Raw genomic sequence first — 51,183 nt, forward strand, 5'->3', positions numbered from 1 at the left:
TCAGGCATTTGGGTATATACCCCTCTCTGCTCTCCCCCTCGTCGCAAACTCTCCGTCTCTCGATTCTTCGCATTGCACGCAACAGAGATGGATTCGGACGGTGCTCGCGACTGAACAATGCAGCCGCAAGAGATAGCTATACATGTGGCCACACCCCTTTACTCTTCCTTCCTCTCTCGCATTCTGCCATATATGCTTCGCCAATCTCTCCTTTCTCCATTTTGCTGAAAAACTTGATTTTTTCCACCCCCTTCCTTCCTCGCTCTCTTTTTCTCTCATCGCAGTTCTTTCTGGATTTACGCGCGACGATCTATCGACTGGAAATGCCGAAGAGCCGTGCTCGTATTTCGTCGAGTCTTTTTGCGACTGTCTTTCTCTTCGGTGCAAGACCGCTCTACGGCACGTATAAATAGAAAAAGAGAAAAGGGACGAAGAAGGGATATATGTATATACTAGAGGATGTGGCAGCGATAGGGGCGGAACGCAACGAGGATGTAAATTCGAGATCGACGATCGAAGATCGCGCGTCGGACCGAATTCAAGATCGGACCTTGTATATTTCCGAGGACACGCGATACGCCGGCAAGGCATCCGAACGCTAAATTGCCTTATTTCTCTCTCTCTCTCTCTCTCTCTCTCTCTCTCTCTCCCTTCCTTCCTTCCTTCCTTCTTTTTCCCTCCCCCTCATCCTTCCCCGATCGAGCCCGATCGAGTTGTCTTCCACTCGACTAAAAAACAGTGCAACACGAGTTATAAGCTCTGAATATTTCAACGACTCGGATTAGTCCTTTTGGGTGTAGGTATTACCTTAACTGTAAAATAATTATATCAACAACTGCCATGATCGGAGATAACAAATTTCTTAAATGCCTTTAGAAATCACATTATATCTCATTGCGATCGCAATTAGAGGCCGGACTAAAAATGTTTATCAGGGGATATTAGAAACTTAATGTAAATAATTGAGACAACTACCAATGTCGCATTATTAAATATGTTTTTTACGCAAGCTCCGTCTGGCTAGAGCGTCGCTAAAAGTAAAAGTGTATTGCGGTAAATTATAGTGATCGGTGAGTGTAATTAACGTATGCAATTTTAGCAGAGGAATGTGCATCAAGTTTAACAAATAAAAGTATTTTGAGAGGAAAAGCGAGCAAGATCGATTTTAAAGCAAGCTCGCGTTTGCCCTGTTTGCGCGAAACAGGTATAATGTATACACGTATCATATAGCTATTAGCGACGCTAGACTAGTCGAGAAAAGTTATATCGCTCGGCGATAGTTGGAGCGCAAATTCGCAAATTCACGCACGGCACACGTATGCACGCGTGTGTGTATATATAGGTGTACCGATTTGTGCATGAGAAAAATAGTGTGTAGGAGCTTGCGCAGTGAGCGGTGACACTCGTTCTACCAGATGGCGTCCGATCGTGTCAGTAACGTAGTCTCGTCTCGCTCGGTTATACATATAGATGCTGGCCCGGAAAGTCTTTAGTAATCAATTTATGAATGAACGAACGTGCGCCACGGTGAAAGTCGTCAGCAGAAATAGCCAATGGAGAGGACTCCATGGCCATATTACTATATGTTGTACTCCACTATGCTAGAGCTAGAGGCACAACTCGAACGGACGAGGAGAGGACGAAATGAGCATTAATGAAGCTGGTCCGCCGAGAGGGGGGAGTAGAATCAACGTGTGGCAACTTTTCTTCCTTGTGCAGATTATCATCTACCAGTTGGGTCATCGTAGTCGAATGATGACCTTGAATAAAAACTGTTTCGCCCTGAATGACTCGTCTTCTTTGCCAATGAAAAACTCACCCATCCTTCGAGCCTCGACAATGGGCAGCTGAAAAATTAATTATCGCATCAATTACGAGCAGATCTTTATCGCGTTAATTAAATTGTAGATTACCATTCTACATGATTATTGCTAAATCATTATTCGATGCAAGATGAATTATGTTAAATTATCGTCGTTCGTTTTGCAATGGATTGGTTTGAGGATTGCAGTGGGGAAGGATGGAGATGGAAATGAGATAATGGAAAGGTGCGATCGTTCCATAAGTATTATAGATTTAAATTAATCAGCCGTGTCTGGGAGCTTCATAATCGTGTTGGCCGGCTCCAATGGTTAGTATACGTATAGCCGTCTTCTGGAATTCTTTCTGAGAAGCGCGCTACCGTGCCATACTCATCCTCCTAAGAAACTTCTAATAAATCGACAAGATATTTTTCACCGTTTCGTGCCCCCCGCATAAAAATTGCCTAATGCGAAGGATATTTTATAGGAGCATCATTCTTTATTACATTAAAATGTCACGTGTTGTTTTCTATACTCGAGCGCTCATTCGTATAATTTTCTCATTCACGCGTGGTATAGTAAATTATTATTCTCCTTAATTTACCTGTAATTCTCCCTTAATAGAATCAAAGAGATTTATTTATCTTTTTGTTGAAAGGGAGACTAGTCATATAATTAAATTAATACAAACGTCGTTTTCTTTTAATTAAGGTAACGTGATATCATTGCCTTTTTTATTCGAGTAATGTTTAAAAGCTCATTTTTTTAAATCATATGATTTGCGATAACAAATTTTAGAAGTCGAATAGATTAAATTTTTTGTTTTCATGATTTCAAAATTTAATTATGTTTTCTCTTATCTAAACAAATCACAATCATATTTTTCAATTCATAAACTTTTTGTAACTATCTACTTATCGGTTCAACGATTTAACTATAGTTTAGACTAAAACATACGATTCTCATAATTATATTAAATAATTGATTTATTAATACCTCGATCGTTATTTGCAGCTCCTTGCAGGAAGATCTTATGGCTATACCTTAATTAAATCAGACTTTCGTTTATAGTGATGTGAAAGGGAATCGACTAATTAATCGTGATTCTATGATCCTGTCCGTCGGTAAGCTTCTTATCTAATCATACAAGTGCAATATATTCGTTGAACGTGGGAGGAAAAAGAGTGTTTTGGTAGGAATGATATTCCTTTCGCGCGAAGAGCATACGATTTAATAACGATAATTTCTATTATAATATGTCGTTTGGAAAGAATAAAATGAATCGTGGATATAGCGGTATAGGATGGCTCGTCTAGGCTCGGCTCGGGACGGCTCGGCTCGGCTTGGCACCGATTAAATTCTAATTTATACCGCGTATGCCGCGCGTATCGCGTGGAGAGCCTCGCATAGGGACGTCAGTGGAATTCGATTAACGAGCATGCTACCGCGATACTCAAGACGCATCCGCCCTTTCACGACCATCGATCTTCCACGATCTTTCTTCAGATTTACAAGCCGTGTTAATTGTGCCTTTCAAAGTCCACAGAGAAAAACAAGCCATGATATAATTATGTCTCTATATACTATGGAGCCGCTATCCATAAATTTACCCACTTATATCTATAAAGAAACATCTTTACAGTCTTTCCTTTTTTATTCTTTTCCATTTTTTGCCAAATAGCGACCGATGACTATCGCTGAGATAGCTGTTACTATTATTTTCATTATTGTTATTACTGTTATTATTTACATTTACCGATATCGATAAGATCGGACAGGTGTAGACGCCGTCTCGAAAAGCTTATAAAAGTCAGCAGCTTAGCCTGCTGCATCAAGAGTGCCAGCAAAGCGTTTACATCGAGTTACAAGGCTGATAAAAGCGTCTGGGTAATATTTTACTATATATATATATATATATATGCAGTATAGGACTTTTGCCGGATATTTCATGTCTGTATCTATCTGCAATCTATCGAACGATAGGGTAACGAGTAGCAAACTAAGACATCGTCCGTCAGCGAGGGCATTCGTGGAATTCCGAGGAGACTGATGGGCGCATCGAGATCCGCCAATGGATGTGACGCGTCGATCGACCAGACTCGCGAGACTGGAATCCCAAGCTATCCGTCTTTGATATGTCAATCAATCCGTCCCCTTATTCTCCCCACCTTCGTAATTAATCGCCCAAGCACTCGTGTTAAAACGTCAACTTTTTCTCCATTCCTCGCATGCTCGCTCGAATCGCTAGTCTTTGCTATAATTCAACTCTTTTCTTCTTTTTCTTACCACTTTCGTTTAACGTCTTATTGTATGTCCACTATATATATGTATATACCGAATGATTTCATTGAACGCGCGTCCGCACACCAATTTACTCTATGGAAATTCATCGTTGCTATTTGGAAGGAAACGTTCAGGGCCAATCGATAGGAGGGATCGACATAAATCGATTTTCTTATCTTTGCAATTTAATTAGGAAAAATAGCTTGAAAGGCGAGGCTTCCTTGGGGGACCACGAATGCTTTATCGTCGCAATAAAAGTGCCTCTCAATGCACGAGAGTTTAATTATCCTTTACGGTCGCTGCGAAATCTGTCCGATCTAACGATTTCTATCTACGCCGGATTTACGATTTTCAAGCTTCGCTGGGCAAAACGGTCAAATCGAACCGAGGCTTACGGAATCCTTGTTTTCTTGGCCTCTTGGCTGCTGTGATACGCGCTACATCGAGCCTCGATCCTTCCCCCACCTCTCGAGTTACCTGCATCGATCATCGTCATCCTCGTGCCGATCACCCCCTCACCCCTCCCCCCCCCCTCTCCCTCCCTCTCCTCATTTCGTGCTTGCTTTGGCCTGGCCGATCGTACCTCTCCCACTTTTTTTTACCTTTCTTTTCTCTTACCCGCCCGGTCAGCCGACTGCATGTGTTTATGCTCGAAGAAAGTGCCCCCGCAGCGAGAGTGAAATTACACGTCTTGCCAAAGTGAGTGTCATAATGATTCTTGCAAACGACCGTTCTTAAAGATGCAAACGCATTTGAAGCTTTATACTTAATGTTCCTCGAACCGCCTTTCTCGCTAATGCTTTTTTAATTCAATCGTTTACAGTTTGTATCCTCAGAAATCGACCCTGCAACACTATTATCCTTTTTAACCTGCCAACATTATGGAATCGTGAAATATTTTATTATCCGATTTCACGATATCCTAATCGCAATAGTCTAATGTAGAGCTTGAGGAAAATTTTCAAATTCCAACTTCAATGATCTTGCAAGCCGATTAAGGAAATTACTTTTCGTATATAGGCATGAAATATTATTGCTTTCTAGACCAGATATATATGTTTAAGACTACAGCGTATATGTCTTACCATTCTAAATGCTTTGATTAATTTATTATTACACTAAGAAAAATGTTTCAACGAATGAATAAATTTTCGTTGTAACAGTGAGCATAATTCATTAGTATATACAACGCGAACAATTCATTGATATAAGGAATTATTCATTATAAAATATAATAATAAACTGTTCGTCGTGTCGGTGAATTTATTCGTTATATCAACGATTTTTGTTCACTGCTGTACAACGAAAAATGATTCATTCGTTGAAACATTTTTCTCAATGTAAAGCTTCAGTAAAGCAAGAAACCTGAGAATTTTGCAGATTTACGTGCTATAATTTATTGAACCATGTAAAATGCAAACTAAAAGTTTCTTCTCTCCTTCTGTTTTTCTTCTTTTTCTCAGTTTTTTTCAAAAGCTTACTTAACTCGTCAGAAGATAAATGTAAGTCTTGATCATTTGTCAATTGGTGTATTAAGGTAATAACATATTTATTACGACGTCCAGACACGGTTGATCCACGACGAGAAAAGGCCCTGAGCTAGGAAATATAAAAGAAAAGGAAAATTAGAGAAAATAAAAGCGTCAAGCGCACGCGCGTATGGAATATGGGACTGTTTTTATCTTTGATAGTATCTTCTAACGTGTGCGTTCGCATGATGATATCCGTCCTTAATGACTACCCTTCCGAAAGCAATTTAACACTCGGCGCATTATATTATGCCGTTTCGGGATTAAACACTATAATCCAATACCTACCTACTCATAATGGTCATGATAGTATAACTATATGTATCGCGCGCACTCTTGTCAACTTTTTAATTCTTCTCAAGATCGTGCAAATAATCAAACTCTCTTGTAATTTTAATTGCTCGGGTAACGATTTGCTAGTTTATATTCCACTTTCTATTATTGCGCATTGACCTCGGAGGAAACAGCTGGATTGCTTTTATTTTGGAAGAACGCGTCGCTGCAACGAAATTATTCAGATTTGCATCTTCTTCTTCCTTTGCATATATTTATGCTATCCGTATTATACGATAGTCCCTACACATTTACTCGTAGTAAGTCGAACCTATTATTGAGAATAATGTCTTTGATTACACTTCGGTTTATAATTCCGCCGATAGATGAACACGCATATCCGGCGTATCGTTTCCTTTTTCAGACAAGGATTCGAAGTTTTCTACCATCATCAAAGTTATCGCTCCACTCGTTACAATCGTGTATCATTCATTCGCGTCGTTGAAATACAAAACTTAAATTAATGTTTTACGTTGGAATGAAATCGAGGAATATATTTTTCAAGAATTGTCGAAGCTCAATGGTTAATTTATATAAAAAAAAAACTAGTTTCCTACTGATTAATATAGTTGAGGCTTAAATTCATATACAATTGATGATAGTTTATAATCATGTTACAATAGTAAATAAATAAAATCTTATTTACAGCGTCTTAAGGAATTTCCAGTCATTGAAAAGATCGATGAAATAAAAACATTGTAATTTATGAATGAGATTAATGATACATGCAAAGTCCTCTCCAAACACTTCTCGATAATCATCAAGAAATTCTCGCAATATTATCGGACGATCTGAGGCAGGGAAAAAATTGGCAATCGCAGCACGCACATAATCGAGAGGGCTGGGACTTTAAGGCACGTCACATACGAAGCATCGATATCGCCGAGCCCTGGATGCTGGATTTATAAACCCTTGGAGGATGGAGAGAGAGAGAGAGAGAGACCAAGATCTTGTGCCTATATACCTTTTACTTATTTTTTCCTCTCTACTCTTTTTTCAACTAAAATCTTTTAAGAAATAAATTCAATCGATTATAGCAGAAGACCGCGAACATTATAAAATAAAATATAACTAATGTATTTAAAAAATTACTGAACACTATTTAAAAAATCTATATATATATATATATCGTAGATTTATGGAGCACTACCCGAACATTGAATTTAGACACCACGAAATAGGTATACGTAAGCAAAACCAACGTATGTTACGATTTCGTAATTTATATTACGAGTGTACGCATAAAACTATAAAGTCAATAAAATTTCTTTGAAATAAACTACGAATTTACGGGGAAAAAAGATCCGTCCATCGCAAGGAAGAGTCGACATGACCAGTGTTCTCCGATTGACTATGAAAACGCGAATTGATTTCCTTGTTGGTTTTATAAGCTAAGTCCTGAGAGAAGGAAAGATTTCATGGACAGACGTATGCGTATAAAGGATCGTAGTGCGTTACGAAAGAGACAGGATATAGCGACGAAAGAAGTTGGGGGGGGGGGGGAGGGGGAATGTGGAGAAGAGATGAAAAAAGAGAGAAAAAGAATAAATAAAAGAGAGAGAGAGAGAGAGAAGGAAGTGCGTCGAGGCGAGCACGACACACGTGTCCTGGATCGTGGATGCAAATATGGCATAGTATCCTGGCTCGCGCCTGGATATACCCACCTAGACAGTAATATAGGTAGGTAACTCAGCCGAGGTGGGCCGGGCCGCACCCTGTTCTTCAAGCATCTACCAGAGAAGCCTTCCTCTGTTCGTGAATGGTGGCAAGTTCGTGTGCCGCCTGTCACAAATACCTATACAAAACTTACTTGGCAGAACTGCCTCTTAGTGACTTTTTATGTTCTTCGTACGACACACGAAATTTCTACTATGCATAATTAATATTCCTTTGCAAGCCAGCCAATTAATTTCCTTTTTACAATTCTCCCAATATTTTTTCTCTCCTTCTTCCGCAAGAAGATGAATAAACGTAGGAAGAAATTTCCCATATATGTGTATATACAGTACTATATAATACAGTTGCTTCTGCATTCTGATTTGATTTCTCGGTTGGGATGAATTCTTGGTGGCTTTTTACGACCGAAAACACGCATAAATTCAGATTTATATGTATATACGTAGTTTCGGGTCGAACTATCATATTCTTGATTGCATTCGAGTGCATTTCTAATACAGCTATAATATATTAGACGAGGTACACGCATGGGTATGGTAGTGTGCGAGCGCGTAGAACAGCCATAAACGTTTGAAGGAAGATATTCGTGCGGCTGTATACACGCAGACATTGAAAAGGATAGCGCGGAGCTCGACATCTCCGGCGAGGGCTGTGCTGTGAGATGCGAGGTGAACGCCCCCCGCGATATCTTAAATCCAGCCGTGGATCTGTGTGCGTGACGCGCTGCACACACGCGCGCACACACCTACACGTCGTGTCGCAGGCACGCGACTTACGTGCTCGGAGCTGGACTTTGTCTCTGTGTGAGTGTGCGTCCGAGAGACCGAACGAGCCAACTCGCGCCTAGGTGGTAGACCGGGCCTGTCCAGTTTTCCCATGGGAACAATACCCCACGGGATATATAATAACAATGGTCACGGACGTGGGAGAAGGCTCGATCTTTATTTACCCGTTCCCCCTCTTCCCCCCCCCCTCTCTCTCTCTCTCTCTGTCTCCCCCCTCACCCTCACGGTTCTACTCTCCCTTGTTTTTATTCGAAATCCTCCTCCTTATAGCAAACTCCATCTTTTTATCCGCAGGAATCCTCACCCTCGCGATTTCTACCAAAATTACGACTCTTCGTGCCACTTTCACTTCGAAATTCCACCGAGACCTCTTTTTTTTCCTTCCCTTTCTTACCCGCTCGATCTCTCGTATCGAGGACGTAGAGTATAGAGCCACACACGCACACTGTCCTATACGAGAATCCTTCTTAGGTTTTTCTTCATTTTCCAACTTTTCCGTGTACACCTTCGGTCTTTAATAATCCCTCTAAAGAGCCTTGGCTTTCAGTTTTCTTTTCTTTTCTTTGTTTTTTTTTTTTAGAAAAAGTTCATAACCTACAGAGTATGGAAGAAACAAATGGTATTGTGTTTGTGTGTGTGTGTGTGTGTGTGTGGACAGGGCAATCCTTTATCGTGTCTCTGAAGCTCGTGGCGCTTGTATCTCGAGTTTTGGCTATTAGACGAGTGATGCGCTTGTGTGTTTGTCCGTGTACGGGGGAGGGATGAAAGATGGAAATTAGAAGTTGGATGGTGGAAGTAAAATCATGGGGCAGAAATTCTTTGCTGGACTTGGAGAGCGATATAGCTGAGGGAGAGGGAGGAGGAGGGGCAAGTTACAATTCGTGTCTTGGCGCGGTGTGGCGAGGCGGGCAACTTTCGTGGTGGGTGGTTATGCGTGGCCAGAGTCATTCTCGAGAATCTCGTGTACCGTTGGAACTGTGCTCGTTGAAAGAATTTCCCGCTGCAGCAGCCTCCGAAAGCAATTGGAAGCAACGATGACACGTGTCCTTTTCGTCCCCCGTATACCTTTACCACACGCTTCTCGTTCGTGGTTCCCCCGTACTTGTGAGACACGCGATGATGTCTCGATGACGAGTAATTTCTTACAAAAATAAACAAATGCTGTAAACCTTATTTTCTCGAGGATCGTTTCACAGAAATATAGATAACACACACGGATTAGGATCCGATTAATATCGAGGAAACCTTAAGGCGGGTTTATATACACCTATTTATATTTTATTGTATACGATACAGGATACATATTATGAAAACAAAGCTCTTAGCGAATATATTTGCTTGTTCGCTAATCGCTTTTCCATAGAGTACGAGTAACGCGAAACGATGATATTCCTAAGAGGCAAAGAGTATCGTGCAAGACCGGGTTACCTGATACCAGAAATGTGCCGTCCGTGGTAATCGTCATCTGGCGCAGGTTCCATACCCGGATTATCCAGATTTACACTTTTGCTAATATAAGTTAATAGTGATGATTGTATATTTTTATTCGATCGGTATTCTCTACTCAACTTACATAGGGTTCGTTTTCACGTAAGATTCTTTATGCGTTAACCGTGGCTGGTTAATAATTATGCCACGCTACTTGATCTTGCGACGATTGCACGCGTGGGCTTAGTTTTCCGAATGTCTTTAAAAGAAAACGTCAATGTCCGATTAATGGTAAAAGAGTCTTATCTGGAAAACGCATGGTGTATTTCGTAATGAAGAAATAAGCTTTTCTTTAACATAAATATTAATGGACGAAGGATCCACGAAGAAAATAAAATTACAGAATTTTCGAATGATATTTGCGAAAAATTATATATCAGCATTGTACGAGGCCTGATTTATCACCAATGTTATACATTTATGGTTCATCGAGGAGATTAAGCGAGTGATTTGTGGAGCGAACGGAGGCAAAGATGCGGCTCCGTTATAGGGTAGCTCACGATCGCGTCTCGCAATATCTTGACCTGCCAGTGGCAAGTCCTAAACAACTCGAGTCGATCGAAAGCGCGCACGTGCGAGGCTGCTGCAGCGTGGACATACGACAAGTCGTCATTGCTATTTTTAATCTACCTGATCTGGTGCAGTTCATAATGCTTTCCCAGTGTGCGTTTCCATCATCGCACATACTATATACACGACTGTTGAAAAACAATTAATGCAAAGATTGCAAATGTTAATTATAAATTGAATATTTATACGAATCGGTTGATGAATTTATGGGCGAAACAAAAGGGGAATATAATATTGTTTTAGAGAATGGGTGGAAAGTTTCGCATGATTTGTCGGTGGAAGTGAGGCCAGTTTTGTGAAAAGGTTCAAGGACGGTTTTGCCGAGGGCAAGGGTCACCGGCACGGTACAGGGTACAGGCATGGCGTGGCGTTGCGTAGCATTGCGTGGCGTTACCAAGTTGAAGGAGGGGGCGGAAGATCCTGCCGGGACTTCTTCGCTCTCTTCACTCTCTTACTTAGCAGAGATATCCGCTAAGAGAGCGTCCCTGATGCCTCGGGCCAAGTGGTTGTGTCGTGGTACCGCGTGGGCGACCGGAAACTATCCCTCCCACATTCAGATGCCCTACCTCGAGACTTGGAAGGATGGAGCTGGATGGAGCTCTAAAGATCACTGAAAGCGGGGGGAAGTGGAGAATGGAGGAGGGTGGGGGGGGGGGGGGGGATGGCGATATTACCAGCAATGCCAGCGAAAAGTGAGAAAAGGACGTAATAGCATTTATATGCATATACTGTATATATAGCATATACGTATAGCATCTATAGTATAATATACCTACTCTTTGCAACAGCCATCCATCAGCCAGGAGAAATTTCAATCTAAACGGTAGGAGCACCCTTTCGTATCCTTTTCGTTCCCTCCTACTTATTTACCACTCCCTCTACGAGTTTCTTTGCTATATATAGGTACACAATACTATTGTCGCACTGCTCCATATCTGCACTCACCCTTCCCTCTTTAACAAACCAATTTATACAGATAGACTTACTTCGAATTCACGTAAACAGGCGTATATATATATACGTATAGCATACTTATCATTGTACAGATATCGAGCCTCTTCCTTTTCTCTCTCTCTCTCTCTCTCTCGTTTCTCATATCCCAACTGTTATTACCTTGCGCCAATTGATTAGTTTTATGCAAAATACCTCTTTATTCCTCTCAATTATTTTTGATCCATCGATTTTTTGTTAGATTATAAACGGACCTCGGTTGTACAGCGTGTAATATTATTGAAGTAAAATATTGGCGGCCGAGGGAAAGAGGTTTTGGGGCGGCATTGCAGTTGGATGAAGAGGAAAAAAGGCAGAAATAATCAAGTGTTCGCCAGAGGCGTTGGATCTCATATATATGTAAGTGCGATAGCCGGGGTAATTTGTTTGCGGCCAATATGCAGATCGTGCGTAGCTCTTATAGCTCTTGTAATTCTTTTAGCGCGGTTTGCTTAAGCGGTGGCTGAACAAACGTGTTAACGCTGACAAGACACGCTTCTCGTAGACTAGAAATGAATATTTATGACGCGAGGCCTGCCCGATCTAATAAAATGATTTCGATTTTAAAAAGAAGGTCAGTTGGCGCACTTCGACTCGCTCGAGCAAAATTATGCTCGGCTTGGAAATCAATCATTTTACTTTTGTCACACGCCCCCTACGATTCCATGTAAATATATGTCAAAGCTTTTGCGACAGATTTTGTGCAGCTGCGCAAATGCCAAACAACGCGACAGTGGAATAAACGGAAAAACGCGCGAGTATATATATAGGGATCAATAAAATATTGAGATATCTTTATATATATGTTTGGTTTAATTAGAGAGAGAGAGAGAGGAGCAATCTACGGTACCATAAACACTGAAAGATATTTCTGCCTTACAATAAAGCTCGATAAATTTTTATTCGCGTACGCGATACGTCTATATAAATGTGAAAACTATGGTAATAAGCTGGGAGAAACATTCTGAAATAATCTTTCGATTGGGAACGATTAAAACTTTAGGCGAATATATTAATAATAAGCAAAAGATCCCAGTCTCAAATTTCCACGTGTCTTTGATCACGTTAAAATTGTATGAATGATCTTACGATAATCCACTGTGTTCTCTGTTAATTAAAGATTACGCGCGCGTGCGCACTGCGCTAAATTTTATATCCGTTTACCTTATATTACTCATTACGACATATTATCTGTTATTTAATTTCCATCGTAGGCGTTAGATTTCGAAATAGCGAGAATCTTGCGTAATTCCGTGGCTTATTACTTACCAGAGATTTGCAAATTATCAGTAGGGAATATCGCACGATTTTGTTTCCTTTTTCATCTTCGGACAGTTTTCTCAAGAATTACGCCATATATACAACATATATATATATATAGTTTAGTCAATATTAATTTATTTACGAATGTCGTAAAAGACGATTTCTAGAGGAACTTGGTTTCCCTTTTAGAGACGAGTTTTACGAGAGAAGAGAATGCTGTTGCTCGTTGTTCCTGGATTCTATGCCGAAAAAGTAGCTAATACTTCCGCGCAACAATACCCGTTAAAAGTCCAGAGAGCTCGCGAGAAGTCCATATAAAGGGGACGTACCGACGTTTCATCGACGAATTCATTGGTCCACGAAAGAAGAAGGAAAATATTCGTTAAACTCTCTATAAATTTTCTCGCCATCAATGATGCTCGGGGACGGTCTTGCCCGTTTTGTTTCGTTTGATAAGCTGTCTCTGAGTTGAAATACGCTTAATTGACAGGTAAATTTATCACCCAGAGAATAGATCGATCGCTCTATTAGCTCTCGGCCTAAACCACTTTCACTCAAAATTTATTCCACTCTTATGTGCCACGACTGATGACATCTTCTTGTTTTGCCCGCCTATTTGAGTGATTAGGTACGATAGTTGAATCGAAAATATGAAAAACGAATACCATAAATGTCGGAGGACGAATGATCAACGAACAACGGTTCATTTGTCTGTCCGTTCCAAAAATCTCTGATCGTTCCTCAAAATACGTTGATACACGAATAATCACGTGTCTCTTGATTCTTTATTAAATAGTTTTCTCCTCCCTATTGTCGGTTGTACTCTGCTTTAGCATCGACGAATCTCCAATGAATTAACTTTTTCCCAATTGTTTAAAGTTTCGGAAGGGTAAGCATGATTACCGCATTCACTTCTTTGTTTTTCAATTTATGAGCTATCGAGGGATTAGAAAATTAGTATGGTTATTTTTATTTCAACGTGAGATGGGAGAAGACGCGATGGAATAATAACCGAAATAAAAAAGGTAATGACATTTCTGTCAGCCCGGGGCTTAATGAGTTTTATTCATTTCCATCGTACACGATTAACCTCGAAGATCCGGCTGACAAACTAATAAACAGCGTGACCAGTAAATTCATCTACGTCGTCGTGGCTATTAAAATGACAGGAGTATTCCCTGGTTTGTCGATTTAGCCTGGCAAGTGTCGCCAAGAAACTATGAGACGTCGTCTCAATATCGATATCATCCAGCCTCTCAATAATCCCTGTAGCTACAATTCTCACTCGGTTTGTCTCGGTTGCCTCTAAGACATCACTGGCACAGCCAGCTCACCTGCTCGTGTATACCCTGTGTACGTGTATATACTATACGCATAATAAATCAAACCTCGCATTGCGTTGCTCGGGCCACGTTCGGTTCTTCAAGAAACAAATTGGAGCCTGTCCGCCTCGCTTATCCACTTACGAGAGGAAAGGAAGAAACATAGTTACTTGTGAAAAGTTGCCAACACGCATTTTTCGCGAGTCTCGTAAAGGCAAACTACCCGCTGATTTAGGTTGAAATTTCTAATGGTATAAACAAGCTTCGTTAAATTTACAAAACTTTAGAGAGAGAGAGGGAGCGAGTTTTAGCATAAACGCATAAGGGTGAGAAGGAGAAAACAAAAAGAGTTATGCGTATATGAAGGAGAAAGGAGAGGAGAGGAGGATGTGTGTTGCGCCAGGTTAGCAGTGGCCAACACCTGAATCAAGAAAATTTTCACAACTGCGTTGCCCGACTAGCTCCCCTTCCCACCCCTCTAGCCCCCTCCCCCTGACATCTTCTCGACGGCTAGGAGGCTGTCGCGTGGGCGACCGGAAACCGTACCTTCCTACCGTCTTTGGTCGTCACTCCGAGGGCCCGTCGGTGACTAAAGGATCGAGTGGAGTGGGGAGAGAGAGAGAGAGAGAGAGAGAGAGAGAGAGAGAGGACCACAGGGGGGCTAAAAAGGGGTAAAGGGAGAGGTGTGGAGAGGGGGGTAGAGACCGACTGGCCAAGAAGCAACGTACTGCTCTCCTTCGAGCCAAAGAAACGTTCTCCATGTTGACTCGTTTCGACTCGCTTCGACTTTCGGCTCTCTCGCCTCGACTCTCCTCCACCGTCCACGTCCACGTCCACGCAACAGGCACGAGGCGCACGAGCAACATGATCGCTCTCCTCTCCTCTCCTCTCCTCCACCACACACTCCGTTATAACGCACGCTGCACACAACACGAGGCTCGCACACGCCCAGTGTCCCATGCTGAGCCTTTCTTATCGAAAATAGCAGCGAGTGCACGCGCGCGAAAATCGCAAGAATGTACCCGGTTGACACTTGGCAATATATATATACATATATATATATATAGAATCCGTCCCCGATAGGCCAAATGAGAAACGCGCACCTCGAACGTTACGCGTCGGACCAAACTGCCATGCACCAAACGATAACAACTTTTTTCTTTTGTTTGGAACGTGGTCAATATAATGTAGCTGCGCGACCGCGACGCGTCTCAAGGTTTATGTTTCTTGGGGCAAAAGGGAGAAAAAAGCGTAGGAAAGGCAAAACAGAATGAAAAGGGGCTTTTGAAGAGAGGAAGGAACGAGATAAGACGTTGCTCGAACGAAGAGGACGCGCGTAATGCCAATGTATGGGAGGGGGGGAGCGTCCTTTCCGATAAAGCGACACTCGTACACTCGATAATGTCTTGGTCCTATTAGAGACGCTTGATAGTATAATTGCATCCATTTTCCAAACTCCGATATCTCTCGGTCGGTTGCGCTGCAATCCTCAAATCATATTTCATTCCGCATTCGAGATTACGATACCTCTCTCTCTCTCTCTCTCTGTTTTATCGTGTCAATTTTATCGCTCAACATCTGACGTTCGATGCGCCCTCATCGACGATTTTGTCGAGAGACAAACCTTGGTGAGCATGCAGAATCCGCGCAGAGTGGTAGTCGCTTATCGCAACGTCATTAACAAGTTGTGTTTAGTGGAGATTTTAAAAGCGTGACCAGTGACCACCCTAGTTCTGGCCAATACTGCCAGCTCGATGGAACGTCCGGTAAGGATCTTATGCCTCGGTATACAATGAGTCGTATATTCAGCTCGTGATTGCAGATTCTAGCTGATCGTAACGTGCCTATACGCGCCGTAATCACAGTTAACGTTTCAGCGGTATGATCTCCTCTGCATTTTCACGCTATTGCTAGCCATTATACGTTATACGCCACGCGATCCGCACTTATCCGCTCCTTACAAATCGATTTTTTCCTCCTCTCACGATTTTTACGAAGCTCCAAAATACTCCGAGCTATCCCGAGTATCCTATCAAATACCATTATGCCGTCCCCGTAAAGACTTTCCCCCTTTTTACAAGAATTTTCAATCGTTCGTATCACGGATACGCTACATGGCATTTTTTCATGAAAATACGTTTCTATTGTTACTGATCAAACGTCCTGGCAAAATCACTCTTTCTCATAAAAGTTAATCGATAGAATTATAATATATATATATATATATATATATATATGCATACACAGAGTGGAATCCGCACAGTTTCTGCAAACTAATTATCTCTCGAGAAAACACGGTCTGACAAAACATTTCACATGAATTAGCGAAACATTCGTTTTGCAATGTATTGTTGTCCCTATGAAAAAAGCTTATTGGACATTTGGATACAATGAATACTATTGACAGTGTATCGACATAAGCATGACGTCAAGCAATAACAATTCAATGTTTCATAACGCTGTCCAATAAAGGGAATAAAAACATGTAAGAGTTAACCGGTTTTACATTTTGTGTATACATATATAGTTACATTGGCGAGTGTGCGTTCCTTCATGTCAGTTGCAAGGGAGAAATTTGCGCCAGAATTAAACGTGCCGAGAGAAATTTAACAAATTGACACATCTACACTAATAATGAACGAATGCATATATTATAGCGTGAAAATCTATATAGATTCGCAAGCGTTCTCCGCGGCGTTCTCCAATAAAGGTAAAAAAAACCAAAGGCGTATATAAGTCAACCGGTTTGGTGCGGGAGAAAAATCTTGATCGTTGTTTTGAATAAGGGATTTTTTGAGGAAGTGGAGAGAAGTTTGCCGCGTGTGCAGTCGTTGAGTGGGGATATATAAGAGAAAAGTGGTTAAGAGGCAAAAGATGAAGATGAAGAAGAAGAAACGAAGAGAGGACGAAAACGTCTAGGTTTGGCGGTAGAAAGGTGATGACCTCGATTCTACGCCCAGCTACAACGCCGTTCTCGGCTTGCAGCTCGTTCCGCCTGTTTCTGCTCGCCTGTTCTGACTGAACGCCCGACTGGCCTGCCCACGCCTGCCCTTCTGTCAATTATATTTACTATTTCATTCATACGGCCGCCGCAGCCGCAACTGCCGTCGCTCGTTGCTCCACACGCTCCTCCACGAGTCCCGCAGTCGTGCCCATTCACGAACGCGCGCCAACCGCTCTTCTCTCTCTCTCTCTCTCTCTTTAACTTCCCCTACGCGATACTCCCCCCCCCCCCTCCACCCCTCTCCCCCACCCAACACATCCGTTCACCAAACAGCTCGGAAAGGTCGCTGAAAAACTCTTCCCGCCATACTTTGGAAAAGCAGCAACGAGATAAACACGCCAATATTCTCTATACACACGTCTGGTTGCGCGCCTGTGTGTGTGTACGTATGGTTGTTGCTTGCCTCTAGCTCTGGCCATTTCCTATACAACGATGATGCGAGCTGATCTGATGCGAGCGCGCAAAAGCGTTGTACATACGCGCGAGCCATGAAAGACAAAGAGGAACAAGCTTCAAGAGGCTTTTGTAATATTCAACTGCTGCGAATGAAAGAGGATAATAAAGCTTGATTTATCGCGTCGTTAGTAACCAGATAGTTGACTTCTTTTTTCACTTCCCTCCTTTCTTTCTGTTTTTTCTTTTCTCTTTTTACAAATCTTTATTAATCGAGTCCTCCTTCCCGTGAATTCAGCCTTTGCATCGAACCGAGCTAAGACGTACGCGTAATGCCAAATGCAAATTCGTTGATATTTGTTTGAAAAGGCGAGTCGTAATTTGCGAGCACACGAGGTTTCGTAAGCTCGATTAATAATCCACTCATTGGAAAGCAGTATACAGTGATAAAACTACTTGAAAATCATAATTCGCGCGATCCAGTTTTCGCCAGTCGCCTAACTGTAATAGGAAGCAGTGGTAACTCGCGGCTGCTTTATTAAAATATCGAGAGTAGATATACATTCTCAAGGGAGACAATAAAGAATTAACTTTGCATCGACTATTGATATTCGTTGTTATACCAATTTTTAGTATGGAATTGCGAAATTGAAATAAACGGTTAGATTTTCAAGTTCCACAATGGTAAATCTATATAGTCAAATATATCAACAACGTGGTTTGTTTAAATATTGAGTTTTCGCCCACACACGAGAAATAAATATTATCTACCTTGATCTTTTCCTTCTGTATTATTGCCACGAGATAATCGATTTTCAATTATAGTACATTGTTAGCTCTAAATATCTTTGTGCTTTATTCCTTATGCGTAGCATAGTATTTTTATTACCTACGGTGAATGCTCCACCACGATGGCATGCACGCGAATGTATTCGAAAATTCACTATAAGCATTTCTAAAGTGGTAATTTAATATTTATTTTTAAATCGAGCAAGTGCTATTATAACAGTTTTATGCTGAATGACATAATATCGCATATAAAGTTTCTGTTTATTCTTAAATATTTTTCTAGGATGAATAAACAGCGTGATTCTTCGTCGAAAAAATACTATAAAGATTATTAAACCTTTCCTTTCTGTAAAAATTGGAAAGAAAGAATTACTTAATGTTTCTGTTTCAACAAAAATTTGAATATTTTATGCAAAATAATTTTTGGTCTAAATTATCCTGCATACGATTGTAGGTTTTGATATAAGTTTTTACCAGGCACAGAGCGTAATCAGTAATTCGACGTTAACAAAATTCAAATTATGAAAAAACAAAAACGTAAAAGATATATAGTTACATTCATAATTGTTCCTTATTTTTCGGTTCAGCGAGATAAATTTCGTTTGGGATAAAAGAATTACTTTTTCATATATCGCTGTATAGAATCTCAGAAAGGTTCTTAAATAAATTTTTATTATTATTAATATTAGACTAGAGTATATATAGTACTATTTTAATTGACACAGTTTGTAATCACATATAACATTGTTATTAAATATATATTTTTTAATAGAAATACATTACTTATATGACACACACACACACACACATTTTAAACCAACATCAAAACTTTCGTTCATTATATTTGGTTGGAACATGACATCAACCTTATTTTTTATCTTTAACGTTATACCTTTGATTTATAAAAGGATACGCGGTGTAATTCGGAATAATTAAGTAGTTACATCAATTATAATATTGCCATGTTGTCTACCTACGTATTTATTCGTTTTGCCTTTTATGCTGAAAGATCGGGGCGTACAGTGGCTAAGCTGTCTTTACAGCTTATAATAACACCTCTGAAGTGTGAATCATAACATAGCGAGAAATCATTTACGACGGCATTTTCTTGCTACATGAGAAATATCGATCTTAAGACGTATATTTACTGAGAATTAACGATAATTGCCAATTCTTAAAAATACGAAACGAAAATCTGCATTTTTCGTTATACCCATAAGCCTATATGTATTTACTTAACAAGAGGAAAAATAATAAATGTAGCAGTTATCTTGAATAATTATATCTTTTTAATTTACACAATAATATATAAAAGTAAATCAGTAAAGCTTCGATTGATAAGCTTAAATATAAAAGTGACTATATAATAATCGGATTTATTGGGACCCGCCAGATAAAATAACCGAGACTATGGATATAAAATTCTATTTAAATATAGGCATTTTCCATTTAAAGCTAAAAACGCTCACAATATAATAATATCAGTTGCATGAACAATTGTACTCTGATCGTTTTGGGCCTTAAGTAGAAAACACCCTATGTAACCATAAGGTATATCAATTTTTTCTATAAGACTTTTTTTAAGTGCCTTTCAATGTTTACACTCAGAAAAAATTTATACCAAAAAATTATATTTCTTCTATAATTAAAAAAATAAATAGAATTTTATTTATATCCACACACACACATGGTCTGGGTGGGTTTGGCTGGTGAAACCCTATATATTGATACTTTAATTATTTTGAAGTAGTATTTATTTAAATATTTAACTATTATAAAAAATTAACATTAACAAGTTTATTTGGATTATAAAACGCTTTTCAACCCCATTTCATAATATTTTTAATTTATTTATTTTTAAAAACGTTTTCATGTTTACTGCTGACATCTGCAGGTTGTTGTAGAAAGTAGTTTGAAAGACCAAGGGATGCTCCAATGGTAACAAAGAACTGTAATTTTAATTGACTTATCAAGCTGGAGGGGGTAGGGGGTCCTGTTTACTTATCCTTGCTGATGAACGCAGATGAACGTCAGTATTAGACGTATCAGCTGGCCAACTTTAATTTGATTTTAGATAGGTGATTGATGAATAAAATTTGGTTGTATCGTATTTACTCGTTCGCTTAACTGTGCAATCAGGTTCAAACTTTTGGTGCCTCATTACCTTCCGTCTATTACCATATTTACCACTTCGATATCTACACGGTTTTGGTTATATTTTATTATCAGTAACGTCAGTGTATACACGTCAGTGTCATTACGCCTAAAAAGCTTAATGTTATTGTTAATAGGCTAAGCTAGGCTAGCTAGAACGACCAGGGGTAACTTATACCACAGTCTTATAGTACATTATACCTACTACCTAATTTACAAGAGTTGGCTATCTACAACGTAAAAGCTTATAACTTTTCAAATATTTGATGAAATAAGCTTCACTCGTTGCACAACAGTGGTGTGTATCGCATTAAGCTTAAATAATAAACCATTTTATAACATGGCTTGGCGTCATTTGGCGTACTAATTATTCCGATCAGCTGATTTGATCAATGGTTCTTTTTAATCAGATTTATCAGATATGGAGACTTCTGCCTTGAACTTGGTGAGTAACAGTAGTAACACTATTGCCAAGATAAATACCTTGATTAATTTTTTGAAGTAATTATGATTTATCGTTCCATTTTGTTTATGTTTTGTGGCCAAATTTTTTAGACAATGTAAGAACAATAGTTTTCATAAATATTTTTTAAAACAGCTATCATATTAATGCATGTATATGAATCCAACTGAAAGTTTGTTTTTGGTGGCTAAGAAAAATTTTAATTTTGTTAGGCTCATGAAAGACAAAGAAGAGCAGATGCTTTATTAAGGGAAGGAAAATTTGAAGAGGCAGCTAAATGTCATGAAATGGCAGCTAGCTTACTCGGAGATGCCCAAAATCAGATTGAATCCAGCTTTGTACATTTACGTACATCTAATTCATCTAGTCATGGTTCGCCATCTTTTGTAAATTCACTTCGTCCTGCTTTAACATTAGAATCTCTGGCTCTCCAGCGAGATCATCATCAACGACAAGCAGCGATTGTAAGGTAACAATAATGTTTATATTATTTCATTTAAATGTAATATATATTAATGGTTATTGACATTGAGGAAATTTAATTTTAGAATGAAACAAGCACAATATGAAGAGTATAAAGCTGCTTTAGAAAATCAACAAAGAAATTTGTATAACAAACCACTGCAGAAGCAAAGTAATGAAGGAAATTCTACTGATCCCACACAAGAAAAATTTGATGGATCTTTACGGCAAGCTATTTATAGGACAATCGAGGAACAGGACAGTCTTTTGAGCTTGATTTCTTTTCCTGAAGAAAATAAAGTTTTTAAGCATCCTAAAGACACTGGTACTGTTATAGAAGAATTAAGAACTGTAAACTGTCAACTACGAAATCTTGTAGGAAGCTTACTGAGTCAGCTTGAAGTTAAAGAAGAAGAAGTACGACAATTAACAGAACGACTTCTGGAATTTTCAGCCAATAAGCCTGAAGACTCTGCAGTAGAGAAAACGTACCCAATAAGGCTTGCACCATTACCACCTTTAGCTCCTCTTGAGATGCCTCATTTTGATTTTACATCATCTTAGGTAACATTAATTCAAAGTAATTAAAGTCTTATGGAAGAGAGAATAAAAGTTAAAAGCAGTGCTCAAAAATGAAATTATTTTCATATTTACAAAATATAAGCTATCAAAGAGGTTTTTAAAATTTTTATATATGTATCAGCATCTAAAGTAAATGCAATAATGTTAACAGAAAGTAGTTGGATGTACCAAGTTGTCCTTTATTCTTAGAAATTCTTGCATATCAATTGTGAATTGATTTAAACATTTGTAAGCTTTTAGAGCTAAGTAAATTCGATGATTGTTATTTAACAGGATTATTTTTCTGTTATTAATTACTGCCATTTTTATGTTATATATCTGAAATGACTTATATTTACAGTAAAATGGTCTTAAAAAGCGATTTCCTAGAAATTTTGTAATTCCTAATAATGTTAGTATATTATTTATACAAGATAATGCTTTAAGTTAATAATATACAAGTTTTGTGATTCATTTCATTCAATTGAGAATGAAAAACTACCTGAAAGAAAAGGTATTTTTAAGTAATCAATAAGATGGTAGGTAATTATTTAGCTTTAGTATATTCAAGGCGTTTATAAGGCTTATTAAGTCTTGAAATTTTATTCATCATTTAACTTGATGTGAATAAATAAATACATGACAAATTTTAATCCCGTATCTGTTAGAAGACAAGCCACTGCAAATTGTGTTGAATTTGACTTATGTAGCAAACAAGTATCGGCTATAAGTATTAGGTACAATGTTGTTATTAACTAATGTATTGTTTAAAGTAGAGAGGGGGAGAGAATCGTTTTTCTACAAGCTTTACTTACAGTAGTTGGTTCTACCACAATGAATGTCATATTTAATAAAAAGTGAACTCAATTTAAGGTCAAACTTGGTAATTGATAAATGTGATGTCAATCAGTGTTGTGTGTAGTTGCATTAGTTCAATTAATACTTATATCAATGAAGGTTGCTGATTCAAAAAAAGGAAGAATCAAGTGAATATGGCTGAATGTTGAAGGATTATTCAACAATAATATTTCTTTTTGGCCAAAATTCAAAATTTTATATAAAAAAATTTTACAAATTATAAATAACATAAAAAAATAGAATACAAATATAATGTCTGGCGAAGTTATTACTATATTTGTGGGACAAGCAGGTGCTCAGTTAGCAACATTTTATTGGGAGCTGTTATGCACAGAGTATGGTATAAAAACCAATGGCTTTTTATACGAAAGCAGTATTGTGGTTGATCCTACAACTCAAGCATTCTTCACTGAAAAAGCAGTAAGTTATCTTTTAAAGGGCAAAAGGGACAAGATAAAACGAACGCAATGAAATTTGTATTCATTCCGAATAAAAAGACCGTGATTTTGTAGTTTTCATTAAGAGGGAAAACTGTGTTTCAGATAAGCGGATACAAACCACTCACACTTATAGTTGATTTAGAGCCAACTGCGATAGACAAAATAAAAATTGGCAATTACAAGTGCCTCTTTGATGAAAAGTGTTTGATCCATGGATTCGAAGACGCTGCAAATAATTATGCAAAGGGATACTATACTGTTGGTCGAGAAATGATTGATTTGGTTTTATGTCATATTCGAAGAATTTATGAAACTTGCTGTAATCTCCAAAGATTTATAATTTTTCGGTACATACATATATCAACGAAAAAATACTTTACCTCGAAGAAATATAATTATATGATAAAAATAGAAAATTGAATAATAGATCGTCTGGAGGTGGCACCGGATCTGGATTTACGACTCTATTGCTTGAACATTTAACAGAGATCTATCCTAAGGTTTCTAAAATGGATTTTACTATTTCTTCAACGCCCAACTTGTCAATGATAAAAGTCGAACCATACAATGCAATGTTAACAACGTGTGGTTCCTTAGCATATGAAGATTGTTGTTTCATCCTTGAAAATGAGTCACTTTATGATATCTGCAAAAAGTAACTAACCCCTGTTTATCTTCTAATTCGCATTACGTACTTGTGATTGAGAACATTTACAGGAAACTGAATATAGGATTAGTAACATATACGAATCTTAATCGGTTGCAAGCCCAAATTACTGGAAATATGATAACTTCAATGTTATCGAAGGACGTTAATGGTGGACCAAATGCGCGTTTGGATGATCTTCGAAAAATTTTAGTACCATACCCAAGAGTTCCTTTTTCTATAATTGCTTATTCACCATTAACTACGCCAAGTTTAGCCGCATATTCAGATTTATCAGTGTATCAACTTATGCAAGAATGTTTTCAACCAGATAACCAGGTTCTTTCTTTATTTTCCAAACCTACAAAGGCAAATGTGTGTTTCTTCGTAATGCTTTAAATTATTCTACAATATATACTTTTACGTTTAAAAGTTAGTTTATATTTAAAAGCTTGAACGTGAACAAGTCATAATGATTTGGGAAAGTCTGATTTTTATAATATAAGCGTCAAGTATTGAAAAATATGACGAAAAATCGTTCGTCTAATATTTATGTCCTGTATGAAGAAACATGCTTTTGTCTACAAATATTCGACGGTCTATACAAATCATATTAGTTAAGCTAACTGATATCTCTTAAATGTTACAAAAAGGATGAGATTTTACTCATGTTTATCCCAGTAAGGAAGATTACAAATTTTCCATGTCTCATCGCTTTATCTCTTTATTAGAATTGAGTTTTTTAAATAATAATAGCAAGTATACACTCAATGTACATAATATTTACACATTATTGTTGTTATAAGAAGAGATGTTATGTGTCCTCGAATGTCATATATTTAATGACGATTTAAGTATTTTGTAGTAACTCTTATTCTGCTTAATATTAATCATACAAACATATGTAGATGAGTATTTTTTCACATGGTCTTAATGTTTTTTTATTAAAAACAATTAAAATAAGCTATTTCTTTTCCCATGTTGCATTAAGAAATATTGTACTGCTATTTTTTTTTACATCGGTAAAAAAATTATAATATTAAATATATTAAACTTCATGCTTATTTTATCATTCACGTAAGAAGAGTTAATTTTTTTAATTGTTAACAGATTTATTGGTTATAGGTGGTAAAATGTGATTGTAGAACGGGGGCTTACATAAGTGGTTGTCTTTTGTATAACGGTGATGTAAGTAAAAATGATATCTCCAAGGCCCTTGTAGATTCAAAGGGTAAGCTTTATCCTCAATTCGTTGATTGGACTCCGTCAAGTTTCAAAGTAACATAATTGGCTTTTCTGATATTTTTGCATGAAAGTACAATATAATTTTATAAAAACAATTTTTTAAATTTTATTCAGATCGGCATTAACGATCGGCCTCCATTAACTATTTCTAACGGAGATTTAGATGCAACAAAGAGAAACGTGACAATGTTAAGTAACAATACTGCAATTAAGGAAATTTGGACAAAACTTGTTGATAATTGTGGTCTTTTAATGAGGACAAAAGCCTTTTATCATCATTACTTGAGTGAGGGCATGGAAGAGGCCGAATTCTTCGATTCTTTGAACAACATTAGTACCCTAGTCGATGACTACCGCTTAATTGAATCTTAAAACTTCTATATACCTTCTTATACAAGAACGTATAAAAACAAACAGCATTTAATTACGAAGCGAACAATTTGTACATCGTTCCATCTTTAAACGATATGAGAATTTTTAGCTTTATTAACTCGCATATAACTTTCATCATACTCTAACAAGATTTCTCATAAATACTTAAGATTTATTTGCTGGTCAAATATTCTGAATAAATTTCGAAATGAATTTCGGTAATCAATGTCCTATTTTTATAATCATCTATTTAATTTTGTAATATTGGAATACGTTGGTTGTGATTAATGCGCAGCAAAGTAGAATTTTAAAGAGCGATGCTATAATGACGGCACACGATAATAGAGATAATAGAAATGATAAGAAAACAAGTTGTTACTGCACCAGACCTACTGGCACCGGTACTACGCGGCTTATTAGGCCTGATTGATTACCTTCCTAGGAATCCTCCTCTTTATCTTCTTATGCACATTATCAGGTGGCACGAGTATACTATATTCTTACTGATACCGTACACGCACCTCATGGATTTAATCATATGTTTGCAGCGTGCCCACTTCAGACAATTTGATAAACTTTAAGTACTGTTTATATCCTTATCGCCGATTGTAAAATATTTCGAGCGATGTTAATGAGATATGGCGAATATTCTGTATGAAGAGTATAGCATTTGTGAATTTTTCCACCTATGTTTAAAGATAGATTATTCCAACGTATTAGGCACATTTTCGAGACTGCTGTATAAACTTCAGAATGAAATTTATATCAAATAAAATATGGTACCCTTTGACATTAATGCATGCATTTCTTGCAGCAATGGAAACCAAATGGAAAATAAGGATTTCATTGGTGTCATGCAAAATAGTATCAATTGCATATACAAGCACTTATATTCTTAAATCTATCCGAGTTTGGAACAATAGATTACAGTCTTACTATATCATATTCATTAGCGTTTCACGAACATGATTAATCAATCGGGATTTGTGATTAGAGTTGGACCATGCCTCCAGCAAAGATAACTGTATAGATACGAAGACCTCTCTTTGCACAATTCTACGAAAGTCTATGCTGAAGTGTGTGTGTGTTTTTTTAAATATAATGTTTTTAAGACGCAATTGTGTTACAATGAAATTAATTCTGAAGGTAAAATTTCTAATTTCTTTTATTGAACGAGATAATAACATTTTTAATCATCTTCTACTTGTCAACTAGATGAATCATATTCTTTATACCAGACTGCAAAGATTTTATTTAAGATTACGATATATTATCGTTTGTAAACAGAAATTGCAGCAACGGGTAATTAAAAAGCAGATTGCTCTGCTATAGACGCCTATATGTCTGATATGTAAACTCATTCATATACTGATTTATATCAACATTGCATGACCAATTTCGATTATATGCTTATGGACGCGTGTAATAAATTTTAGTGAAATTTTAATTTTAAACATTTCACGTTATTGATATTTTCTAAATGTCAAACGTACACTACTAAATTAATTACTAAAAAAACTTTTCTCTTTCAATTTTTTTTTGTTATTTCTACTTAAATTTTTTTCAGTTGAATTCTTTTTTCGGTTCATTTGACGATTTTTATTTCCATACAGATTCTTACATACAGGAAAAATCTTATCAAGCTTTCCTGTTGCTTATCTTGCTATCATGGTCCTGTTTTATTTCATTGTAAAAGACCATGCAAGATTCACGTGAATGACGATATGCACTTTCTACGCCTTATCCTCCAGTTAAGGAGAATTCTTTAATTATCGGATTACGTCCAGACTTCCGACCCGTTGAACTTCACTCCAATCGTGGTAGCCTGGGAAAACTTTCCGATGGACTGCCGTTCATAAGACTTTCTCAAGTGCGGAAGATTTTGCACGTTTCAGCACTGGACCGTTCGTTTAGACCCGCGATGTAAACAAAATTGCAACCAAAGCATAACGTGATCTTAAACCCTTTATATTACTAGTATACTACGCAGAAACAGGAATATACAATTTTAATTAGCTTAAACGAAAAGTTTTCGAAACTTTGATAAAGGGGTAATACTATCGTCATTGAATATATAGTTGGTTGACAAGGAAGACTTTGGCAATTTGTTATTGATAAGAATTTGTTGACAAATTTGCTCACCAGAAATCATTTGTCTTGCTAAAATGTGGATATTTAGCATAGTGGCAATATTTATCTCCGAATTATTTTCATTTTATTTGACGAGTTTTTATATACGAACTTTTCATGTACGCCAGTCATTTAGCAAGTAATCTTTTTTCCTGTTAAAATCGATTTCTAGAGGAAAAGTAACACAAGAGAGTATATGTATAAGCGTGAGCACGTGAGCTGCACGAGACTTGTACATAAAAAAGAAGCAGTGTATTGCCGACATAAACCGTACTTACTCTGCGATTAATCGACAGTTTCTCGCGGATTACCTCACTCACAAACATTTTAGAAAACATTAGTAAGCATCACTCGCGGCTACCCAAACAACCTCACTTCCCTTTGTTTATATTTCTTTATTGCGTTACATTTTACACCGTAAACACTTGACGATAGTAATCAAAACTACTGCATTGAGACGTAAAATTTACCTTTACGTTTATTTAATCTTCCTCGAAAACTTTCAGCCTCAATTAATATTTCAAAAAATATTATATGAATTAAATTATTGTTGCTGTAACAGGGAAAATTGAAAAATAATGATTACATTGTTTTATTGTATTCCTATCAACAAAGGTAATTTATTAAAATTGATCTTGGCAGGCTTTAAATGTTTACACGGACAACGGATTAAAGATGAAAATGAAAACCGAGTGCTTGGTTTTTCAGGGGATTACAGGATATATAAAAGTTAAATGCCACGTGTGTTCTGTACAGTTTAATTAAAATAATATATACTACATAATTGGGAGATTAGACACTATCATTCTTGCATCATGCTTTACTGGATATCTACATTACTGTACGTCAAGCATATTAAGTAAAAGGCATTGCAACAATTGCGAGCAATCGTGTTTTGGTCTGGGCAATTTTTTTCTTAAGAAATGAAACGATGAACCCTAAGCAAAGACGCATACTCATAAAGTCCATCGGGATAAGCATTATCGATGCTAGAGATCAAAATGCTGCTTCAGGCGTCCCTCCTACCCTCTCTTATCAGTTCCGAGTCGAAGAACGAAAAATCTTTTTGCCCCCACCTTTATTCCATTTGAAATTTTAGTAGTGGGGGGAAAAGATCGTCAGTTTCAATGACGCGCGAATCATCTTTAATCGATGACGTAGGATGTTCAAGATATCGTATAAATTATGCGAGCAGCCGCTTAGGAATCAGTAGTACAACTGTCTCTCCAAGTAACAGCATACGAATGAGGTAGACGGGAGTAAAGGAAAAATATATCCTCTTTTTGCTACTCGCACAATATAACTTTTAAGTTATATTTCTCAATCTAGTCAACTCCTGCAGTATAAAAGTCCAGCACAAATCTTAAAGGTAAGTTTCTCACATGTACATATAATTATTTCAAATTATTTTGATATATTCAGTGTAAAACTGCTCTTCAAAATCTTTTCATCATATTTTTTTATGATAAAAACACTCAGTTTTCTATGACTTTGCATATATTCTTCCTGAAGTTTGTTACATTGGGCATTATTGCAAATTAAAGATAGGTTTTGTGTGTAGGATATAAGAAACTGTATTGAATTATGTCTGTGCAAATTAATATATTTCGATATTAAATATAGTTTGATTAAATTATTCGAAGAAGTACTGTTGAATTGAACGAATGTATATTCTCAGTTTTAATTTCTTCTTTCTGATAATTATTAAGTCCATCTAAAGAATTTTGGAAAATACTTATTAGATTCTTCTTAATTGACAGATGCTGATCGGTGGTGCAGTAAGTTACGTCGCTGGTAAGCAGGCTGTCCGTACAGTCTACTGGAGAACATCGAGAAATGGTCGGCTTTTAAAGACGGCTAAGACGTGCATGTTCCAAGGACCGCCAAAACCAGCACCGTCCTCAACTTCAGCAACTGCTTTTTCGGGAAAATCTCGTATTGACCCGATACCCAAGGTCATTCTTGCCAAAAGAAACTAAATATGCATATATATCTCAGTTTCTTCTTTAACATATTATGTACATAATTATTAATATTTTATTTAAGCACGTGTGATTTATTATTTATAGATGATAGAGTTTAATAAAGCTATTTATTTTTATTTGTAAACCATTCTTTAGTTATCTCCTTTCTTCTAAGCCCTTATACCTAAATGAAATCATAAACCTACAAAACCTGCACTAATTAATAAATGAAGAACTTTAAAGGTGTTACAACTCTTATATATATAACGCGGGAAGCAAATAAGTTTAATTATATAGCGTCAAATAATTGTGATGATTTATCTATATAAGATTTTAATCAAAATTGCAAGTATTTATTATTATATATATTTTAAAAAGAGTATTATGAAAATGTTTCGCGTCGTATTCCATTTTCGGCGAGATTAATAATTATAAAGGGCTTAAAAATATAAAACTCTGTTGAATACAAAGAATAGTCACGATTCTCAAAATTAAAAAGCTTATTTTAGTAAATTTGAATCCTAAAGGTAATCTGTGTGTTTCGTCCTTCCTTCACCTACTCCTATAAATAACGAATAAGATTAATTATATGAAATAAAATAAATATATTCAGTCGTTTACTTCGTTCTATTGGTTTGTGAACAGGAATTCTTGTTTTAAACGTATTATTATTGCCTAAGTCATATTTATCGTGTTTTGAAGTTATAAGATTTGTTGCAATATTATCTTTCACTGTTTCAATATTAACTGTCTTCCAAAAAATGAATTTCTTGTAATTATTATAATTTGTCGAAGATTCTGCTATTGCAAAATTTCTAATGTTTAAGAGATAAACTATTTCATCATTTTATTTATAAATATAGGTTATTTTCGCTAAACACTGATCATAATTACATAGTTTTTCAGAAAAGTTATTTGCAGTTTGGTATCTGAAAATTGGGCAGAATTATTCGATTACAATTACGACGAGACGGTATGTTTATCGATCTTACAAGTCGTTGCATTGGGTCATTGACTCTGTTTGCATAGCTCTTTTACCTACATTGGCAGGGAAGTTTAAATCGTCCAATTTAAGAGAATAATATATTGAACCAGTAAGAACTATAAACTAAGACAGCACGAATTTTATTTCATTGTGTAAAACATAAGATAATACGACAATGCATGGCACGCGTAAGAAGCGTGTACATTGACGTCAATGAAATGCACTACCAAACAATCATTCTATTGGAAACTGATAACTTATTATCCAGAAATTTCCGTACTATTATTTATTAATGATAATATTATTGTTATTGTCATTAATACCGTGCAAACGCATCTTAAAACTGATTTGTGTAAAATTTGGATGAAAATATTTTGTATTAGGATTATGGTTAATACTTGATTCTCCTCTTGTACTTAATTTTTTTTAGAGAAAGAAATAATGGAAGATATTTTATACATATTATTCAACACAGAGATTGAAATTTTTCGATAATTTATTTGTAGAAAATTATAGCTTTTTTTACTATTATTATATAATTCTATTGTAAATTTATTATCTTTATTTTTATTGTTCCTACACACACACACACACACACACACATAGAAAATGAGAATTATATTGTAATTAGAAATAGAGGTCATACGTCTCGATTATATCATAACGACAATATAAGGGTCATGTTTCCATTTGTAAATCATAGTATGTTGTGTAAATCATATGAAAGAACTCTTATCTTAAGAGGATAAAGTTAATTAGGCATTAAATGAAAAAAGGCAAAAAATTAAAAAGAAAGTTACACTCAGAAACTGGACTTCAGAGTCTAGCATTTTTTTTGCATTAAATCACTTTCAACAAGAATTTAACTAATGTATATAGAAATTTCCGTAACTTTGACTAACGTCATTATCGTGTTTATGAAGATTCTAAAAAAAAGTGTCATACGTTGTAAAATGAACTGATAATTTAGGGTCAACGGAAGGCTAGCGTTTGCAATATTATTATATTGACGTGCATGTGAAATTGTAAAAGTGTGTAACGCGATAATGAAAGAATTCTTGCTTCATCAATTTATTATCAAGGCCTTAATTCATTTCCTGAACTTTTGAACTGAAATTTAATTTTCTTTCACAGCTTATTAGCTTCCTAGGTCAAGGGCTGTAGGTGGGGAATGTAGTAAATAAAGACATGTATAATATGATATATATGCATGCACATGTGTGGGTATATATAACATTTGTATGAAGTTGCACAATGCAGGTTTCCTTGCTGGTAGCCTTCAAGAATCACTATTACAAGAATAATTTCTCTTTCGATTAGGGAGATTAGATGCTTCTTCCTTTGTTGAGTCAAAGCAATAATTTTAGGAATATTTATTTCGACATAATAAAATATAACAGTTAAATGTGTTTTAATTTTTTATTTAATTCAAACACATATTGTCAAAATTTTTATAGTCCCTGAATAATGTGAATTACACAGAGCTATATTTGCCTGATTCACACCGTAACAATTAATTTCTTTATGCGTTACTTTACCAATAATTGTAATTTTAATCAAATTCTTTTAAAAAATAACTCGGTAGAAAATGCAAAATGCGGTTCATTTGCAGTTTTTTTCGGTTGTCTTTTTTTCTGAAGATAAAGGAAATAAAAATAGGGATGAGAGAGGGATATTTTGGGGGGGGGGGGGGGGGAAATCAAGTTTGGCGGTTCATCGAATGGAAGAGGGAGAACCGTGTAAATTGACGAGAGGATTGCTCGAGGGTTGGTGCGCTCGGAAATGACGAGCAAGTTGCGCGGGCGCATTGGAAAGACTATCGATTTCCGTGGAGAAAGGTGCCACACGGTCGTCGGTCATCGATTCGCATCGCTCCGTTAAAGGGACTGTTGTTGGCGGCCTTGTGTGAGCCACGCGAGAGGTTGGTGCGTAGCGAGACTGGTTTTAGGAGGATTTGCTGAAAGACGAGAGCGAAGAAACGAGGAAAGAGGGTTAAAGGGGGGAAAAGGAGGACATAGCGCAAGTAGGCCTTAATCGCGAACATTTGAAGGAAGCACCACTCGCTTCAGCGTCGAGAAGTAGCTGCGAGGTTCGTAAAAAGCTTGAGGAGGCAGTCATGCAGAACTATGGCCACGAGGACTACGATTATGGTCCACCACCCGATGATGGAATGCAACAGACATCCGGGGGCAGAAATCTGCCTCGTGCACCCTCGGCACGACCTATGGTGGATCCCTCAGCGGAAGGAGAGGTCGATCCTAATTTGTACCCTCAACCGAAGGAAGCTACGCACAAGATACGTGGCAAAAGCGATTTTCTCGAATATCTCTTCGGTGCCGTCGATCAGGAACTCTTGACCGTCAAGACCTTCTACTTCTTCTTTTACTCCGCTTTCGGATCCTTATTTCCACTCATGGGAGTTTACTTTAAGCAAATGGGCATGAACGCTGGACAGTGCGGTCTGCTGATAGGCTTACGACCCTTTATCGAATTCTTCAGTGCCCCTTTTTGGGGATCGCTCGCAGATAGGTAAGAAAAATACTTTTGATTACCTGCGCTGTATTATATTATGTTGTATTAAAATAAGCTTCCTTTAGAAATACTTGTATTAAGCACAGGGTAATTTTAGGGCCTAATGAAATCTGCTAGAAATTGTATTGAGCCAAGTGTAGCAGTTATTGCAAGTCTGTAAATATTCATCAACGAACTATAGCTTAGTATAATTTGTGTTAAGAACTGGGAAAATTGAGTAAATAATAGAACAAAAATTGCTTTACTATCGGTAGTTTTGACAAGGTTATTTTTAGATCTCCGTAGTACATGGAGGACAGTGATTTTTAGTGAATTGTTTGATAGTAAATTTTACAGAAAATCCTACTTTCGGTGCTTATATATAAATCGTACTAATTATATTTATAGCATTCGTAAAGATCTATCGTATAATTATTGATCCTTTAAATTTTTCCTATTCCTGTTTATTCATCCAGAAATGTACCATTCGCCAGCGTGAAACGAGCACGATCGATTGTTGCTTTAAGCGAGAACCGTTGCATAAGCTATGATACATTTATCTGACTTGACTTTCTATTTTTGAATTTTACCTGATCGATGTATCAGATCGTAATTCGAAGAGATAAAATTCTCTGATCAAGTTTAATACAGACATACATTTTGGTAATTTCTATAATTGCAGATGGCAAAAGGGCAAGCTCATTCTTCTGGCGTCTCTGTCTTGTTGGATTATCTTCACATTACCGCTTGGCTTTATTCAGCCACCTGCAACATCTTGCATGGTTCGGCGGAATAACACGAATTACTTAGAATCGTCCAATCCGGAACAGAGGATCGTCAAGAGGTCCATTGATATGGATGAGTTTTATGAGTCTAGTGTGATGAAGGATAACGACGACGACCTTGAAGTAGCTGCTAATGTGGTTTTCGAGAGGCTTCGTCGAAGCACGGATGGCGCCAATAACGAAATTTTTAATCGCGTCAAAAAGGAGCCTAGCAATGCACGAAGGAAAGCATCATTCTTCGGTACGGCTTACGATTTGAGCTTGAGCGATCAGGAAGGATTCCACAACCCTAAAAACAACAGAGATAAACGAGAGGCAGCTGCTGATGGACAATCGGCATCGGGAGATGGATCATCCGAAGGTCACGTTATTGATTTTGAAGAATTGCACCGGCAGAATCGACCTTCGGACGTCGAGGAGTACAAACGGTTCCTTCTGGTAATAATCTCAATCGTCGTCCACTAACAGTTTAATCATTTCTCAACGAAATGTTTAATTATCACATTTACAGTTATGTAACTAACATTCTTTTACAGAATAAACCTTTGAACGATGGAAAACCACCGAAAAAGGCATACGAAGCCGTGACAAAAGAACGAAGCAAGCCACCAGCGAAAAAAATCATGGTCAAACGGGACATAAACGATGAAGAGGCGCAATTCTTCGTGGACGTTCCACGATGGACGGATTTTATTAATATTGGGAAAGCTAGCTTTGCGGATGGGAATAACGAAGGAGTGGAAGATGCAGAAGATGACGAAGATGACGGAGTAAATGATGTGAATGAACCATTTGAGCGAAATCGACGATCAGAAACGTCACTGTCAAGAAGACGACGTAGCCTACGAATCCCACTGGCATCGGCTGGTCAGAGTCCTCTTTCCGTCAGCTATGCGGCCAACTATAACGAAAAAGAGAACAAAGGATGGGTTAAACCATTATTTAGCTCAATCGTTTATAGATTACCGGTAAGTTATTTCTGTACAGCAAGCGCACCATTAAAATATGTAAGCTTTCGTGTTATTTTGTTATGTTTTGTATTTTCTCCTTTTTTCTAGGATATTCAAAAAACGTTTTTCCTTCTGCTGTTATTAGTGATCGTGGGTGAATTTTTCGCAGCCCCCGCAATCACACTGGCTGATTCTGCCGTTATTACACTTTTGGGAGAGGATGCTGATCGGTAAGTTTGCCCTTTTTAATGTTTTTAAGCCCTTATATTGTGTAAAAGTCACATTCTTGCATTGTTCTGTTTCAGGTATGGTCACCAACGTATGTTTGGAAGTTTGGGATGGGGTCTAGCCATGTTTTTCGTTGGAATTGCTTTGGATCACAGTACAGCATTCCCTGATCATCCATGTGGTCCAGACCCACGTGAAAAAAATTATACGATATGTTTCGCCATTTTCAGCGTACTTATGGGTGCCGCTCTAATAACAGCGACACAAATTAATTTCAAATACGATGTCGTTGTTGCTGAACCGGTAAATATATTTTATGATTTACATTGTGTATAATAAATAACACTTGAGGCAAATTAGAAAGATTTAATGTAATTATGTGACTAGTCTATGTAAAAATTTAGTCATTATTTTAATGTTATCCTTGGTTTAAATTTTTTAAGGAGGTCGTGAAGCCTCCGGCAGAACCAACAAGGGAAGAACAGCTGCAGAGTCAATTATCTCAGCAGTTGAATCTTCCGGGTCTTCAGGATTCCTCAGGGTCTACCATAGAGCCTCCAAAGGCTCAGCCTCCAGAAGGAAAGGTTTGTGCACAACGACAAGTTTTATTTATACAAATAAATTGTAATAATTACTAAATTTTCAAACACTAATTTTTTACTCCTCCGTTAGACCAAAATGTTTGCCCAAACGACCCGAGAAATTCCAGAATGGGTAACAGTTATAAAACAATTCAAGGACCTTAAATGTGCATCTTTTCTTTTCGTGGCGTGGTTCATGGGATTTGGTATCGGTTTAATCTTCACATTTCTCTTCTGGCATCTTCAAGATTATGGCGGTTCGCCAACTCTCTTCGGTGTAGCATCCGTCATTAATCATATATCGGAAATATTTGCATATTTCTTCAGCTTTAAACTTATTCGTCAGATAGGTCACGTCAAGGTACGAAGCTGTGTTAATTTTGTGGAATTTTAACGATGAATTTGTTGACTACATAGAGCAAAACAACCATCAGCATGATATTTATGGAGTGTGCAAATTGCAGGTACTCTGCTTAGGGTTAGCAGGGAACGTACTTCGCTTCCTGTACATATCCTGGTTGAAGAATCCATGGTGGGTCCTTCCGTTTGAGTTCATCCAAGGTATCACCCACGCAGCAGTGTGGGCAGCTTGCTGTAGCTACATCGCTCATAACACACCTCCTCAATTAAGATCCAGTGCTCAAGGTGTGCTTCAGGGACTTCATCATGGTCTTGGGAGGGGCTGTGGAGCAGTAATTGGTGGAATGTTCGTGGCAGGATATGGTAAGCTATTGGTTGAGTAAATCCAATAAAGCAGTTATCTATGTGTGTGTGTGTGTGTGTGTGTGTGTGTGTCATATTATGTTTGGAGAAGGAAATATCAATTATAACAATACACATGATTTATACAGGCACAACAGCAACATTCAGAGGCTATGGTTTGATCTGCGCTGTCGTTTTAATGGCTTTCATCTTCATAAACTTCTATAGAAAGGACACAGGTTTCGTGTCTGATTTGCCTCAAACGGAAGATCCTCATCAAGTGGCAGAAGCTACGCACTTGGCACCTCATGGAGTACCATCCAACGCAATACCTCGAGCTTTGAGCTCAAATCGTTTGCACGAATTGGCCAATCAGGAACATTCTTATGGTGCCACTTATCAAGCTGGCGCAAATCTGAGTGTACCTGGCGCTAATGGAGGTAAACTATAAATTGAATCAAGATAAATGGCAAAGTTTAATAATGAAACAATTGAGTAGAAGTTGTATATTTATAATATAATTTGTTTATTATAGGAGGAGCAAACCCAAATAATCCATTTTTGAACGGAGGTGGAGGAGGTGGCGGCTTCGGTGGTGGTGGTAGTGGTGGAGGATACAATTACGGTATGACCGGCAAAGGAGAGGACGAGTATATTCGTAGGAGCTTCCAGGTTCAGTAGAACCATTATGAATAAAACACTAGCGTTAGAAGGGTGCCTAATTTTTTGAAGACAAATTTGAAAATCTGTCAATGGTTTCATCGGTAACTTCTACACGAGGCTATACTCTCTGAACACAAACCCTTTGTTTTTCGATACATTCTTATAGTTACGCAACTTGTTTAGTAATGGATTTGTGTAATTATCTAATCGTTGCATTCTTCTTTCGTACAGATTTACAATGAAGTGGTGAATAGGGACTATGAGATAGCAAAACCGCCGCCTATAGAAACCCACATACATGCTCAACAGCCGTGTACCAACCCCTTCCATCAGCATGATTATGACTGGTAAAAACCCAGATTTTAGAAAAAGTACCTTTAGATAGGCTCAGTGTAGGGACGGATGGATGTTCGATCAATGATCGTTAAACGAGCGACCAGGTTCTTGGTCACCTTTAACTGCAGATTATGGTCATACGAGAAATGAGAAAATTGAATTTACAGAAGCGGAATCTTGAGTTTTTTCAGCGTCAATTGGATATTCGAACTCATCGATGCCTCTTAGACTGGGTAGAGCCAGTTAACATCAAACAATTTTTACCCAGTGCGATTACAGAAAAAAGGAAAAAAGACTGAAACGAAAAATAAAAAGTATTTTATTGTTTTAACAGTACATCTGTATATAATGCAATAAAATGACTTTCTTTTATTGTTTTCTCCTATTTAAGTGCTTCTTAAGTAATAACAAAGTGAAGTCATTTTAGCCAACAATTTCTTAGCCTTAAACGTATATCCTGAATGATTTCGGCGATCCAATTGATGGTTAGAATTGCAGAGAGTTGTGTAATATTATGCGTTGAAAAAATTGCTGTTAGCTAGAGGTACAATTTTCATAGACTCAACACGAGAAACGAAGTTAAAGCCATCCGCTAAAGATATTTATTTAGATATAACAAGAAACAAGAAGAAACAACCCTCTCATCAAATGAGACTAGTCTTTATTTCACACTGACAAGAGAAAGGCTTCCTAAATTTCTTATCGGTCAAGATCAAAGGATTCCAACTTTTTCACATGTTTAGCTCACAAGAAATATCGACTAGTGTCAGATTGATATTTGCACCTAATAAGCGTCTGTTAAATATAATTGTACAAGAATGCTTTAATGGGAATTCTTACTGCGTCATATTATAATAGATTGTAGTTTTAATCATTAAAATCGAATAATTTCATTTTCAATATATAAATATTACAATTGATGTATTACCGTATAAATGGAGTTTCTCTCTAAATTGACAATAATATTTTTAATTCCTTTGTTCTTTAAATATTTTCTCCAGGATATTAAATTTGTATAGGCTACAAGTATTATAATATGCAGCAATTATATATAGTGCTTCAATTTTTGCAAATTGCAAGAATTGAGTGTCACAAAAAAAAGAAGAAAAATACAGAAAGAAAGAGGCAAAGCTTAGAGCTAAGTTAATGCTACCTGTAAATACTAATCTTTCTCTGCGTTGTACTCTTTTCTGCAAAACTTATCTAGACATCTTGCTCTATTTTTGTTTTGTTTCTAGTCCACCGTTTATTATATACATATTAGAGTGATTATAGTATAAATTCTCTTGTATGTATACTTACTATTAGAAATTTTATCGAATAACTTCTATTGTACCTTTTATTAAATAAAAATTTGAGGTTTGTCGTGATGCGTATATCGTATTAAAAAATATAAAACATAGGAAACAAACAACAAGTATCGGCGAGAAATTCTTTCTTTGAAAATAGTGAATCCTCTAGGATTGTTTTCTTCTTGAAAGATAGGACACAGTAAATACCGTTCTTGCCGTTCTCTCGAGGCACAAGAAAGCTAAAGATTAACGATGTACCTATACTGTCTACTTTGTCGAAGTAGAATTTAATTTAAGATAACTGTATAGATATACATATGCATACATGCATTCCGTATATAATATGTTAAATAAGCATTTAGAGTGTATTACAAGTGATGAGGATATTGAGCACGTAAACTATAAATATGTGTGTGCGCCAGAATGATTATTATGCTATTTGCGTATGTATACTATATTATGTCATTTCGTGATGATACCGCAAAGAACGTGCAGATTGAAAAAAAAATCCGAAGGGAAAAATGAAGCTACTTTTCAGGACATATACTAATCATCGGTATAGAGATGGATCGTAGCTTCGCTGTAGTATGGCCGTATAGTAGAATATATACTATAAATTGCAATATGCTATGGATCAGGGCTTGGCAGTTTTGATAGCCGAGTTATAGTTTGAGAACAATTGTCCCATCTTTACCTTCTCAAAGAGTTATAATAATACGCGTTTGAGCTACGGAGTGTCAGAGGGAAGCAATTCGTATCTTTGTAATTTTGAAAGCTTTGCTTTTTACCAATTAGTTCGTTAATAAGATTCGATTAACCTTTAGAGTTCCCGGAAATTTAAATATAAAAATTAAGACACATCAGTTTATCATGTATAGTACCATGTTTGGAGGTATATCGCATAAAATGGTTAAATTATTATATAAAACAAAGATTAATTTAAATAACTAAAATACTAAAGCTAAGTAAGAAATATTTTTTTCAAGTAGGATAATGTTTCTCCATAATTTCATGAATTACGACTATAAATATCTAGAATATATATATTCAGATATCTGGAGATCTCCGTTGAAACATATCAGTGGAACTGATGCTACATATTGTTTACCGTGTTGCACCGAAAAAGCTAAAAATAGGCACAGTAAATATAAGAACTTACAAATACACCCGTTTAAGAATTATCAGACACTCTCGGGTAATTTTGAACAAGGTATTGATAATCCTATATAAAAGCCGGATCGCTAAAGGTTAATAATCTTGCTAACAAAAAATATTTTATAAAGAGGGAATAATTTTTATATAAATTTCTATTTTTTTTCAGTAATCGTAAATAATAATTAGTGCGAATGTCGTTTTGCGATTTTCTCATCTCTGACTCTAAAGCAACGTGTTATTATTTTTGTACATGAAGGGACAAGGGGGAACATACTTTGGAATACCTTGTATGTTGAAATTAGCAAGCTCTAATCTATAGAAAAATAACCAATTATTTTATCTCCTATTAAGCGTTACGCATGCGCGTTAATCCTCATTGCCTTATTGAAACATTTTCACTACGCGATGTATGTGTTGAAGAATCCAAAATTCATTGACTGACCGTCGAAAATGTAGCTTTATCCTAGGAAACACATTCCGTTTCAATAGCTTTCAATAAGTTCGCTCTGTACGTGTAAATTTAATTTTTAAACCGTTTAGATTACTTAAATACCATAAAATTACTTGCTAAATTATATCGAATCTATTTCATTTGAAATAACATTTCTTACGAGTTGATCGTTTCCACACGTCTCTAAAATCGTTTAGTAGGATGGATGTAAAATGATAAGTGGGGTCGCTACGGTTGCACATACTGTTATTAAAGTACACCTATAACTATGCTAATTGTTAATAAGTGTTTAATGTTGCGATTTACTTATATTATTGTTAAATATTATTGTAATATTTATCGATTAATTTGACTTGTTATTTATATCAGTTTTATGATATCTTATCATAAGTGTCGAATAATAATTTCGTATGAAAATATAATTTTTCTTTATAAAAATTAAGAGAATTTTTTAATATTCAATTAAAATATAACGGACACACCAAATTTATAATAGATTCAGTTTACAGATAAGCAGGCTCATGATGATTTCCCATTTAAGATAATCTTTTATTTCTAAATTTACTTAGACTAATAAAGTCAACAATTGTATAATATAGTAGATTATCATAAGTGGCACCACTAAATAATTTTTGCATTGAATTCGATACAATAAACGTATATTAGAACTATTTCGTTTAACCTTTAGGCTGAAGCAAACCCATTATAGTGGCATTAGACAAACCTCGATAGAATGTTCACGAAATATGTTATTTAAATCGATAGAGTTTAAACAAAAAATAACAACGATTTAAACCTTTAGACTTTTGCGATATTCATGTATTGAACTAGCGGTTCTTTTTTCTCAAAATTTTTTTGATTTAAGTAACATACTTCATTAGTAAATCATCAAGATTTGTGCTTAGCTCCACTATAGGGGCTCTCCGGCAGCACAAAGGTTAAAAGCGCTCGCATTTTGTTGCGACTCGAGGTCCAAATGTTTATTGGCTTATTTCTGCAGTTTCAAATTCTTTCCGTCAATAATGACATTTACCTTAACGTATTGAGTTTAATCGAAATATTTTAATTAGCTAATTAATAGGCTAAACATTGAGAGAAAAATATACTCTGTTTGAAGGACAAAAATGATATTAATATTTCAAAAATTGCTATTAAATGGTAGTGTCAGGAGATAAAACTACATCATTGACTGACTAAGTGTTATTTACTTTATTGAGCCTTTAATATGTTAAAAGACTATTCATATACAGGGTGCCCCAAAATAGATAAATCAGATTTAAAATTCGCTAAGATCTCCTTTTGGAATATCCTGTATATTCTTTACAAAATCATTTGCTACATCAAAAATTGATGATGATGTTTAACTAAAATATCAATTTCGTAAATCACTTTCATCATACATTCAAAAGATAATCCAAAGATATTGAAAAATATTGTACTCTACCATTATTTCACTTACAATTACTATTCCATTATTATATACATCTTTCTTGTAGCTCATTTTCAAATAGCTCTGCTTTCTTGATGCCTGCAAAGATTTTAATTGCTTTGAAAGTTGTTAAAGGTTATTAATCTTTATTTCTTTATTTTATCTATTACAATATATTTACAAAAACATGTGCAAAAAAGATTTATTTCGCATGTAAACCGAACTGAACCTCGGAAGTCTAACAGACTATTGAATATGTTATGATGAAGAATACATATAATGCTATGTTTGGCAAAATCAATACATATCATATAGAAATTAAGTTGTAATATGCACGTAAGCTAATGGTCGTATGATTATTTCTCGCACGCGCGCTCTTCTGACATTGTCTGTGTTTTACTATAGAGACGTTTAACATTTTTATTAATAATAGAATATGCTGAATTATTGTTAACATTTCTCTAGCTTCGTCAAGATAAAATTATACAGGATTCTTTATTCTTCTGTTTCGTGAATAGTGATTATACTTTGAAAAGGAGAAAAACTACGCGAAATGTTATTTTTCATAATATATAAAAAATAATCAGTTTCAAAGGCCTACCAACACATAAAAATCGGCTATTTGAAGGAAACGCGTGCGAAGTTTTACATGCATAGTTTTAATTTATTGTACGCATAGGGCCAATAATAGATTGTTATGAGAGAATAATATAAGCCCATGTACACGACAGAGGTAATATAAAGTTTCAAAGAAAAAAATCACTTCTGCATCTTTTCACTTCGTATCGCTCATATTTTCTCTTATATCTTAATCCTCTCCTAATTACACATTATTCAATTAATTCATTCTTTAAACTATTTCATTTATCCTAGATATATATACATATTAAGCAAGGTATGTGAACTCGATATTGCCAAAAATGATTCAATAGTAAAACATATTCTGTTATCTATATTTATTTTGTTTTATTACTGTTAAAAAAATTTTAAAGAATTAAATGCAAAAAAACTAAAATAATTAATACTTTAGAAGTTTAATATTATATTACTTGTATTTAAAAATTGATGATTCGATCCAAAGCAGGTAATCGAAATTTTATTTAGCGTGACTAATTATTATTTACTAAAAAAAATACTCCTGAAAATATATTAAAGAATTCTACTTTCATTATGCGATATGATTGCAAACCATATGGTACGTATAAAAAATTGTTCCTATAAAATTAACAGGTATGTATGAGATATATTTTTGTACATTTGGAGACAATAAAGTATAATTAGACATGATTAATCTTAACCCGCCAATAGACGTATGTTTTTTTATATGTAAATAGGCGCGTGAGATGCCACCGAAATCCCGTTTGCTTTTTGTTACTTGACGTAAAATATTTAGGAATTCAGATTTATTTTTCAATAAATATCATTTAGGCAATGTTCCCTTTGGTATACAATAGCAGTTGCATTCCTTTAAGTTATTTCTGCTAATTAAACACTAATACTTGTGACTGCAAAAGTTTGTCGCTAAAATACTGATAGATTTCTATTCTTGGCGTGCTTTGGACACCCCACGCGCCCATTGACGCGTTAACTAATATATGTATAGTTCTATTGCATAGCTTCTAGTTTAAAATATTATAAACTATAGAATAAAGTAGATATATTGATAAATTATTTAAATTGAATAATGTTAAAAGTTGAATTATTACTGAAAGTTTATTTCTTGAAGAATGGGAAGAAAGACATTGAAACAATGCCATTATTTATTAATATTTATTATGGAATTTTTAATCGATCGTTCATAAAATTTAAAAAGTGCACATAATTTTCGATTTCTTCAAATCTGATATACTAGGGATTATCATGAATCAATTTAATATCTCTCATCATTCTTCAAAAATATTGAGGTTATTATTTTATTTAAGGACAGCATGCAATTAAGACATTATTATTGTCTTAAAAGATAATGCCCTATATATTTTTTTACTTTTATAAATATGCTTTATTTATATTTCTAACTAGATTGATTTGCTTCTTGAGGAAGTTACAGCTAGAGGCACTAGTCAAGCTTACAATCTAGCTGACTACTAGTTTATATTCCATAAATGATTATGCTCTACATTAGGAATATCTACAGTACAATGGCTATTATTTGAGCAAGATAGAAATTCATGTTTGCATTATTTGTTTGGGCATCTCTAAACTTCATTTTAAGATAGAAATAGTCAAATAGACTTGAAAAAGAGCTAACAATAAGACTAACTATTTGATAATTAACTGAGTTTTCGCTTATTTTTAAATCGCACTGATCACTACTCTTCTGGTACCTACTATAATGTACTGAATAATATGGAGCAGAATAATGTATGTGATGATACATAAGTATTTATTGTGGTGGAAGAGATTTGAAAATCCATGTGCACCTTTAATCTGTGATAAAACGCTTCGTTCAAACGGCACAAAGCAACATTAACTGAAATGTATATTAAGTTTTTATACGAAACAATAACTTATGCCGGAAGGTTCAGCGTTGTTGCTCGCATTTTCAGAATATCAGTTTACTTGTCTTTAGGAAATGTCATATCATTGCGATGATATTTTTAACATTTAACTAATATATAAATATATGTATATATATATAAACTAATGCAAAAATGAATTTATAAAAACAAAACGCAATCATACTTGATCAACAAATTTGATTGGTGACTGAATTCTTAGGAAGAACACCAGTATTATTTGTAAGATAAATTAAAATAAGAATAAACTATTGGTTGACCAAGAAGTTAAACAGTTACTTGGTAATAAAAGTATGAAATAAGGTAGATTCGGTTATAGTCGAATGTAATAAAAGCTTTTGATTTATTCCGTCATCGAATAAACCGAGTGAAAATGTTTATTAATTAGTTCAATATTTAAGTAAATGAAAAAATAAATACTATATACGTTAAGCCTTTAAAATATTTCTGGGATTAATATTGTAACCAGCTGTAAACTAAAATACAACAGCATTCAATGAAATTAAAAATCTGTTTTCTTTTTGGTACACTAGTTTTGTAGAGATACTGGAGGACTATTATACAGAGCCGCAAATAACTATAATTACTTTTTCGCGGTTGTAAAATCTTTATTTAATCGTTGCAAGATTAATAAGATTTGAAAAATGTTAGAAACTTTCTTAATTTGAAATCAGGTAGCACTGCTATATCAAGTTCAGGGTTTTAATCTCTATTTAAAATTGCATGTAAAGCTGATAGCCATCGCACATTTAGATAAAAATTCGTTGGTTTATGGATTGAATTATAATACATTTGCGGCTTTAAAATAAACTGAGTATTGCATATAGAAACATTTTTCTGCACAAAACTGGACAGGCACCGGGCAGTGTGTCACTACGACAGAGTTACATTAGTTATGACTGGCACAGTGAGGCAATAATCTTAGGAATGTAAGCACTAAATCTTACTAAGCATGTATTTTTTACAGAATTCTTTTCTTTCGTACCTTTATCTATCTCACTTAGATATCCCCTATCGAAATTAATGATGCAGCATCGAACTGTTGTGGGACGATTTATCGTTAATGGCGGATATCTTTTTTACAAGTCCTTTTCTTATTTTAATCTAATAAAATTGTTATTTTTTCAATTTCAACTTATAACAATATACTGCGAAGAAACATTAACTGATGCACTTTTGAAATTCAAGTCATCACAGCCATCAAGAGATGTAATATACGTTAGCCTAAGAGGCTATACTTATACTTAAGCACTAAAAAAGTAAATCGTTGACAGCGAGAAATTTCGATACGTACTTGATAAAAATTATCAAAGCATAGCCGTAATATCACTTGGAACTATTTGCCTTAAAATCATCGGCGAAGAGAATTAAAACCACACTTATTAATATACATAGTTACAACAAGCGTTGCCAAAAATTGTCGTCGCTAAGGTGCTCTTTGTACATTAGACTATCTAACAAAAACTACAATAATTGCTTAAAAAATTTTGACAACGCTTTGTTTGCATTAAAAAATTTATGTATTATGGCTATACATTGACTTTTCAGCTTCTCATCCGAATACGGATATTCAACCATTTTTCGACGCATCTTATAGTTTAAAACTGGATCACTAAGTATCATAAGACTCTAGTTAATAAAATTGTTCCTAGAATGAAACATGACTTTATAATGGACCAGCAGGATTTATATATGGATATGTACTAACTCGTTTTCTTTTAATATCCACAAATATGGATAATTTTAAAAAAAGGATTATGCTGAGGTTGCTATGTATGTCTTTTATCGAAATTACATAGTAAGACGAAATTCTTTCTATCATATATCTACCAGTCTATAAAACTCGAAATTGTTATATAACTAGCCATTAAAGTTATAGACTTTGATCAAAAACGATCAAATAATATCTTTTAATATTCAAAAGCAATTGATTCATGGTTGGTAATATTCAGGACATTTTGAACACAATAACATTATTAGGTTTAACCCATGCATTGCAACATCCTATGATTTATGCTTTACTGGTGCCAAATTCTGCCGTGTCATAACACACTGAACGAGTCGTCTATTTTGCACTAGAAATACCGTACTCTCGTGCTCGGCCTACTGCCTTGCTTTCGAAAACATAATCATGGCCTAGTCAGATGTCAACTTCAAACATATCTTGTTCGATTGGCTTTTTTACCCAATTTCCGAGTTGTGCCCTGATGAAAGCATCTTTCAACTGATGTTTTGCTAGCTATTGACAGACGTATGTAAGAAAGGAAAAATGAATTTATTAGTAAAGCTGGTTTAACAAATCTGCAACATGCTGCATGTTCAATAAAGTGATTATGACAAATTTTGAAAAACAAAAGTTACCGAATAATCTTGGACAGATGACTTTGCATCGAAATAATGTCGACATTTATTTTGATCAGCATCGTCAATGGTATCTAGTTTTCCTAGAAGATGGTAAAATCTTCTAAAAAGTCCTTGTTTGGATATCCTTGAAGGTTTTCCCAACTCGTCTTTACCCGTAGTACAATTTATTACTTCAGCTTCCGGTTGTCCTGCAATTATTAAGCTTTTAATCTCATTTTTTCCTCTATAAAGTCATTCGGAGCAAGAGTACGCGTATTTTCTTTAAGGTAATCTAATATCTAGTCTAGTGATAACATCAGAATATTTTTATGCTTTACTTGCAGTAAATCTAATACCTTATTTTATGTAATAGATATTTAACCAGTACTATAACGATTTTTTAAAGGGAGTGCTTTAATTTTCTTTTAGAGATTTTGTACTTTCTTGACATTGTATTAGTAAGAATATGTAACTGTTGAGACAAAGTAGACATTCAAAAATTTCGAATGTAATTTTAATAAGCAATATAAACAATACCTTATCTAGTCAATATAATTATAAATTTAAATCAAATAACTATTAATTGCTAGAGAGAGAGAGAGAGCTACACGCTTATTTAATTATTTTGTTTTTTTCTCTATTCGCACATATAGAAAATTTGGATATTTTTTGTTTTTCTTAGTTTCGTAGCATTGTTACGGAGATAACTTCATATCATTTATTATCTTTTAGTCAGTTGAATAACGGACAAACTACTTTAACAAGTACATATGTCGCCCAGCGCGATTGGATTAAGTTTCTCGTGAGGCCCATATCTAACTGCTTAGTGCCAGAACATAAACAGAGTAATAAACTGGGATAGCAACAATGTAATTCAAGTAAGCCCGTACGTTGTCGGTGACCTAATGCTATAGAACCTTCGATTCATTCTAAAAAATAAAGTATGTAGTTCTGAAATGGGAGAAAAGCGATAAGCTTATCGGCTAGAAAACTGCTTAAAATCTCATTGCAGTTATCCTAGATCCCATGTTTAATCGAGAAGCATATTTATTTGAAACGCACGTCAGTTTTTAGTAGTTTTTTGTTATATATAGTGCATGTATGTTTCAGTGCTTATTCAATTAAAATCTTTTGAAAAATCCAACTGAAAATCCTATCAAATTGAAGAAGAATAGCGTCACCCATTTCTGGATGACGTGACCACTACAGAAGCATACCCGTCACCCAGACATAGGTGTCTGGTCGACGGACGTATTAATACAACTTTTAGTCGTTTGTGCCTTATGGTATATAAGAGTAACCTTACAAAAGATATGTAAACAACTTACTGATATTGAATAACCTACATTCAATATAGTAAGCTTTTTATATCAACAAAATGTTACTAACCGAGTTATAGGTTTCAATGTTTACCTGGTATTTCATTGAAACAACACAATACGGCTACGTGCCATATATTTTAGATAAGAACACTAAATTACTAATAGCACCTTATAAATACATTTGATCCTTGGATTGCCGGGCGCCATTTAAGTGGCACGAACCCTTTTTTATGACTTTACAGCAAAAATTTATTATTAATAGTCAAAATGGTCATAGATCATATTTAAAAATACCCCACATTCTAAAGGGTAACTTTCCCTTTCTCCATTCGGAGATTATACCCCTCTACGTGCTTCTAACTTCAATTGGTTCTACATTTTCCTGTTTAATTTCTCATCTGGCGAGAAGAATCCTTTAGCAGTTCTAATTTAAAAGACAAGAAATGAGTTCTTTATGAACTATCATGGCATCAGAAAATGTTTTTAGAATTACTAAGCATTTCATAAAGGGTTCAGAAGAGAATACTTATTTTGTTTTATAAAGAGTTTCACACAACTGTTTTAAAAGAATTCTTTTTTCTAGATGGGTTGATAAGAATGCTTCATACCTATTGTCCAATTTACACTATAATTGGGAGCCTTTCCAGGTTGCCTAACTTCAGAAGATGTAATAAGGCTCATTAAAGGTTTATTTAATCTATATGGAGGCGGTAAGCCCTGAATTGTTTTTTCGATACGCCCACATACAGCGCGATACATGTGACTAGGGTTTAGTAGGCTGCCAAGTACAATGCTGTGGAAGTAAATGGGTTCAATAAAGTGACTTAACAGTGCACCTTGTACACCAAGAACATTCCATCGAGCAATTTTATCTGAACAGGACATTGTTAACAATCGTTGTCCCTTAAATGAAAAGACGAAAGTGAAAGAAAAAATTATTGATTTTATATTTAATATTTACATAAGATACTCACCATCAATACACCATCCCAAGTTTGTATACCTTCATTGCTTTTTACAGGAATAGTTCCTTCACCAGACTCTATTTTGGTCCTCAATTGACCTCTTGCTCGTCTATTTGGATGTTTATCTACAGATTCGTTTTCTTCGTGCGGAGAAAAAATTCTAGCGTCACCACATGGAGCGGTATTGATATAAAGGTGGAATTGAATTCCTTGTTTTAACTTAAATCCTTTTTTAGCAGGCTCCAAAATTGATTCTTCTGTACGACCCTCTGTATGTAGCTCTAGCTGTTTGTACAAATATTCACACAAACATCGCCTAGCTACAACTTCCGCATGACAATCGTTTAAGGCGCCACCGCTCACGCTTAGATGCTCTCCCGAAACACATTTCGTACCTATTACAAATGATATATTATAGCCAATTATTAAAGTATACTATTAGCCCTTTACGGTAGAATTTAAGACTTCATCGCTAAAGGTTTATAATTTCTTTCAAAGAAAATTCGACACTTTTATAATCTACTATACTTATGCGTATATCATCATTTAAAAACATAGACCTACACTATCTCCTTCATAAAACGTCTTCGTAGTCATAAACTAATTTAAGCGGCCCTATGTCGACAAGTGTCTGCAACGGTAAAAAGTTTTGGCCAACTATTTGCTGATACTCGACCGCAAAGGGCTAATAATAATGAGCCCAATTACCTGTTGAGACGCATATTAGTTCAACATCTGTACCCTTTGTCTGTACAATACCAGCTAGTACTTTACGACGAGCATGTTGTGGTTTTGTTTGTATAAGCTCCGTAAATTTTTTATTAACCATTTTTCCAATTTTATCAGCTAGCATTTGCGGTAACGCCATTTGCTCCTGCCAGTGCCCAGAATTTGAGAAATTTGGTAATACCCTTACAGGGAGAGGTATACAAAATGAAGAACTATGAACATTTCTTAATTTTGCCAACGCGGCTTTACTAGCTGCAGCTTTGGCTAGTTTTTTGCTGGGACCCGTTCCTTCAAATATTTCGCCGTCAATAGTTACAGAGATTGTAAACTTTGCATAACTTTCTCCATTATCCGATATACATTTATATACAACGCCCGGATATAATTCATTGATAAGTGCTACTGGACCCTTGTCTAATAATTTATTTGCGCTTTTCGGTTCTTGGGACAATGTTTTAAAAGCGTTGACTAGGTGATTATCGCGCTCTGTAACATCGCTGGTAAAATCGGGTTCAAGTGGAACTACTGGTGGACAAGGATTGATAGCTTGATGCACTTCTGGTGTATTTCTAAATTGCACAATATTTCGTAGCGCTAATTCAGCAGCGGCGTGTTTTGCCATTTTTTTAGTACGTCCTTTTCCTTCATATGTTTGACCATCAATTTGCACAGCAATGGTAAATATTGGGGCATGTGTTGGTCCTGTTTGACCAACAACCTTGTAAGTTGCACCAGCTTTTAGTTCATTTAATGCACAGACTGCATTTTTAGGCTGAGGATTTTTATGCCTTTTCTTTGGAGATGAAGAACCTAAACAAAATTTATAAAAATAAATCAATTTTGTAAAATTATAACACATCTAAATTGATTTACACTGATTAATATATACCTTCACATTCTGAATCTGGAGATCTTTTGATAGGCCTCTGGTTGTTAACTTGTTCCATCTACACAAAAATAATATGCTTCTATACAAAAGGAACAATTTTACACAGATATCAGGATATTTACAACATGTTTTAATTCATAAATACTTACCTCGATTGAGTGTCCTCTTTGTAGCCCCTCCAAGACTGCATTTGCGCTAGTTGCCACCATTGACGCTTTGCAGTCTAAAGAATATCTTATGAATTGACAGAAACAAAGAATTATGTATGATAAAACTCAATAAAAAGTATTTATACCTGTTTGGCTTATTCGCTGATTATTAGTTAGTAATGCTAACCCGTTTGACATGACGTATTATTACGAAAATGAGCGATAAACTGTTAAAATCCTAACGAAACGTCTAACACAATCCACAGTATGCACTCTTGCGTTACATTGATTTTGATTATACTTTATATAACTAATATATAGCATGTATGTACATAGAAAATGAGAGTAGAGAGAAGACACGTGGTGGCGAAATGTAGCGTGCGCGTGCTATTTAACGAGTGTCACGACTCACTCGGCTGAATCTGCAACTAACAAAACAAGTTGTTTCACTTACTATAGATATACCGATGTACCATTAGAGAGTCTAGACTGGTCTAGACGGAACCGACGGAACTTAAGGTTGGCGTTGTCATCTCTAATATCACGCTGTCTCACTTTTACCTGTAACACAATGGTTTAGTTCGGTCTTCGTCTTAAGTAAATACTCCTCTGAAATTCAACCTTACCTCTGCTTACCTGGCGTTTAACGGTACAGACACTACGGACGAAAAATAATTAC

General features: G+C 35.8%; 4 protein-coding genes across 9 annotated transcripts; 3 read left to right on the forward strand and 1 right to left on the reverse strand.

The window, feature by feature from the left end:
- Positions 1-20,203: 20,203 nt before the first annotated feature.
- On the forward strand, positions 20,204-22,521 carry LOC136782790 (nuclear receptor-binding factor 2-like). Of its 3 annotated transcripts, none has more exons than XM_066742466.1 (4): positions 20,204-20,680; positions 20,793-20,827; positions 21,058-21,314; positions 21,394-22,521. In XM_066742466.1, exons 2-4 carry the CDS (start codon positions 20,804-20,806, stop codon positions 21,869-21,871), a joined length of 759 nt encoding a protein of 252 aa, XP_066598563.1. In that variant the 5' UTR covers positions 20,204-20,680; positions 20,793-20,803; the 3' UTR covers positions 21,872-22,521. The 3 variants fall into 3 exon arrangements, with proteins under 3 accessions (XP_066598563.1, XP_066598562.1, XP_066598564.1); XM_066742465.1 differs by having other exon boundaries at positions 20,206-20,439; positions 20,520-20,827; XM_066742467.1 differs by having other exon boundaries at positions 20,288-20,306.
- Positions 22,522-22,677: 156 nt separating this feature from the next.
- LOC136782789 (tubulin alpha-2 chain-like) lies at positions 22,678-28,928 on the forward strand. 3 transcript variants are annotated; one of them, XR_010824172.1, is made up of 7 exons: positions 22,678-23,146; positions 23,269-23,513; positions 23,594-23,821; positions 23,884-24,151; positions 24,938-25,090; positions 25,172-28,174; positions 28,268-28,928. XR_010824172.1 is itself a non-coding variant. In XM_066742462.1 (6 exons), exons 1-6 carry the CDS (start codon positions 22,979-22,981, stop codon positions 25,427-25,429), a joined length of 1,320 nt encoding a protein of 439 aa, XP_066598559.1. In that variant the 5' UTR covers positions 22,678-22,978; the 3' UTR covers positions 25,430-28,928. The 3 variants fall into 3 exon arrangements, 2 of the variants coding, with proteins under 2 accessions (XP_066598559.1, XP_066598561.1); XM_066742462.1 differs by having other exon boundaries at positions 25,172-28,928; XM_066742464.1 differs by lacking the exon at positions 28,268-28,928 and having other exon boundaries at positions 24,938-25,043; positions 25,172-25,241.
- Positions 28,929-32,243: 3,315 nt separating this feature from the next.
- jef (major facilitator superfamily domain-containing protein 6 jef) lies at positions 32,244-42,353 on the forward strand. 2 transcript variants are annotated; one of them, XM_066742578.1, is made up of 11 exons: positions 32,244-33,037; positions 33,702-34,242; positions 34,341-34,772; positions 34,863-34,984; positions 35,060-35,285; positions 35,426-35,566; positions 35,655-35,924; positions 36,028-36,286; positions 36,415-36,705; positions 36,801-36,937; positions 37,160-42,353. In XM_066742578.1, exons 1-11 carry the CDS (start codon positions 32,625-32,627, stop codon positions 37,277-37,279), a joined length of 2,952 nt encoding a protein of 983 aa, XP_066598675.1. In that variant the 5' UTR covers positions 32,244-32,624; the 3' UTR covers positions 37,280-42,353. The 2 variants fall into 2 exon arrangements, with proteins under 2 accessions (XP_066598675.1, XP_066598677.1); XM_066742580.1 differs by having other exon boundaries at positions 36,801-36,890.
- Positions 42,354-45,920: 3,567 nt separating this feature from the next.
- On the reverse strand, positions 45,921-50,958 carry Adar (Adenosine deaminase acting on RNA). The gene is made up of 8 exons (XM_066742585.1): positions 50,651-50,958; positions 50,505-50,578; positions 50,356-50,413; positions 49,446-50,276; positions 48,747-49,132; positions 48,381-48,675; positions 46,469-46,659; positions 45,921-46,346 (listed from the first exon to the last, which is right to left on the reverse strand). Exons 1-8 carry the CDS (start codon positions 50,700-50,702, stop codon positions 46,248-46,250), a joined length of 1,986 nt encoding a protein of 661 aa, XP_066598682.1. The 5' UTR covers positions 50,703-50,958; the 3' UTR covers positions 45,921-46,247.
- Between the last annotated feature and the right edge of the window lie 225 nt (positions 50,959-51,183).

The sequence above is a fragment of the Prorops nasuta genome, unplaced genomic scaffold (genome assembly GCF_024137725.1).
Source record: "Prorops nasuta isolate Cenicafe-Biocafe unplaced genomic scaffold, Cenicafe_Pnas_1.2 PNAS00030, whole genome shotgun sequence".
Taxonomy (NCBI): domain Eukaryota; kingdom Metazoa; phylum Arthropoda; class Insecta; order Hymenoptera; family Bethylidae; genus Prorops; species Prorops nasuta.

Bases quoted from the DNA above. Each gene is read 5' to 3' on its own strand.
- LOC136782789 (XM_066742462.1), top strand. From the start codon at position 22,979: ATGTCTGGCGAAGTTATTACTATATTTGTGGGACAAGCAGGTGCTCAG. The intron at 24,152-24,937 runs GTTCTTTCTTTA...TATTGGTTATAG, and splicing joins GTTTTCAACCAGATAACCAG to GTGGTAAAATGTGATTGTAG. The intron at 25,091-25,171 runs GTAACATAATTG...AATTTTATTCAG, and splicing joins GGACTCCGTCAAGTTTCAAA to ATCGGCATTAACGATCGGCC.
- LOC136782790 (XM_066742466.1), top strand. From the start codon at position 20,804: ATGGAGACTTCTGCCTTGAACTTG. The intron at 20,828-21,057 runs GTGAGTAACAGT...TAATTTTGTTAG, and splicing joins AGACTTCTGCCTTGAACTTG to GCTCATGAAAGACAAAGAAG. The intron at 21,315-21,393 runs GTAACAATAATG...ATTTAATTTTAG, and splicing joins CGACAAGCAGCGATTGTAAG to AATGAAACAAGCACAATATG.
- Adar (XM_066742585.1), bottom strand. From the start codon at position 50,702: ATGTCAAACGGGTTAGCATTACTAACTAATAATCAGCGAATAAGCCAA. The intron at 50,414-50,504 runs GTAAGTATTTAT...ATTTTTGTGTAG, and splicing joins AAAGAGGACACTCAATCGAG to ATGGAACAAGTTAACAACCA. The intron at 46,347-46,468 runs GTAACTTTTGTT...GTCTGTCAATAG, and splicing joins CATCTGTCCAAGATTATTCG to CTAGCAAAACATCAGTTGAA.
- jef (XM_066742578.1), top strand. From the start codon at position 32,625: ATGCAGAACTATGGCCACGAGGACTACGATTATGGTCCACCACCCGAT. The intron at 34,773-34,862 runs GTAAGTTATTTC...CCTTTTTTCTAG, and splicing joins CAATCGTTTATAGATTACCG to GATATTCAAAAAACGTTTTT. The intron at 34,985-35,059 runs GTAAGTTTGCCC...GTTCTGTTTCAG, and splicing joins TTGGGAGAGGATGCTGATCG to GTATGGTCACCAACGTATGT.